General features: G+C 40.9%; 3 protein-coding genes, 1 long non-coding RNA gene and 1 pseudogene across 6 annotated transcripts; 2 read left to right on the forward strand and 3 right to left on the reverse strand.

Annotated features, from left to right (window-relative positions):
• Positions 1-361: 361 nt before the first annotated feature.
• LOC118561786 lies at positions 362-9,569 on the reverse strand (annotated as a pseudogene).
• A 2,720-nt stretch (positions 9,570-12,289) lies between these two features.
• On the forward strand, positions 12,290-23,032 carry aimp1b (aminoacyl tRNA synthetase complex interacting multifunctional protein 1b). Of its 2 annotated transcripts, none has more exons than XM_012854632.3 (7): positions 12,290-12,432; positions 16,795-16,889; positions 18,375-18,488; positions 18,777-18,932; positions 19,005-19,219; positions 22,426-22,597; positions 22,705-23,032. In XM_012854632.3, exons 1-7 carry the CDS (start codon positions 12,401-12,403, stop codon positions 22,869-22,871), a joined length of 951 nt encoding a protein of 316 aa, XP_012710086.3. In that variant the 5' UTR covers positions 12,290-12,400; the 3' UTR covers positions 22,872-23,032. The 2 variants fall into 2 exon arrangements, with proteins under 2 accessions (XP_012710086.3, XP_012710087.3); XM_012854633.3 differs by having other exon boundaries at positions 19,005-19,204.
• A 35-nt stretch (positions 23,033-23,067) lies between these two features.
• Positions 23,068-24,856, reverse strand: LOC105919333 (GTPase IMAP family member GIMD1). Its single transcript, XM_012854634.3, has 4 exons — positions 24,775-24,856; positions 24,494-24,641; positions 24,150-24,412; positions 23,068-23,603 (listed from the first exon to the last, which is right to left on the reverse strand). Exons 1-4 carry the CDS (start codon positions 24,790-24,792, stop codon positions 23,328-23,330), a joined length of 705 nt encoding a protein of 234 aa, XP_012710088.2. The 5' UTR covers positions 24,793-24,856; the 3' UTR covers positions 23,068-23,327.
• Positions 24,857-27,897: 3,041 nt separating this feature from the next.
• On the reverse strand, positions 27,898-31,825 carry LOC105919329 (dickkopf-related protein 2). Of its 2 annotated transcripts, none has more exons than XM_036133971.1 (4): positions 31,561-31,825; positions 30,062-30,218; positions 29,530-29,655; positions 27,898-29,431 (listed from the first exon to the last, which is right to left on the reverse strand). In XM_036133971.1, exons 1-4 carry the CDS (start codon positions 31,726-31,728, stop codon positions 29,022-29,024), a joined length of 861 nt encoding a protein of 286 aa, XP_035989864.1. In that variant the 5' UTR covers positions 31,729-31,825; the 3' UTR covers positions 27,898-29,021. The 2 variants fall into 2 exon arrangements, with proteins under 2 accessions (XP_035989864.1, XP_012710084.2); XM_012854630.3 differs by having other exon boundaries at positions 29,524-29,655.
• Positions 31,826-31,888: 63 nt separating this feature from the next.
• LOC118561771 lies at positions 31,889-41,473 on the forward strand. Its single transcript, XR_004930245.1, has 2 exons — positions 31,889-31,986; positions 41,115-41,473. It is a non-coding gene; the product is annotated as an uncharacterized LOC118561771 (long non-coding RNA).
• The last annotated feature ends 9,162 nt before the right edge of the window (positions 41,474-50,635 follow it).

The following is a 50,635-nucleotide window of genomic DNA, read 5'->3' on the forward strand; positions in this document are numbered from 1 at the left end:
CCCATCCACCCTTTTCTGGTCATGGCTCAGACTTAAAACCTCCAAACCAGACACCCTCATTTCCACGCTACGCCTTAAAGTCGAGTCCATGAACACCCACAGACATTTTCGGTGACAAAGAGCAGCCATGGCAGAGTCCAACTTGCGCTGGGAAAGGCTCGACTACAACACAGCAAACACTGCAGTTTTATTTAAAGTGCAGCTCTCGAGAAGAACGCCTAGTCAAGGTCCGACATATATCCAACTGAAAGTGAACTTTTCCACTTTATCAGTTTTAATACCAGTAACAGTTTCTCGTCGATTGTTGTTACCCAACAAATAGAGAGGGTGAGGGTGGGACATTTCCGGGAAGGACGCCTACGTGATTGTTGGCCATGGTGTGGTAGGCCCAGAAAGATCCTGGTGTGGCATAGTAGGCGATGGACGACGTCGATGCTGTAGTGCTCGTGACCCACGGGATGCAGATACTCCGGAGGCGCTGAGGGCCCACATAACGGGCGGCAATACCACCACATCCAGCGGGTAGAGTCTGGAAACGATCGTTTTACACGTCTGAATTTCCTTTACTTCATGACTGGGCTCCACTCGCTTGTAGTCCGTCCAACAGAATACCCCAGGTTTTTTGTTACATCAACGGGTCAAAATGTGGGAGAGGTCAAGTTGTCAATACTATCTGAGGTGTGCCGTAAAAACATTAACTATCTCTGTTGTTTTGGGTCAAAGTTACAACAGAGATCTGACGTATTGGTACTTGTCTTTTTTTCTATATAGCACATGAAGTGGGGTTGATTTGCTTCCTTTTCTGACACGGAAACAAGTAATAAAAAAACGTATCAGAAATAGGGACCAAAATGAAACTATTGATGAGAACGTGTTAACCCCTGATTCCACCTCTGAGGTGCCTGAAAGCTGTTCATCCTTCAAGGACACTGGAAAGCACTTTTTTAGCCATCCGTCAGGTGCATAGGAAGATGCCTTTAAGATGAGGAGGACGGAGGCCTAAGAGTAAGAATTTTAAACTTAAGGAGCTCACAAGCCTGATGCACAACAATATTACCTTAAACAATACTTTTATAACTAATAACACTCAAAGAACAAGACGTTAAGTTACCTTTTGTCCATAATAGAAATAATGTGGATGTTTGTTCTTTATTTTAACCTTGGCCTTCTACACCAGGACGACGTCCATTCATATTTTCTACTACTGTACTACTCCATCTGGCCACATGGGGTGGTGCTGTTTGGCAGCTTTTAGTTGAGTTTTGCCGATAAAAACAGGTCTAGCAGGAGGAATATTTTCAGCTTTGGGTGGAAAACTGACTGGTTTACACCCCCGTAGCTGAGCTGAAGCTTTGGCTGGAAGAAACCTTGTCTGGACTCACATTCGCTGATTAAGAGGTGGCCAGCGTCAGCATGACGGTGTGGCCGCTGTACAGGAAGGTCTCCACACATGAGGTGAGAACCGGTCAAGAGACCAACCTGAAAAGTAACCCAGTTGCTCAGTTTTTTAAAATCACATCCTGCTGATTTGTCTCATTATCCTAAAAACCCTTGATTGCTCTCAGACTTTTACAGTTAAACTCTACAGGGATCCCCTGACAGCCATCAGACAGAGCAGACTCTGTACGAGTCACTGAACGAGAAGCAGTAGCGTAGACGTTACCAAAGTCCTCCAGAAGCAGTCGGAGGATCCCCATATTTTCCCCCCGTGAGTCGTTGTAAAGCTGCGGGGAAACAACAGATCAGTTATTTGGGCTGCGGAACACGTGCCGAGAGGATAACTCTCCTGTGGAACCGACCTTCGGGGCGCAGACCATGTGCTTCCCGTGCACGGCCGCGTGGTGATGTACATGTGATGCAGCGATACATGTAGAAGTTCCCGTCAGGAAGAAGAACCGGCGGCCCACGATGGCTCTGCAAGACGGAGAACGAGTCAAAGAACACCCAACGTCACCCCGTTAGCAGCTTCCTGGATGTTCTGACAGCCTATCGATCGTGACCTTCTCTGGTTCAGAACAAGCTACAGAACCATGCAAAGCTGCTAATCTCAATACTGATAAACCCCCTCCTCTAACCATTGACTTTTAAAAAACTAATAAGGTTAAATATCTTTACTATTAACATTATTTTATCCCTTGTGTGTTTTTTTCTCATTTTTCTCAGTCGTTCTTTCTGTCCCTGCTGTTTGTTTGGAAAATAATTAAAATTGTGACATTAATGTCTTAAAAACACAGACATTACGGTTTAACTGGAATTTATGGAGCCTGAGAAATAAATGTTAGAATAAAATATTATTTTGTCGCAGAATCAAGATCTGAACTAAGAATTTATCCAGAAAAATGTATTTGAGGATTGCAGAAAGTACTTATTAATTAAATAATAAAGGTTTCCTGTTTCTTTCAAAATAAAAACTTTTTATAATACGACAGAAACCTCGTGAATTTTGTTAAACGCTCAGACAGACCAATGCCCAAATCAAATATATGACGCTTGATTAAACTCTAAGAACTAGTTCTTAATGCTTATTTTTGTTTTACACGGAGCATCATCAACACGTGCAAATTAATACACATCGTTGCATGCCAATCCAGTCCTTTGGCAACTAAATTGTTTTTATTGATGTTTAACAGTTAAATCTGATCTATTTTTCATCAAAAGATGAGATTAATACTTTAGCACATTTAAATTTTTCATCTGGGTTTTTCATGTAAATCCATCCGGTTTAAAAACGTAAAACTGAATTAATGCATACACCTAATTTTCCCGTATAAATCTGTAATAAATTTGCTAATTCTATATCCATTATTAATATAATAGTTTAATATTAACAAACTGGTTTCTCTGAAAGCCTTCAGCTCCATCTTCAGACAACGGCAACGTAAATACACCCGTCAGCTCCTGGTGTTTAAAACTAACATTATTAAAGCTTTAAATTTTATATCCTTAAATAACAAAAACTCCTTTTTATTGGTCTAATTGCTCGTATTTATATATTTTAAAGGCTGTTTGTTCTGGCTGCTGTCCCATGTCCCATCCCTATAATGAGTGCTGCTGCCTTGGACCAGTCATCTGGACGTTTTTTTCATCTACTTAAATAAAAATGAATTAATCCAACCATTTTTAATCTCAGGCCTCCTGTGAGAACCTTTCTGTTCCCACAACAGAGTCCGGTCAGAGACGGCGCCGGCAGCGGGTCGTACTTGTGTTTGAGGAAGAGCCACTGGACGAACCAGAATACCACCAGGATCAGCCCGTTGGTTCTCGGTGACGGTGAAGGCCCAGGGCACCCGGTCCACGTAGTCGCAGAACTTGTCGGGCAGCGGCGGGCTCCACCGACTTGTCGGGCACCCTCTCGTGGACGATGTGATGACGACGGTGGTGAAGACGAGGTTGAAGAAGGCGTAGAGGAAGGCCACGGCCCGTCTTCCACCACTCGTTGGGGAGCCTGTCGGTGAGCTCCTCCCTTGGCGCAGATCTTCTCGTAGTCGCAGCGCCGCTTCAGCTTGCTGTTCAGGGACTCCAGCAGCCGCATGCTGCACAGCCCGCTGCGCTCGCTCCTGTCCGCGCCGTCCGGCTCGTCCGCGGGGGGCGGGCGGGCGGGGTTGCCGTTGGCGACCCTCTGAGGACGGTTCTGTGTCGGGGAGTTGGACGAGGTCACGTTGGCCTCCACCGGGATCCGAACTTCGCCCTCCTCGATCAGTTCTGAGGCTGCCATGGAGCGAGGGGGAACTGGGCCTCGTCGACCAATCAGAGCGCTCCCAGTCAGCCGGCTGAGTGTTCAGCCGGTGTCAGTGCGGCGGCGCCGGCAGCGGATCGACGTCGCTCAACGGGTAACAGATGAAGAAGAACCTGACGGGCTGAGTCACAATCAGGAACCTGGAAAACAGAGAAATCCGATTTAACGTTTTCACTTTAAGTTCCTCGGAAAGACGATCCGTGACGTTCTGTTTTGTTTCTAAACACGACGCAGCACTGAGCTCCACTTCTGAGCCACTTCTTCAAAACAGGAAGCACAACAGGACAAATCCTAAAACTCTAACCTGCCCCCAGCTGCTAAAATGCTCCACTTGAGACCTTTTAACAGATGATTTAAAAGCTGTTTCCACATGATGTGACGCTTATCCTGAACAATCCAATCAAAAATCAAAAGCAACAGAACCAGGAAGCAGCAACAACCTGGCAGCATTAAAAGGTGAAAGGACTGAAGTTTTTCCTCATCATATCGACCAATCAGAGCCACGTGCACCCAGTCACACTCACTCATACACAGATCAGGCAACCTGGGGTTAAGTGCATTGCCCGAGGGCACATTGAGCAGTCACAGGAGGATGCTGGAGTCAAACCCACAACCTTTTGACAAGACAACTCTTCTCCCCGCTGATCCACAGTCGCGCCTTAATCAGCAGAACCGCAAACGAATCCTGCGTTGAAGCCCCTTCTGACCCGTTCCAGGACGGTCCAACATGTCCGTCTCTTTAAGGTCCAACCCTGGGAGGGAGCTCCAGGTCCGGTCCTATGGGACCCCGGGTGGAGCTCACGCTGTTATCTGGGCTCAGATCTATGCGTCTGCAGCAGAGACAACGAGCCTCCGCTGTGGTAACGCCTGTCAGGAGGACGGCGCTTCACACAGCCAATCAGCTGCGAGCAACGAGCTGTGAACAAGTCAACGGTTCCCCTGAAAGGCTCTGACCTCTTCCTCTTATCAGATGATTCGTTTAGTGAAACCTTTCTGTTATCTGTGGCAGAAATCCTCTCGTCTCTCCGCCAGGTCGTTGACTGTCTCCTCACACTCCGTGTTTCTGCAGGTTTCCAACCACGTTTCTGAACACACCCTGGGAGCAAACACGACCCGAGCAGGAAGCAGACGGCCCGGGTTTGACTGCAGGTAACCTCAGGGAGACACTCCCTGCAGAGACGTCCTAAAGAACCAGCCTGACGACATCCAGCAGGAGGAGGAGATTCTTTACCTTTGCCATCGGCTGAGTAACAACACAGACACTCTGCAGCTTCCTGTTACCGAGGAACCGTCAGCGCTCAGCTGGGATTCACCGCAGACCGGGCCCAGCTGAACGCACCGAGAGCTTCAGCCCCGACATTTACCTTCAACCAGTTCAATAAACGCTTCAACCACTACGATATTAGCATAAAAATATGATAAAAACATGATAAAAATAGGCCAGGCCCATGTACAGTCCTCAATGCGGCGGTCCTGGGTTCAATGCCCGGCCCGTGGACCAATCCCTCAACCCTATATCCTGTCTGATCGCTTTGAAATAAAGGTTATAGGTACCACAAGAATAAAAGAAAAACATTTAAAAAGACAAGAAAATAACAAGAATGTTAAAAAATAGAATGAGAAATAAATCATTAATAGAAAATAGTACAATAAATTCCAACAATTACACTATTTACAGTATATTATATATATATATATATATATATATATATATATATATATATATATATATATATATTATATATATATACTATTATATACTGTAAATAGTGTAAGCTTATATATATATATATATATATATATATATTATATATAGATATATAGATATATATATATATATATATATACGGTAAATAGTATATATATATATATACTATTTACAGTATATAAATATTATATATATATATATACTGTAAATAGTATATATACTATTTACAGTATATATATATAATATATATACTGTAAAATAGATATATATACTATTTACAGTATATATATATATATATATATACTGTAAATAGTATATATACTATTTACAGTATATATATATATATATATACTGTAAATAGTATATATACTATTTACAGTATATATATATATATATATATATATACTGTAAATAGTATATATACTATTTACAGTATATATATATATATATATATATATATATATATATATTATATATATATATATATTATATATATATATATATATATATATATATATATATATATTATATAATATATAACTCAAAAAATATATACATATTTCCATCGTGAAAAAGAAAAAACTTTGAATAAAAATACATTATAAACAAAAAATATCAGGAAAAAGATTAAGAAAACAGAAAAAAATTAAAATAAGTATATTTTAATAAAACGCAATCAAACTAAATGAGCAGAATTTATAAAACATGAAATGCATGTAAAAATTTTCCAATACTGAAAAATGGCTGTGATAGCATAAATCTGCCCATGAACCTAAAGGTTTCTGTAACAACTGTAAAAAATATATATATTTCTATGGTTGAACTCAATGGAGTGGCTTAGATGGCTGCAGGACACAGATATTATTTTCTAGGCTCCATTTCTGGAACTTTGTACATTTAAATAATGCAAATATTTTCCCCTCACTGACAAAAACAGTCAAGAAGGAACGCTTTGATTGGACGTTATATTCAAATTCCTCCTGCAAACCGGGAGTGTGAATGAATTCCTGTGCAAAGAGCCGATTGATGCAGAACGCGCCACTAGAGGAGGCGCCGAGGTGGCTCCGTCCACACGGACCTCCAGCAGAAACATTTTATGGTCAGACGGGACACGGACTGAGCCGTACGGCCACGATAACAAGACACGGCGGTGGCACCGTCATGCTGTGGAGCTGTTCCACCACCAGTGGTGCTGCGGGTGAATGGACCCCTTAAATTCTTCAACGTGACCTTAAACTCAACATCGTGGGAAGTCGAACGGGATTCAGGTGAGTTGAGCCAGAGAGACATCTAAAACCTGGACCTGGTTTTACAGCAGAAAAATCACCCTAAACACATCCAACCTGGTTCTGGAGCGTATATAAGGCAAGCTAACGCCAAAGGTTCTGGACGGGCTCAACTAAAAGCTGCCAGAAATCTGTGGACTGAGCTTAAAGCCGAGGTCCACATCAGGAAACCAACCGATTACAATGAGCTGCAGAGGTTCTGACTAAAGATGCACTGATCCAGTTTTTCTGATCCAAACCGATACGATACGTGAGCCGATAGTATTGTATACCTGATACCGATCCGATACTACTCTTGCTCTGTGTTTCCTCATCACTTGCTGCTCTACGTGATGATGCAACCAGCGTTGCAAACATAGACCTAAAGTGACTAGATCGCTTTAGCTGTTTTGCTGTGTATGATATCAATTTAAAAAGAAGAAATGAGTGGATCCGAATTCTGGATCTGCGTCATTCGTCCGATATCCGATCCACCTAATTAGCCAATATCGGCGCCGACATCCGGTCTGGGTACCAGATTGGTGCGTCGCTAGTTCCGTCAATAGGAGCGATCCAGTCTCCAGGCAGAATAATGCCAGAAGCTTAGTGATGGACGCCAAAGGTGCAAATCTGCCATTTACATTTATACCAGAACAATTCATCGCTAAAAGGTCACATCAAGCAGGATAAGGAGAAGTTCACCCTAGACTGCAACTCTCAGCGGTGCCGTCCAGAGCAAAGTGATCAATGATGACGCCAAATGCGAGTAAATTTTCTGATTGGCGAGTAAAGATCGGCGAGGGCTAGCTGCCACATGGCGAGTAAACGTTTGTACCACATAAATCCCGTTTTTCAGTCATCGTTTGGGCGGATGCTTCTTTATGTTCCTCTGCTGTCCGCTCGTATGACAACAAACGTACACAAACAGCAACTACGTCATGTACGTTTGCTAGCAGCTAGCGTTTAGCCCAGGCTAACTATGTAGCGGCATTATGTGGAGATATTCAGCAGGACTCAGTCAGGCTTACATAAAAAATACGCTTGGCTGGTTGATTTTTACGTCTACCAGCCAAGTTGGCCGGTGAATCAGGAAGTTAATTTCTGACACAGTCCGACTGGAAGTCAGCAGGATCAGAGGGGCCCTTCTAGAGCCGGCAGACTGCATTCTGGGTCACCTTGTGTGTTTGCGTGAAGCCGGGTGGTGGCTTCTACTGATGCGGCTCGACTGATGCAGGTTCTCAGAGGGTAATCTGGACATAATCCGACTGTCCAGCTTCTTTTAGGAAAGTTCAATGGGCTTTAGTTTCACAAGGGGCACTTTATCTCTCCAAATAGTGCCTTGAAGCTCTGATTCTGTAATTTCTGCTTTGCCGACTCACCCGAGCAGGTGCAGCCCTTCAAGACGCTTGTTTTAGAAGAAGAACATCTGCTGCAGACTTAGAGTCGGCTCATCAGCTGCTGTTAAATGTCTCCTCTGCCCGCTGACCGCTCCCTGCACACAGGAGCCTACGTGTGATGTTTACATGTGATGGCTGGCAGCTTGCCGCAACCGCAAACTCATCCGCCAGGATTAAGGAAACCATCAGGCTTCACAGCACAGAGGTGGCTCAAGTGTTAAAACAACACCAAAACCAGGCTCGGCCCCGTAACTGCTCTGTTTTTAGGTAATTTAAACTGCTATTTTAAACTCTAAACTTTAACCAGGAGCGTTGTTCCACCTCCAGCTGCCGTCTGGATCCATTTAACCCTGAAATGTCTCTACCAAGCAGCCTCTCTCTGCGGTTCTGGGCAACATCCTGTTTACAGAGTAGCAGAAATTAAGCCTAACCAAGTTAGAGAGACACGGGAATTCAATTCTCCCAAATTAGAGCTGATTCACCGACTCGGGTCGGACCAGGAGGAGTTACAGATCTGACGACTTCCAGCACAGATTTCATATATCTACCTTTATCAGTGGATAACAACCAGACTTCTGTGAGTAAAGCCGGTCAAATGTCACCCAAACTTCACAAATCTGACTTTCCCTAAAGAAACAACCCAGGATATTCAAGTTATGGAGTATATCCAATAGTCAAACCATCACATTTTAACAAATCAACATATTTAACATCAGATAAAAAATATTTTTTAACACTAAAGTAGAATAAACAGCAGAAATGCAACTTTCAATAAATCAGAAAGGACATACTGTTCTATACATTTAAAAAAAATTTTTAGGTAACTTGTTTTGATTACAGAGCATTACACGTTAACCAGCATACAACAGACTTACTGAACATTTCTTTTCTAAACTATAGCGTAAAGGTAGATAGATATTACACTTTTACAAATGTAGATAATAAATAATAGTTTTTACTCTACTACCTGTCTGATGAGTAGATCTAGTTCTAGATAACGAGGGGAAACCCCATTTCAACAAGAAGTTTACGTAGTTGCGCAAATTTCTCTTTTATTTTCCAGCTAGTTTACTTAAAACAGCTTTAAAACTTTATCATTCCTTAAAACCCCGTCCACAGGTCGATTAATCGACAGTTTCGGCCTTGTTCGCACACTTTAAATTGTTCTGTTGGGCAAGTTCTGAACGTACGTCCTTCATTTTGAAAATTGCGACATCCAGCAGAATGCAGGAAAACACCTGTCGACCACGACAGGTAACTTCCTCGGTCGGTTTTTACTCCACAAACCCGTAAAATCTATAAAAAGATTGGACTATCTTTGTGTGAAAGGGTGGATAGAAAGTTGCTCACCGCTCTGAAGGAACAATATCCCGTCTTCTCCTGGGAAATGTCAACTCTTTCTCCTCTTTCCTTCCTCCCACCGTTTTCCTCCGAGCTGTTCTGGAGGAAAAGCCCCGCCCCCTGCCCGCGCCTCCTGCCTCGTGCCTGGCCGCTTTTCGTGTTTAGACTCCAAATATGGTTCGCCTGCTTCCGCCCCCAGCCCTCTCTCTCTCTCTCGCTCCCGGTTTCCGCCCTGCTGACTCACCTCTACGCATGACTCACCTGAGCTCGGGTTCACTCGGGATTTTCCGGAGCTACACAGAGGGACGTTCGTAGATGCTAAAGCTAGCAGCGATGTTCTGGCTGCTAAAATCAAAAGACTGGTCATTATGAGTCAAAGATAATTGTTCGTTTTGCTCTTTGTGATTCATTTGAAGATTGGAATCATAAAATGTAAACTGTTACCTGTAAAGGGTGTGAGTTTATCTACCTTTCTGACTAATTTAGTGACAAACACGACTGGGAAAATCTCAGTCTACCAACATTAACAATCTGAATGGCTCTTACACCTTTTTGTGTTTTTCTTCACATTGGGGTCTCATGTATTTTCTTCTTAAACAACCATATTTTATTTTTAAATTATGTTGAATGATAATCTTCTATTTCAGATGATCAGTTAAAAATTATTTAAACTTTGGCTGCTTTTGAACACAGGTACAGTTCAAATATAAGTAATTTTCGATGGATTGCATGTTCTTGTTGTCGTTGATTGGTTGTTTAATCCCTTCACTCTTACAGCTCATCCCATCATTTAATTCCTATGTGTTGTGTTCCTTCTTCCATCTTATAAATCTCTACTGTATCAGTGTTGTTCTTTGTAGTTTAACATTTTCAGCAACTACAAATCTCCTTATATAAATTATAGAGGTCAATCATCATAAAAGGGTTCCAATCTGACATGCATGTTATTTTACATGTATATTATTATTATCTGTAAATGTATTGCATTGATGTTCCATTGGTTTTTTGTTTTTTCAAATGCTCAAAAGCCTAAAAAGTCACTGTGTTCACCGAGAACAGAACGTCTGGTTTTGTAACTGGATCAATTATGACATCATTTCACATTCCAGCTTCTGACTGGTGAGTAAAAACACTCACTTTATGTAACAGTTAAGCATACAAGGATTCCTTTAATGAAGCGGTGGTCAAACAACTTTCAAAGTACTTGGGGAAGCCCACAATATATATATTTTTTATTAAAATCACAAAATATATTTAATTTTCTAATTTCTACCTGCTCAGCAATAAACACACACACACACACACACAATAATTTACTCATACAAGCAACATAGTCTGATTTATGTAAAAAAAAAAAAAAAAAATGGGATCTTTTTAATGTTTCACATTAAATATGTGGAAAAAATAGTTATTTTAGGTTCCCCTGATAATTATTCATTCAAGGACCATGAATGGCCCCGAGCCGCACATTGGACACCCCTGCTGTAGTTTGTTCACTTTGTTCAGTAAAGTCTTCAGGATCTAAGTGACATAAAAAGATGGAAACCAGAGTTCTGACCTCAAAATCCAATATGGCTGCCTAACAGCAGTAAGTTATTATTTATTACCCCCCCTGATGGTACTGATATGTGTCAGTCTCCAGTTCTAGCACCGTTCAATATCTGGCTTGAATGTCAACATGCAAATTAATCTGTTGCCTTTAGTTTGTAGTGCTACCGCAACTCAGCTTGGTCACTGGACTCAAAAAACCGCCCAATAAATTTGAAAAAACTGCACAATTTAATAAAAAGGAAATACAAATTAGAGATTTATAACTGGAACACAGATATGTTTTCTAAGGTGTTGTGACCAGATCCAGCTGCCAAGATAAATAAAACGCATCATCTGTCAGGCAAAAACATACTCAATAAGCTCAAAGGATGAACCATGTCAACAATTAACAGACCTGTTAGCAAAGAACCAGCAGCTTGCCCCCAAAAATCCAAGCAGTTCTTTTTCTAGAATCAGTGGAGAATACCAGTGGTAACGTATTTACCTTGGCCTGACTGCAGATGTCGTCTGCAGAGCGATGCATATTTCAGGTCCTGAGTCATTTCTTACGCTGGTTTTAACACCTCTTTCTTAAAGACATACTTTTCACCTGCTGTCATTGTTTCTCTTTAACCTCACAGCTATTCATTTGTCTTTCACAGGAACGAGATGTTTGGGCTTTTGTGTTTCAGCTACCGAAACCTCAGAGCCTGCTTTAAATTAGGGTTTCATCTCTAGAGCCTCCTGTGAGTCATTTTCTGTTTGGTTTCTTTAAGTTTCCAGAAAGTTCTCCTGCTGCGAACAGTTAGCATGATGAGTTAACCTCACTGGTTTGGGTCTAACAGTCTGAGTTTTTATCCACTAGGTGGCGCAATTGTGTTCACAAAAACTCTTTAATTACACACAACCATTACACAAACAAACAAATAATCATCAATAGGAAAATAAAATAGGATTCAGTATTTATTAGTATTGAATCTCCATTTTAAGTACTTTGGTTACAGCATTTAGAGTGTTTCTTGGGTGAGTGGGTTGTGGGGAGTTATTTAGTAAACGGAATCAAATTAATGCAAACTTGCAGGGTGAAAATAAAGTGATTGATGGTTTCAACATGTTTTACCAATAAAATGTATGAAAATATGTTAAATCCCCATTAAATTCACTTATTTCTTGTTGTAATGTAAAAAAAAATGTGAACAGGTCTGGGGGTATAAAGACTTTTGCAAGGCGCTTTACATGTAATAGATATTAAATGATAAGCATTTGATTGTCCTTCGGTTAAAAGTGGAGGTATGTGACCTTTGACCTCCAGCCACAGAGGGCTCTGGCTTCAGCTGCATATAGAAACAAACAGCTGACGGACGGAGGAGCGGAGCTGAAAGCACCCTGGGAGCTCTCTGCGTGGACCCAGCCGACCGTCAACATGGACAACATGGACAGCCTGTTCAATCCCAGGTACTGACCTCTGCTTCGGTTCCTCTGTAACGTCTCCTAGCGCTCGGTTCTTTACCGACACCAACTGGAAGTTAGACTAGCGTCTAATGTATTCAGTGTAGCGTTTTACACTGGTTTTCACCATTAAGAGTAACCTTTTTCTAAAAGTAGAAACGCTTCTGTCTCTATTTGAGCAGCAGGAGAGCTGGTGTTTCATCTAAACTCTGGGGATGGGTTACAGTCATTGTTTTTGCCAGTTTTGTTGGGTTTATCCCCCACTTAATGTATCAGTCATAGCTGTGTGTAGTACTATATGTTCATGGTAGTGAGTCCTGTACCAGTTCCTGTTATTTTTAGCATCGAGCCCAGTGCAGCTGTTGTGTCTCTTTATGTCAGTAGCTCTGCAGCTGCTCTCTCTCTGTGGGTTTGTTTAGCCACAATGTGAGGACACACATGTAAGGTCCTCACAGGATAAAAAAAAAAAAATCCATCTGCAGTATCAATGCCAACCGGTCAGCCGCCTCACACTGATTCGTTTAAAAAAAGATTCCCGTTTGATTCCCGTAAACAGAAGCTGCATAAAAATGTCTTTATTCTTCAGATTGTGCATTTTAAATCAGGTATATTAAACATTTTTACATTTTGTCACATCATCACAAACTGTAGTTTTACTTGGATTTTTATAAACCGCCGTACTGCGTAATTGTAAAGTCAAGTAAAATAACACGATTAAAGGAGCGATGAGTAAAAAATGTGACGTAAAATCAACCTAAATCCTTCTCATTTGTCACCTTGGATGGAAGTAACATTTCATTTAGACAATCTTTCAAACGCTAAGTTTCATTATGACTTATTGCTCCTCTAAGTGTCCCGTACAAAGAAAAATCTGAAAAATGTCAAACATATTTGCATTGAACTTCATTTGAATCCCTCTGATTAATAAAAAGCCTGAATTTATATCCACTTGTACAAAACAATTTGTTTTTTGACGTCAGTCAGCTGTGAGATCAATTAGAGATTGTTCACTTGAACATCGCATCTGCAGTTAGTGTAAGTTTAGATGCTAATTAGCGACACTGGACACCTGAGGAATGAAATGCAACTTTCAATCTCAACACGTTGATTATTTTATTGATGGTAATTTTGCTCAAACAAGACTTAGAAATTGAGTCACAATATATCTTTTTTGAACAAAAATTACTTTTTCAGTATCTTAGAGTTTTAAATGGAGCTAACTGTTGGAAAGTCACCTTTCTACGCATTCCCATGATGGAAAGCTGCTCCACCAAGATTCATGCCTGCTATCTGTGGGGCAAGAAAAACAGCAGATTATTCGGCCTTTATAGGCCAAACCTGCTGTTGTCACATCGGATTCAGCTGTTTGTGGCTTTTACCACATGGTTCCAAATATCTCTGGCCAAGGTGTGGCGCTGGTGAGCCAATGAGACCGGGACAAAGACGCAGAAGGAGCTCTTCAGCTGAGGCTGTTTGAACTAGAGAGCTGTGGCCCCCATCCCAGAATGAGGTGTTGATGTGTGGATCATCACCAACACGCTCACTGCTATGCAAGTTTTAAAGACCCAAGAGATGTTGAGAAGTTGCTTGAAAAGAGGCAACCTTCCAGCACCCCCTCTCCCTCCATATATCCTGTGTTGTTGGATGGAAAGGCAAAAATATCAAGAAAGTAATATGTTAGTCATGATTATCAGTTTTTATATTAACAACGTAAGCAGTGCATGGATGAAAGAAATGTTAATTTCAGTAAAAACAGAGATAAAGGGGGGAACAGAAAGCTGGAGTTGTCCCTGTGAGCCTGATCCAAACATGATTTATTAATCTGCAGCCTCAGCGTACTGAACCCCAGCAGAGGGCAGCAGAACCTAACAGTCCACCTGTGTGTAACCTAGGCAGTATAAATCACATGGGTGTGGGAGGAAAATATTAATATTTAATGCTGCATATCAAGAAGAGAGAGGGGAAGAGTTTCATGAGCAGCTTAGCTAAACATTTAAATTGTAAGTTTTATATTAAACTTTGAGCATAATCACCTGTAGACACTTTTCAAAGAATTACATGTGTTTTCTCCCTTTCTGATCTCTCTGAGAAAGAAATGCAGTAAAAAAATCCTTTGAAAACAGTTAATTAAAATGGATTAAAAGCAGGAATCAAAGTTTAATTAATCCCAACAAATCCAAGGTTTTAAGGATTTGAGTTTGTTTTTTTACTGATTACCAGTATATTTTTATTTGTCATGTTTCTGACTTTTATATTTTGCTGGTACCTTCTATTTCTATTTTTGTCTCATGACGGTTCGTCCCCGTCGTCACCCGGGGACGACATGTCCCGGCATCCCAACGATTCAATTAAGTCAGAATGAAGCAAATCTGCCCCGACACTGCAAGGCAACCCGACCCACCACACTGTTTCACAATAAGCTGCCATTACAAGACACAAAAAAGCAAATAAATGGAAAAACCAGCATGGAATTTGTAAAACAGGAGCTATAACATGTTGCAAAATGAATTATTTTTAGTTCAGTGTTGTCTGCAGAAATAAGCCTCTGTGGCTTCCTCACAAATAAACTTGGGTTCTAAACGAGAATGGGCCACACCTGAGAGGATAGTTTGGTGTTCTGACATGATGATGACATCATGCCTTGGTTCAGGAAGTCCTCATCACCAAATGACTCGTGAAAGTGGACGCAGATCTTAGATGGGCATCTCACAATCATCCCGTCAATCCTATTTCCTCTCAGTTTGTTTTTGCAGCGATAACTCAGGCACGACTGATGGATACGTTCCTTTCTGGTCAGTATTTACATAGACAAACACAACCTGGACAGCTGGAGGCGCCCTGCATCAGTGGAGGGGAAGGCCCATCTCATAACTGATCCAATAGATATCACTGCAGGAAAATCCAGGGCCAATTAAACCAGGACCCCTTTTACAGTCCTTTGAGAAAGTGTTTACACTCCTACTTTCTACACTTTGTGATAGTGTCGCAATCAGAAACTGAGATCTATTTAATTTGGATCTTATGTGATGAACCCAAAGTAGAGCTTAGTGGTGTGATCTTCTAGCATGATTTTAAATTAATAATGATAATCTACTACTATTAACAACATGAATCCGTCTGAATCTTTCCAGTCGCCTGAAACTAGTTGGTCCGGTCCAAATTCCTTTAGCTTTGTTTTTCCTATATCATGTTTACACTTTATTCATGGCAGCTGAGCACCCCCTATTGACATGGCAGCTGGATGCTGCCCCATGTGTGAGTCCAGGGTGACGTACCAGGTTAGTTTTTGTTCCCTGGCCAGTTTCTCCTTGACCTGCTGGGTTCCTTGGTCTCTATGATGCTGGTTGTTCTCTAATTTGTTTTTCTAACAAACCTCTAAGGGCAGAACAGAAGAGCTCTGTGCTGCCATTACAGGAGACACTGGTGAAGACCAGCGGCTGCACTGGGTTTTCTCTGGGGGGGTCTCAGAGTAGAAGAAGCCAAATACAAACGTGGTAACATGACAAATGAGTTGGAATACTCTCACAAAGACGACGTAAACTAAATCTTGCACATCTCAATCTTTCATAAAATCTGATCTAAATAAGCCAAACGACTTTGTCCTGATTTCTAAGGACCAATAAGACTTGAGCTTAAATCTCTGGCAGCATTCAGAAATCTGCAGATGGACCAACACATGGATGCGTCCTCCTGTCCCCCCTGTCCGTCAGGTGTTTTGCAGGAAACACGTCCCCACGTCTGATTTGTGTTTTGATAGGAAACAAAGTTTTCTCATCCATTAACTCTGACATTTAGCCGCGTGTGTGCAGCCCCGGAGCAAAGCCACAACCCTCCGTGTCCTCGCAGATATCATCTACATAAACATTTGATCCGATCCACGTCATCGTCTGTCTGATTTGAATAATGATGTTTAACAAGGTGCTGTCACTAAGAACTGGTTTAGACGGTAGCTTATGTTGTTTGGGTTTGAACGGCCACTGATATCCAGCTGATATTAGCTGCTCTGAAAAGACCAACGACTGGACTGAATTCCTTTAACCTGAGCTAAATACAGATTAGTTTGAAAATATTTACTTAGCCATACCTAAACTCTCTGCACTTGTTTTAAATAGTTTTTACGCAGGAGACTTTAAATTTTCTACTCTTACTTCACCTTTTGTTTTATTTGTACAAACATTTCAAAAACTCCTTCAAAATATTGTCTATTTATCTCTGAAAACAGGGCACAATTAATTCTAAAATAATGTCTAAAAACTGAATTTAGAAATTAAAAGTTGTTGTAGATATCATGGAAAACCTCTAACCTTGGTCCTCTATCACCAAACGCTTTGTTTTATTTTATACACATTTTTTCTTCTTTTTCTTTAGCCTGGCTGCGGCACTGAAAAAACTGGATCCAGAGGACGGAGAGCAGATGATGGAGTACTTTAAGACCCAGGCACTGCTCAGCAGGGAAAAAGCTTGTAAGACCTCTAACTGTGGAAGTTTGCCAGATGTGAGCAGGTTACAGGTCAGAAGTCAGGTCCGATTTTTCCATCCATTCATTGAAGACGTCCATACAGGCTCAAATATAAATATAAAGCCACTAATACTTGGTTAAATGTCTCTTAGCCAGTTGTACCTCGTCCTCAGAGTTTTTGTGTCCATCTCCTAGCTTCCTAAATAACTCTGACTGGATATTTGATCACTCTTGCTCTTCCAGACTATGTGGGCAACATCTGTGAGAAAAATCTCGATGATCTGCCACTACAACGATTAATGCTTCATAACCGGTTTAATGTTGACCTGCTTTGCACAGACTGAAACCAGTTTGGCTGTATTCCATAATTATCAACAAATTCAAAATGTATATTTTAAGTGCAGCCATGGCCATTTTATGCTTAGCGACCTATTTTTAGATACAGAGCACACAAACACCGAATTCAAACTCAACCCTTTATTCAACTAACTTTTTACCAAAACTGACAGTTTTTAAAAAAGAACGTCTGCTTGCTGAACTCTCTGAAGGGGCGGAGCTTGGTGACAGAGTGTTCCTGGGTCTGTGTTTGTGATTGGTTGGAAGGATGTAATGACTATAATATTAACCTACATGATAGGCTAGAATGCAAAAGGACTAAAAACTGTTATTCTATTGAACTTTTTATTGACCCTTTTTTCTATCGATATATATTGTTATTGAATTATCGTTCAGCCCTAGTGCAAACACACACATCCAAGCATGTTTTAACCTTCTCACTGTTCAAGAGCTTAGAGTAAGTTCTCCACCATGAATAATCAATGCACCAGTACCTCTAGTGGTACATTAACCCGTCAGCATGGTGCTTCAACCACCAAGCACCAACAGCCTGTTAAGGATCATGCCGCAGACTCCCAGTCAGATTTAGGTCCCTCCTTTGACTAGGCCACTCCATTTTTATAGTCCTTCAGAGACCTACTGGTGTCCTTCAAATCGTTGTCTGGGTTCTCCTGTGACCTCTTGGATGAGTAGTTACTGACGTCTTGGAATAATTTTGGTTGGTTAAAAGTTCGGTGGATCACTGGAGTCCCAAAGCCTTAGAAATGGTTTTGTTGAGTTTCAGACTGATAGATGTCAGACGTCTCATCTGTTCTTGAAAATTGGCATGTCTAGGTATGTGGGGTGCAACTGGACTCAGCTGCCCCGAACATGTGCATAATCGTAGTCAATCCTTTATTTAAGAAATAGACAGGGTACATTTTCACATTAGACCAAGACGGTTTGAATACCTTTGTTCCCTTTTATAAATTAAATTGTTGTTTAAAAATGTAATTTTGCTTTATTACGGTTACTGAGGAATTTTTTGATGACTATAAACATTTAAGGGAGAGAAAAATAAACGAAAAAGGGAAAAATAGAACATATTCTCACCATTTATTTACAAAAGCCAATACGCCACCGTGTGGTTGAAATGAGATTTTGTGTGTTTCAGTGCTGCAGGCATCTGTCAGAGACCAGAAGAAGCTGCTGGTTGAAAATGCCAAACTGAAACAAGACATTGAACAGCTGAGAGGTCAACTGCAGGAAAATCAGAAGAGACGGACTGGTACGGACACCAAAAACCACCAATGTTGAGCTCATGCTAACATCAATATGACCCCAAATCCCACCTCAACTCGGAGCAGGTCAAAAATCATTTCTTTAAAATGGGTTCTCATTGGGGGCTGAGGACCCCTTAAAGTCAGACCTTAGACTCTATTAGGATTTGCATCGGTGACTTCATTTGTCACTAGTTTATCCAATGGGGATAGTACAACCTGGTATATAGTTACTGACATCAGACTGAATTATTTCTGCTCATTCCTGCTGATTCAACATATTTCCCCTCTTCCAGCCAAAGCGCTGCTCTCTCAGGTCCCGCCTCCTCCGAGGGTAAGCCCCGCCCTCACCAAGGCTGACACCGCTGCTCCTACAAACCATCCGCCTCCCTCCGCTACCTTGACTGAGGGAAGAGACAGGCCAAGCAGGAGGAGGAGAGGAGAGAGGAAAGGTAACAACAAACCAAAATCAAAAGTAAAAGAGGTAAAGTAAAAAACAGTCACACTTTTTATCCATGTTTTAGCCCGTCCCAAATCTGAGCCCCTCCCTTTGGAGGCGGAGTCTCGGATTGATGCGTCACGTCTGGATCTGCGTGTGGGAAAAATCCTCAGCATCCGCCGCCATCCGCTGGCTGAAGCCATGAGTGTTCAGGAGGTGGATGTGGGAGAAAGCTGCCCCCGGACTGTCGTCAGCAAGCTGGGAGGTGTTAAAGATCTCGATGAGGTGACCAATTTAAAGGTGCTTGGGCACGTTGTATGTCTATACAAAAAAGACCAAAAAACAGTTGATCATGATAAAATAAGGCTATATACACCAAGCATCCGTCCTGATAGTGTTTTGATAGTCCTTTTTGAGCCTAAATAGAATTCCACCTCTGGGCGCGATGAGCAGATATAAATTGATGTGGCGCCATCTGCTGGCAGTACCTCAGAACTACCAGAAAGCCAGATGGTGGCCATTGATGCAGATACTTAACAGAGCCCAATTGTCCCGCAATGCCTCATGGGAAAGCGACAGATCGGCGTGGTCAAAGACCAAAGCGACCTACTCCAACTCCAAGTTCTAGTCAATCCTCACCAGAAGACTAGTGCGGAAAAATAGCATGTGGCCCCTAGGGAAAAAAGGATTGCTAACACTAATAGCACTATTAGCAAGGAAATACACTCATATATCCATCAACTTCACAGCAATATCTGAATGCTTTCTCAGCTTTAGCTCCCACTTGCCTAGTGCTATTGGAGTCTTATCCCTCTTGGAATTAAACATTTCTTGTGCTTTTTTAGACTTGATATTGGACTTTTCTTCTTCTTTTCCGCAACTCTGGGAGTTCCACACTCACTCCACCATTCACTCCACACCTCCTTTGCTTCGGCTTGTGGAGCAATTGTACAAATGTGCAGTGCCGTACCTCCGGCCACGTAGTGTTGTTATGGTAAATATAGATAAAAGAGATTTATTGACTAACAAATTGAGCAAAAAGAAAGTGTAGAAGAAAGACATAACTAATAATATGCCAACAGGATGCCGTGATGTGTCAGAAAAACCTTGTATGCAACCAGATTGAGCTACTGGGTATAAATTTTGAAACATCTTTTAGTTATACAAAATATATGTCTCTCAGGAACAAAAAACATAAACTTAACCTTACAAAATGCATTGTTTTTTATTGAATTATCATTAGTCAGTATTATTTTGATGTTTGTTGTTGAATATTGGAACCTTATTAAAAAAATAGAAGTCTGAGGATTTTCAATTAATAAAATATACTTTTTATTTAAACCCATTCTCAACATGCCTTAAAATATTTCCATGTATAATTTTTCTAGTTTAATCAAAAAAGTATTTCAAAATAATTATTTAAATATCATAATGTTACTTTCTTCTTGTTATATTTTAAAATCAAATTATTTAAACAGATACCCTGCACGGATGAGCAGGTATAGAAAATGGATGGATTATACTAACTTCTCAAAACAATCAGAAATTTCCATTTTTTTACTTCTTTCTAAGTGAACACAAATAAATGATATGTATATAATCAAGATTCATTATTTTTTTTACTGTTGTCCTAAACATTTTAAATTATTTTCTGCAATTATGTGTTTAATTGTGAGGCATTAAAAAGCACAAAATGCAATGGGTCCACCAGACCCACAAACATTGGCTGAGTAACAACAGTATGAACACCACACAAGGGTTGAATAACACCCAAACAACCCAAGTTATGTCAGAAACTACATTTCTCTCAGAATCAAGCTAAAAGAAATAATGAAAACATTAACAGTTATTCAGAGGAATAGAGATGACAATTAGAAAAAAGCTAACAGCTAATCAAAGTCAAGCTAACAGATAACAAGAGTAAAGCAACAGCTGCCATATTTTTCGGATCACAAGGCGCACCGTGAATTAACCTGTCTATGTGTGTCTTTATCCACATAGAAGATGCACCGGATTATAAGGTGCATTACTTGGGCTTCTCGTGTGTAATATCACTGCCCCCCCCCCCCCCCCCCTCCGGTAGGATGACCAGACGTCCCCGTTTTGGATGACCTGTCCAAGGCAAAGTCTGTCCCTGCAAATGTCCCCGATTTCACTGTATCTTGATTGAGTAAAAATGTTTAGCGCAACAAAAGGTATTTACCCAGTCCTGCCGCTGTCCCAATGTAGTAGAGCTTTGCGGAACATACTTCCCCCCACGTCGCTATTGCAGTTCAGATAAAACAAACCAACCCCCAGGCAGAGATTATGCGCTTGATATTATCAGAGACGTCCCCAGTTTTCATTGGAGAAATCAAATCTGGTCACCTTGCACAGCTCTCTCCTGAGAGGTAGAGCTATCCGTCTCTGCCGGGAGGACAGAGTAGCTGGACTACACTGCCCTGTTTCTAACATAAGGCCAAAATGAACATAACTTTTATGTCATGATTTGGGTTTTGGTTCACGTTTATTTATTTGATCAGCTATCAGGTTTTGGCTTCTTCAGCTTTTGTACTGTTTTAGGTTATCCGGTCTATGTTGTTTTGGTTAAGTAGCTTATTTCTGCCTCTGGGTTTATTTCTGTTTTGAATTCTAGTTTAGCCTTTTTACTTCATCAGTTATTCTGGTCCCTGTATTAGTTCTGATTTTAGTTCTGTGATCTAGTGTTCTGTCAGTTCTGTATTGCTCCCGCCTTCGGTTAATTACTTTCAATTCCGCTCACCTGTTTATCCGTCTATTTAAGCCTCACTCCCTCCTTAGTTAGGTGTCGGGTCGTCGTCAATTCATACCATGCGTGCATCCCCTGTTTTCCTGGTAAGAGCTCCCAGCGTCTTGATTCATTTTTTGTAACACGTTTTGTATTTTTCTGCCCAGTTTCTGTTTGTCAAGTATCGTCTGGATGTCTGCCTTACCCCTTTTTTGGATCCTGTCTGTTTGCCCGTTTTATTCCCTCTAATAAATCTCCGTAAAGAGCATTCCTAGTGTGTTGGTTGAATTCCGGATTCATCTCCCTTCTAATTCGTGACATTTTATATTGAATTAACTTACTAGGTTCATTGTTGCTTGCATGTACTCCAGGATGCCTTACATGAATGCACTTCTAGTTTAGACATTACAGTCAGGCAGTCTTGTAGACAGCTCAGGGGTCCGATCAGGTAGTGACAAGGTGTACCGTAATCCTCAGAATATCTATTGAAAGGTCTCATTGCTAACCAAAGTTGTACTTACACATTTGAGTGCATTGTACCACATAAAATCAATCAGTAAGCACATCGGTAATCACATATAGGGCGCACCGGATTATAAGGTGCACCATCAATTTTTGAGAAAATTAAAGGATTTTAAGTGCGCCTTTATACTCCAAAAAACACGGTACTTAGAGTCTAGGGTTAAATCTATTTAAAAAAACATAATTTTTAACTTGTTTGTTTATTTTTAACAACTGGTAATTATTTTTCCCTCGCCAGCTGCAAGGCTCTCTTGGAGTGTTTCTATGCAACGTCAAGGCCTCTAAAATGAGGGGTGTGGTCTCACAGGGCCGCCTCCTCTGTTGCTCCACCTCTGATGTCAGCGTCGAGCTGCTGGCTCCACCTGCTGACTCCACACCTGGAGACAGAATCACCTTCTTGAACTACCCTGGTAACTATACTGCACAGCTCATTATCAGCATTTATGAGGGGCTGTTTGTCAGGACAGGTTGTACCACTGGGATCAGCCAAAGCTTTAAGTCGTCCTGTGTGTTTTAGGTGAGCCGGATCGCGAGCTTCCATCCAAACAGAAGATCTGGGAGCTTCTGCAGCCTGACCTGCAGGTGGACGGCAAGGGTGTGGCCAACTATAAAGGCTGTGGGTTTGAGGTGAAGGGGAAGGGGCTGTGCAGGGCACCCTCTCTCACTAACTGCACCATCAGATAGAAGCAAGCCGAATTGACTTTTTTTAGGGCGAAAGACCTGGATCGTTTGTTTAAAAGCTGCAGGTAAAGGTTGATGCATAAAAATCCTCAGTCCTCAGTTTTCTCTGTTGTTCTGGATCTATTGAAACTCCATGGAAATATTGAAATAAATAGATGAAAGGATCATGTTTCTTTGGTGCTTTTTAATTATTACATGTCAAAAGTTTTACAGATAGTTATTATTTGTTGCCATTGCTGCCACCAAAGTGTCAAAATGCTCTCTCCAAAATGTACCTTAATTCATAAATATGAAAACAAATAGTTTGAAACCTAGTTACCGTAACAATATTCTGTTTGTCTTATTTAAAGCAAACACGCAACGTTCAAGATCAAAGTACAGATATACATGTTTCAATCCAGTTCAATGTATTTTAACCCAAAATATGCAGAAACGTATCAGATTTTACACGTAGAGGCGTCAGAGTGATTGGTCCGTCCTGACTCTCAGAGCCTTGTGATGGTTCCTAGCCGACAGGCGGAGAAGTTGGTCTCTCAGCGGGTGGCCTCTGATTGACGGCCAATCACAGCTGTTGTCTAAAAAAGAAACTCCGCCCCCAGCCTCTTCAGCCAGAGAGCTCAGCCAATCAGAGCTCTGGGCGAGGTAAACGGAAGGTTGAAGCCCCGCCTTTTCCAGGTGATTAGCGTGTGTTAAGACGAGCATTGCGTGACGTCGCCAGTCTGGACCGAAGAGACTCTGAAAAGCAAAAATAAGTCTTATAAGAAGAAGAAAACCTTTTATTGCCCTCTTAGGGAAATGTGTTACATTTGCATAATTTTTGAGCTGAGTCAAAATTAATCCAGGGGCAACACTTTGGACACTCCTGACTTAAACTGTTGCACATTTATTTTCCTTTTTGGCAATTCCATGAATTTAGCAGACAACATATTAACGCTGAAACACACAAAGTATGATTCAGTTGTATTATTTTGTGAAGTCTCGTTTTCTGATTTTCTCATAGGAAACTATGCGTAGAGAAAAAAAACGACTTGTTGGTATTTAAAGCTGGCACATGGTTGCACAGACAGCTTAATTCTGTACCCTAACTAGTTGGTACCTAACGACAAAAACTGGTACAAATTGGTGAAGGATCAATATTACTAGCATCAGTATACGACTGGGTTGGGTTGAAAGAAGCTGAGTGAAGTAGGGTATAAATTAGTGAAAGAGCACAGGGGATCAAATAAAGACAAAAAACAGGAAACAGTCAAAAGGAACAAAACATAGTCTGTGTGTTTGTACCTCTGCGTGACACAGCAGCTGTGAGTTTTCATTCAGCCGATCCAGTCTTACAACGACAACGAGCACATGGACACCCTCAGGGCAGAGCTCCTGCAGGCTCTGTGGGCGGGGCCTCATTGGGGGCGTGTCCATAACTCTCAGCACCAGGTCAGACTCCGCCCCCTGCCTCCTGAAATATGCTGGAAATGTTCTGCTTAGGACCCGGAGTTCTTTCGTTACGGGGACATTAGAGACGGCGGTTCCTGTGTGAAATTCGTGGCCACCTGAAATTAGTGGGAAACATTGTCAGGCTCCTTCACAACCAAAAAAAACATTATGCAACAGTAATGTTTTAAACCACTGACCAATGAGAGCATTCCCCACAGAGCTCCGCCCACTCTGCCTGTCACCTAGCATCAGGACATTTAAAATAAGAACATCCCGTTGTTCGTCTCTTGTTTGAAAACCTAACCGTCTTAGGACATTTTCATGCAAATGGTGCTCATCTTCCATCTGAGAAAACACAATTAAATAGTAACTAAATAATCAAGAGTCTTAATAACCTGCTAATAAGCTGTTTGAGTCATCTTTACTTTGCGTCATGACACTAAAGAACAAGTAGATTAATTAGAAAATGCAGTCTCACCTTTTTATACTCCTGCATGCGAAGCGGACAGAGAGCACGGTTTCCTGGTGTGGTCAGCAGTAAGGTATGTGTCTTCACAGGAGTGGTTACGGGTTAAAATGTAACCAGCCGGACATATCTGTCGCTCGCTCAGCAGCTTTATTGGCCCATAAAAGTGATAAACGTCTCTGCAATTCCTGATACTGTACTGCTAACGACTGTGTCACTTCAGCTTGTCTGTTTTCTTCTTTTACATTAAGATAAAAGCTAAATGGAAATGTATTGATTTGACTATGTAACTTGGTGTCTGTAACGCTGCACAGACTCGGTGTGACAAAGTCCAGATGCACAGAGATTTGTCACAACATCTGCGTGACTTTCCCCTGAAATCACCATGAAAACATAGTTCATTACTGACTGCATTCATGCACATGTTGCTATGATCTTGTTCAAGTAATTAGGCCCACGTTGTAACAGATAGTTAGAGTTGTCAACTTTACAGTCTCCTTACCTTGTATTTTATGGGCTGTTTTTTTAAAGGAACAGCAAGTAATGATGACACCTAGTGGTTAAAATCGGAACAACACATGTACGATTCCTTTCAATGAGACCAGCCATTTACCCAATGGTTCTGCGGCTGTGAAACTCTGCGGCTGTGAAACTCCACTGATTTTCTTTTTTTTTCTTTTTATAGTGTCCTGTCTGGTAATGTGGCAATAAGGATTGTTGTCTTAATGGCAAAAAGAGCCCCACACAGATTTTACTTTTACAACTGGAGCATCACTGCTTTCGCCATAGTGCTTCGCTTGATTTAAATATGCAAGAAGATTTATTATTATTTTATGCTGGGACTATTTCATGTTCAATAGACACTGAAACAGGAAGGTAAAGGAGGAAAAAAGGAGAGAAACAAATGAGACAAAATACTAAAAGGGAGAAAAGGTGGAGGAGAAAGAGGAAAGGAAAGGAAAGCGAGAGAGCGGCATAACATCCTCTGAGTCTGCTTCTACACCTGCAAAGAGAGATATAAAAAGAACAGCAAAACCAGCCGATAAAGTATTACAGGTATAAAAAAAAAACAACGCCTTAATACCATCACTGAAGAATATACAGTATTAATTAATACGACATGTATAAAGTGACTGCTGAAGATAATAATAGAGGTTTTCGGTATAGAAGTGAATCTGTAAGCACCTGAATCCAAGCACTTGTTGGTGTTTGTGAGAGTGCACACAAGTATGTGAGGTTTATCCATGAGAAAAATTCCCAATAGTGTTTTATTTTTTGTAAACTGGAAGGCGGTGTCCTTTGCCATGTTCTCAGATCTAAATCAGAGCCATGAAACTATTGGGGAAAAGGGCAAACACGGATGAGAATGTGACGACTATGCAGATTGATGACCTACTGTGGATATGCATGAACAGAGAAGCTGGGGAACACAGCTGGAAGCGTGTGGAGAAGGCCCTGTGACCGTGTGCGTTATCTTCATGGCAGCAATCAGTCGGTGACAGTGATTCCTCACCGCTACAAACCGCAAACAGGGAAGCGCACGTTCTCTCCTGCTATGCAACCAGGTCATTTCCAAAAGATCCCAATCAGTTCAAGGAAGCTTTCGGGAAACAAACCTTAAAATCAGTTTCCCCAGTAGCTCCACTTTCTGACTTCTTAGTTGTTTCAAAGAACTCCAAACCTAAAGGCTTTTAAAATACCATCTACTGCTATCAGACTCATTCAGCTGGCTTAACATTTCAGTATCTGCACTCACTTCTACTACATATACAGAATTAAATAAATTGTGAACGTTGATTTTTGTTTTCAGTGCAAACATCTAACTGGGCGCTGGGATACCTGGTAGTTGAGCTGGTTCTAACATATGAGAAATGGTAGTAAAAATAATAAGCCCAAAATCCAAAAAGTAGGTAATTTGAGAGGAATTTGAGCTAATCAACTAGTAAACATATCTCTTCACCATAAACAAGTATTTTTTTAGTTTTCTTAGCGCAACTTTATTCTAAACTTTACATTTATTTAAAGTGGGGCCCATATGGGTAGGAAATGTGCTGAGAAATCCTAACCCCATATACAAGCTTTTCTGCTGCATGTCGGACCCATGTTGCCTGTAACGGTTTGAAGAAGGTCAGTTCTGGGCAAAACGCCCTCATAGATCTTAAAATCTTACCCATTTTGAAATGATTGACCCAAGTGGGCCCAAACAGTAAAATATATTTTAAGATCTGGCATACTCAACTAATTAAAGTAGTATTTTTATTTTTATTTTTTACCAAAATCTATGGTAATGTTCCCTACTATATCTTTATGTGGACGACATTTCTTTATGGAGACAACTTTTAACCCTATGCCTTTCCCCTATTTTTAACAACTTTAACTCCAACGGTCGCTTGTTTCACAGCAAGCTTTAATTCTATGATTGTAATCCTGTTTCTCAGTTTAGATCAGGCGTTCCTGTGCTTTTACCAAGCGTTTCCATTTTTAATATTCAACCATGACTGCCTGCATTTCAGTACATGTTAAGAGAAGCTGGCTTCTGCTGTCCAAAGTCCTTGTATTTCAACATTTCCTGATCGTATAAGGTGTATTTAAGGAAAACTGTGGCAAATCAACAATTGAAGTTGAAACTGGTTCCACAGAGATCACAAATATCATAGTAAACAACAACAAATGAGGGATTTTATCCTTCTTATCTTTTTTGTGTAGATATTGTATAATCTGTCAATAAGATGGACTGATGAGGTTATTCGTCACAATAATATGGTGGTCATATTATTGTTAGAAATTATTTCCCCTGTTAACCTTTGTTGTTAATGTATTTGAAAAGAACAGTTTGTTTGCTCTTAAAATGTTAGCATTTTAGTTAGCTAGGCTAACTGCTACCACAAGCTACATGCTAGCAAAAAGATGAAGTCCAATATGGCTAAAATATCTGAGATTAAGGGTTTTTGAACCCAAGGTTAATTCAGGTCTGTGACTAATAATATTAACAATTTACAGCATAAGACTGTAGTGAGTTTATCTAGGGAATGATTGCTAGCTACGATCCCTTCAGCAGTTCCAGTATGAGTACATTAATAGGTAAAAAAGGGGCAGCAGATAATGTGGTGTTCAGTGGTTTTATTTAGTATATGTGCCTTTTACTATGTTACAAAACATACTTTATAGCAAGAAAAAATACAATTTATTCATAAATCTAGTGAAACCTTATTCCCAAACTGATACATTTCAGAAAAACATCTTTATTTTTTATTGTTTTATGAACTTACAGGTAAACACAATAAATAGACATTACACCCAGATTTACTACAAAAGACCAACTTTATGTTAATATAATTACTTCAACATATCAGTGCAAGCGCAAAGACTGTCTGGAAATACATTCAGATCTTAAATGTTCATTAGTTTTATTTTTCACCAGGGAACATAACATTTCTCTCAGGCAGTAAACCCAGTTAGAAAAACTAAAATGAAAACAAAATTGACAACATTCAGAGATAATGTTAGTTTTTATGACTTTAAAACAAAGATATATAAGTTATGTGAAAGGAATTCCAACAGTGGTGCAAATTCAGCAAGGAAACATTTCCAGATCGAGGATAGCTTGACAAAACCTGCTTATATGTCTGTGGTACAATGTCCGAGAGTTGGAATAGATTAATATAAAACTGCAACGTGATTTAGTGAAACGTAAATCCAAAGTTTGATGAACACAAATTGCATTTGGGTGACATTATCTGCAAACTCAACAAAAATCCTTTAGCACATAGATTAGCTTGGTTTTGTTGGGTCTGACTTTAGCCTAAGCTGAAGTAACGCTGAGGGCTTCAGCTCATGTAAGGCCTTTGAGGATGACAGAGGAACACATCAAAAGCTGAAAACAAATGTGTTTCCTTTCATACGTGAGGGAACCACATCAGATATTCATCAACATTTGCACTTTTGTTGTTGGCCTAAAAGGGGTCAGACTGGATTTCAAAGTGGTTTCAGTCTCTCTAGATACCCTGGAGGAAATCACATCCGAACCTCAAAGGATTTCGCATCCCATTCAGTTGCTTTGTCAATGTTGCCGGACGAGACGTGGATTACCATCCAGATACCTGGACACTTCAAGGAGGAGTGAGGGAAATTTTCACAGGTGTAAACAGGAATGCTACTCACCCCTCCCCTTTCTTTTACAAATGTTTCCGCCTCCCTCTGCCTCTGGGCTTGATCACAGACATAGAAAAGCAGTTGTTTGTGCTCCGTCCATCCCTCCGTCAGTCTGTTTTCCTCCCCATCTGTCCAACTTCCTTTCTCTGGCACATGTGGAGTCTCGTCTTTGCCACCGCTGAAGACGAAGACGACGAGGTGGCAGACAGCACTGAGGTGTGGGGAGAGGAGTGCCGAGACAAGGAAGAAAACCTGGGATTCATGGCCTTGTCCTGCAGCATGGAGGACGATGGTGGGGCAGTCTGGCTGTTTGGGTCACGCACCGACCGGCAGGAGAGTCCTTCCCCACAGGAGCAGCGCTGAAACAGCTCCAAGCCCTGGTGCCCCTTACGCCGCTGACGCGTACAAACCTGTCCTTCCCGCAGCACCGGCTTACAGATCCGGGCCCAGAAGTGACGAGCGCAGCACAGACTGTCTGAGCAGTCTGAGGAGCGCAGGCAAGGGTCCCCCACCTGACCTGGTAACACAGACGAGGAAACTTTCAGAGATTGGAACAGGAAACGGTTGTCTAAAGCTCTTTAAGGCGATTGGACCCCCGTTCACATTTACCTTTACCAGGAGACCCTTTAATGTTCACTCTCCCTCTTTTCTTCCATCCTTTCTTAGATGGCGGTTTCATGTCTCCATCAGTATCCAGGATCCTCTGAGGCAAAAAACTGTCCACGTCTGGAACACAAGTGTCTGCAAAAGAAAGTAAAGAAAGAAAGAAAAACACAGAATTTAAAAATGATTTTCCTTCCTGCTAATGGGTGTTTTTTCTTCCCACTGTCGCTTCATGCTTGCTCAGTATGAGGGATTGCTGCAAAGCCATGGACAATGCAGACGACTCTCCCTGTGGCTCTACGCTCCTTCAGGAGGAGTGAATGCTGCTTGGAGAGACTTGATGCAATCAACTGGTTTCCTTATATAGGACATTTTTCACCAATCTGTATAATATGATTGAACTTAACTTTGTAAAGTGCCTTGAGATGACATGTTTCATGAATTGGCGCTATATAAATAAGATTGAATTGAATTTGTATTTACAACTTGCTGCCATTTTCAGCTATATTATCGTCACTTTTCTCTCTTGGGAAGCGGATCTTACTGATGTTGCAGTGGTTGCCAGGGCAACACATGCTATCCCTCTGGCAACGCCTGTTCCTCCGGCGGCAGGTCTGGCAGCGGGAGTGGCCGGGGCCTTTGGTCGGGATGTGGCAGTAGTTGCCCTCGCTGCACTCCAGGTCGCTCATGCACTGGTATCGCTGCAGAGAAACGTACGCAGTCCCTTAAACAAGGCTTTTCACCAAACATCAAAACTCATTACACAAGATTTTTGGGTTGGACAGTAAATGCTAACAACGTATATTTAAAAATATGTCAACTAATGTAGGAAAAAAAATTTATGCTCAAAAGAAATGAGGACGACTATTCAACCCATCAAGCCACAGTCGCCCTCATTTCTTTTGAGCATCATTTTTTTTTTCTGCATTAGTTGACATATTTTGTCTAACGTTGTTAGCATTTACTGTCCAACCCAAAAATCTTGTGTAATGTAGTTTTGATGTTTTCGAAACAATGACACCAGTTTACTGAAATATGTCCCAAACAAAGAAAAATCCTCCACATCCTTCCCTTGTCTCTTTATATGGTCTGTTAAACAATATTTGATGCATTACTTTTTTATGTGATCTCAATGTTTTTTCAGGACTATTGCTGCTTTTTTTCATCCCTGTCCAACAATATGGCCCACCTGACCAAAGTTTCCTGAGTCACGGATTAAAAAAGGTGCAAATAAAGTGATTCCCAGACAGCAGCAAATTCAAAACAGGGGCTGCAGCCTTTACCATCCAAGGAGCCTTCAGTCTAGATAAATAAAGTTCATTTAAAGTCGCAAATGTTTCCTGACCTTTTGGAAAAAAGACAAATTATAATTTTTCATCTACCATGGGACATTTTTGTCTTTTTTAAATTTACACGACCCTATTTTATTTCTGTTTTCTAGGTTTGAGAATAAAACTTTTGCTAAGAGGATGGATACACCTTTGCTTTGTGGATAATGATAGAAAAAACTAGCACATAGCTTATAAGAAAAACAGATCTAAAGACGTATGTTGGTGAAGATTCTCAGTCATCCAGGTCATGATCAATCCAAAAAAGGTTAAAAAATAAAGTAAAACAACTTGACTTCTATTCTGAAGCTTCAGAATAGAAGTCCAGTTGTTCTAAAGACGTATTAGTGGTACTTTTAAAATAATTTCATTCATTTTTTAAGAAATAGTTAATGAAAAAAAAACTTCTAAAAGCTGCATTTCTAATGTTAACAAAACATGATCGTTGTTAGCCAGAGGTATTAAGAAAGATCCACTGTGGAAGACCAAAGGGCCACTGTGGCCCCTGGGCCGCAGGTTGTGGCCCCTGCTCCAAAACTTACATCTGCAGATTATCAGCAGGTGTCATAGAGAACAACTCTTTGAAATCACCATGTTGGAGCTAAGATCTAACTTTCTGTAAAACCTTTAGGGGTTTTTGTGTAAATGTAATTATATAAATGGTTTTTGGCTCCATTTGACCCACATCTTTATCTGTCATCCCGGGACCACTCACCGCCAGGTCCATGCCCGGTCCCCACGCGCTCCTGTTCACGGGCAGCGCGTGATCTTCGGTCAGGACCACGGTTCTGATGGCGTTCAGGCGGACGCGCGCCTCCCCGCGGCGGGCGCACGCGAGGAGCGCGACCCCGACGCTCACCATCAGCACCAGCTGGATGCGCATCGCTGGATCTCAGGACGGGGTTTACTGTCAGTGGGGACGCACACCAAGGCAACCAGCGGCGGATCTGCAGAGGGGTTCCAGAGTTAAAACCACAGAAAGCCTCTAAAGTTCACTGATAAACAATAACAGGACCTCTGGAAGCGGTAAAATCAAGACAAACCTGCTGCTGCTGCTGCTGGGAAGTGAAGTTTCCCCTTTCTGGTGAAACGCTGATAAGTTGCTGCCGGACGGCTCCCCAAGATGCTCCTGTTTGCTCAGGTGAGATAAATCCGCATCCCGGCCCATTTATAGCCCCAGTCCGCCCTGCCACACCCCCTACGCACATCGATACCCCCCCCCCCCCCCCCCCCCGCACCTGCAGCCATCGATACGGAGGCTGCCGCTGGACACGTTTGCGTCCTGGCGTTTTGGTCCAAATCCAGCTGGATGCGTGAGAAACAGGGAAAGTCTAACTTAACATAAGAGGAAATAATAATCAGGAGAGGTTATGTACGTTCAGCCAGGAAAAAAAAAAAGACAGGAAAACACCGCAGGGCATGCTTTAATTCAGAATAATGGGAGTGTTTTTTTTTTTTTTTGTAGCAGATCTACTTTAGTTTGTGTTGGGTCGGGCTCTGGTCGGAGGATACCAAGCACGATGCAGGGAAGGACACTGCACACTGAAAACCGTGGGTGGCAGCATCACGGTGTGGGCATCAACATGGATGGAGCTCATGGACTTTGATGCATGAGGCAGACACCCTGTCTACTTTAAGACTAGGCTTAAAACTTTCCTTTGTGACAAAGCTTATAACTAGAGTGGCTCATGTTACCCTGGGCTATCTCTATAGTTATGCTGCTATAGGCTTAGGCTACTGGGGACATCAGGGTCTATTTCTCTCTCTACGCTGAGTTCTACTGTTCTCCAGTTTGCATTGTTTGTTGTTATTTCAGCTTTTAATTTTTTGTTCTCTCTCTTTTCTCTTCATAGAAGGTACACCTGGTCTGGCGTTCTGTTAGCTGTGACATCATCAGAGGAGACAGATCATCCGCTATTACCATCTAACATAGAAAGTACTCCTGGGTCAATGTGAGCTTCTGTGCTTTCTGTGTCTCTGCTCTGTCTTCTCTAACATAGAAAGTACTCCTGGGTCAATGTGAGCTTCTGTGCTTTCTGTGTCTCTGCTGTCTTCTCTAACATAGAAAGTACTCCTGGGTCAATGTGAGCTTCTGTGCTTTCTGTGTCTCTGCTCTGTCTTCACTAACATAGAAAGTACTCCTGGATCAATGTGAGCTTCTGAGCTTTCTGTGTCTCTGCTCTGTCTTCTCTAACATAGAAAGTACTCCTGGGTCAATGTGAGCTTCTGAGCTTTCTGTGTCTCTGCTCTGTCTTCACTAACATAGAAAGTACTCCTGGATCAATGTGAGCTTCTGAGCTTTCTGTGTCTCTGCTCTGTCTTCTCTAACATAGAAAGTACTCCTGGGTCAATGTGAGCTTCTGAGCTTTCTGTGTCTCTGCTCTGTCTTCTCTAAGCCCCAGTGGGTCGAGGCAGATGAGCGTTCACACTGAGCCTGGTTCTGGTTCTGCTGGAGGTTTTCCTCCCTGTTAAAGGGGAGTTTTCCTCTCCACTGTCGCTTCATGCATGCTCAGTATGAGGGATTGCTGCAAAGCCATCAACAATGCAGACGACTGTCCACTGTGGCTCTACGCTGTTTCAGGAGGAGTGAATGCTGCTTGGAGAGACTTGATGCAACCTGCTGGGTTTCCTTAGAGAGGAAACTTTCTCACCAACCTGGAGGATTTGATGGAGTCTGACTTTGGAAAGAGCCTTGATGATGACATGTGTTGCGAATTGGTGCTATATAAACAAAATTTAATTGAATTGAATTGAAAACTAAATCCTGGACGGAAGAAACCCCGTTAGAGGATGCAGAAGACCCAAGATGGGATGAAGGTTCACCTTCCAGCTGGAAACCCACCCTGAACATAATTCAATTCAATTCAATTAAATTTTATTTATATAGCGCCAAATCATGAAACATGTCATCTCAAGGCACTTTACAAAGTCAAGTTCAATCATATTATACAGATTGGGTCAGATTATACAGATTGGTCAAAAATGTCCTATATAAGGAAACCAGTTGATTGCATCAAAGTCCCGACAAGCAGCATTCACTCCTGGGGAAGCGTAGAGCCACAGGAAGAGTCGTCTGCATTGTACATGGCTTTGCTGCAATCCCTCATACTGAGCAAGCATGAAGCAACAGTGGGAAGAAAAACCACCCATTAACGGGAAGGAAAAACCTCCGGCAGAACTGGGCTCAGTATGAACGGTCATCTGCATCGACCTACTGGGGGTTACAGAAGACAGAACAGAGACACAACAAGAGAGACAAAAAAGCACAGAAGAACACATTGATCCAGTAATCTGTGCTACATTAGATGGTAGTAGCGGGTGATCTGTCTTCTCTGGATGATGTCACAGTTAACAGAACGCCGTGGATACAGCTGGATATGCAGCAAAATGGTTTAGATTCAATTCATATTTGTGTGATAATTTGGCCTAGTCAAAGTCCAGACTAAAACCTCCACTGGATTGATGCTTGCAGACACTTTCCATTGTATTTAACCTCACTGGAGGTCTTTTAGTACAAAGAGTAGGCAAACATTTCAGCCTCTGAGTGTGCGACGCCGGCACCAACAATCCTCTGTAGCACCCAGAGCTGGACCTGCACAGGAAGGTGGTTCTACAAAGTATCGACCCAACAGAGCTGATCACCAATGCAACTCCATATCAATGGCTTCCATGTATCAGTAAAGCATTTCTTAATAATGGAAAAGCTCCAGGAATGGATCGTTTCCCTCCACAGAGTTCTGGGAAGGGCGGTAATGTAAAACCAGGCTGGTTTCTGTCTGTTTGAGTCCAACACAAGAAGGCGGCTGGTTCTGCTCACTTTGAAAGGTTCCTACTAGTGGGAAAAAGCTCCGTCAGGCGTTGAGTCCTGCTTCCAAACGCAAGAAGTGGAGTTTAAAAAAACAGAAATCCAATTTTAACATATGTGGAGTGCTAAGAGTTTAATTCAGGTGAGATTGTTTTATGCTCCTAGTTTCTAATCCCGCTGGATTTTAAACTGGGCCATCAGTTATTTGCGGCCCCAAACAAAAAAGCAAAACCACAGGTGAAAAGTTTGACGTCTGTGGGGTGTGGTTTGTGGGTTATTTTTTAATAAAGATTTATTTTTAGAATATTTCCATTTAGGCATGAATGGTGGACAGTCGAGTCCTTTCTGTCTCTCTGGTAAACTAAACTGGTGACCTTTTTCAGAAACGTTTAACGTTTCCACACCTGCAGGTTTTTTTTTGTTTTGTTTTTTTAACGAGTCTCCTGGATCTGAGGTGTATTCACAGATGACAGATAAGATAATCAGGTGGAAAAACCGCATCGGCTGGGCGTTCTCTCGCTCACACACTTCCTGCTAACACAAACGGAGAGAACCGGGGTGTGCACACCTCCCACGCGCGTGAGAATCTGAAGATTGTAACACAAAATTCACACTTAATGCTTTGCAAAGTAGCTGAAGCTCGGTCGGATCAGATGGAGAACATCTCTGAACATCAGTTTTCACAGAATCCCTCTTAAATTTAAGTCTGGACTTTGACTAGGCCACTCTCATGCAGCTCCACTGTAGCTCTAGCTGCATTTTCAGGCCATTGTCCTGATGGAAGGTGCACCTCGCTCGCTCCTGCAGTCATTGGGCAAGATGCAGGGTGCGCCTTGGACTGGTCCCCAGCCCACCACAGCTGGAAAGTTCAGATGTTCTTAAAAAGTATTTGATGTCTGCAGCATCTGAGCTCCTGAGACCGACATCAGGCTCCTTGTTTCTCCATCTTGGCCGATAAGGCGGACTCTGATTCTCAAATGAAAGACAACACAAAGCTCTCCTCGTGGTTTTTACTTTCAGTTTAGTTTCATGGTAAACAGGAGCACAAACAGCTGACTTCAGCAAATCTCTCTCTTAAACTTGGCTAAACTAAGCAACGTTTACCCGAGGAATGGGGACGTGTGTTGCTCTTCTAAAAACGTTCTAGATCAGCAAGGTAATAAACTTTTACCGCTTTTGTTTAAAAGGTCAAAGACCCTTTTCATGTTCTACAAAGATTTGCAGATTCATTCTCAAATGGGAGGCAGATCCTTTAGCTATCAGGCTCCTCTCCTGTGGAACCAACTCCCAGTTTTGGTCCGTGAGGCAGACACCCTATCTACTTTTAAGACTAATGTTAAAACTTTCCTTTTTGACAAAGCTTATAGTTAGAGTGGCTCATGTTACCCTGAGCTACCTCTATAGTTATGCTGATAGGCCTAGGCTGCTGGAGGACATCAGGGTCTAATTTTCTCACTCTACTGATTTCTACTGTTCTTCAGTCTACTGTTCTCCAGTTTTGCATTGTATTACATTGAAATGACTGTCGTCATTTTAGCTTTTAACTTTTTGCTCTCTCTTTTTTTCTTCATAGTAGGTACACCTGGTCTGGCGTTTTGTTAACTGTGACATCATCCAGAGAAGACGGCTCACCCGCTATTACCATCTAATGTAGAACAGATTACTGGATCAATGTGTGCTTCTGTGCTTTTTTGTTTCTCTTGTTGTGTCTCTGCTCTGTCTTCTGTAACCTCAGTCGGTCGAGGCAGATGACCGTTCATACTGAGCCCGGTTCTGCTGGAGGTTTATCCTTCCCGTTAATGGGGAGTTTTTCTTCCCACTGTCGCTTCATGCTTGCTCAGTATGAGGGATTGCAGCAAAGCCATGGGCAATGCAGACGACTCTCCCTGTAGCTCTACGCTTCTCCAGGAGTGAATGCTGCTTGTCGGGACTTTGATGCAATCAACTGGTTTCCTTATATAGGACATTTTTGACCAATCTGTATAATCTGACCCAATCTGTATAATATGATTGAACTTGATTTTGTAAAGTGCCTTGAGTTCACGAATGAGGGGAAGATGGAGCGGGAGATCGACAGGCGGATTGGTGCAGCGTCTGCTGTGAAGCGGGCGCTGTACCGATCCGTTGTGGTGAAGAGAGAGCTGAGCCAAAAGGCGAAGCTCTCGATTTACCGGTCGATCTACGTTCCTACCCTCATCTATGGTCACGAGCTTTGGGTCGTGACCGAAAGAACGAGATCCCGGATACAAGCGGCTGAAATGAGTTTTCTCCATAGTGTGTCTGGGCTCTCCCTTAGAGATAGGGTGAGGAGCTCAGTCATCCGGGGAGGACTCAGAGTAGAGCCGCTGCTCCTCCACGTCGAGAGGAGCCAGTTGAGGTGGCTCGGGCATCTGGTCAGGATGCCTCCTGGACGGCTCCCTGGAGAGGTGTACGGGCACGTCCCACCGGGAGGAGGCCCAGGGGAAGACCCAGGACACGCTGGAGGGACTATGTCTCCCGGCTGGCCTGGGAACGCCTTGGGATTCCTCCTGAGGAGCTGGCCCAAGTGGCTGGGGAGAGGGACGTCTGGGCCTCCCTACTAAAGCTGCTACCCCCGCGACCCGACCCCGGATAAGCGGAAGACGACGGACGGACGGACGGACGGACGGACGGGCCTTGAGATGACATGTTTCATGATTTGGCGCTATATAAATAAAATTGAATTGAATTGAATTAATCTGAATGTTCAGTTTATTGTTGAGCAGGCAAAGGTAAATCGAAATAAAAGTATTTTTGTTTTGTTTTTTTTATTTAAAAATCCATTATTTTGTGGCCCATCTACACTCAATGTGATCCACAAGTCTGGGACCCACTGATTCAACTCCATTCATCTTCCAGACCAGCTTCTCTGTCGCTGCTGAGGAAAAGCATCCCCACAGCATGATGCTGCCACCACCGTGTCTCTAGCAGAACATCTCACAGCCTTTTTCTCCAACAGTTCCTCACTTTGGGTCAGCATGCACGTGCTGTCACTGCATTTTATTCGCGGTTATCAGAGTAAAGGGGGCTGAACACAAAACATGACTCACTTTTTCCAGATTTTTTGTTTGTTTTTTCTTCTTTCCCATGAAACCTGCACTACTTTTCTTTGTAAATCCAAACTAGAGTTTTCCTTGACACCAAGAGAAGATCTAAGAAATGTTTCATGGGTGTACATACTTTAAGGCTCCGGAGTACCAATTAAACAACAGTTATTCAGTCTTCATCACCATAGACAGCCGTAGCCATTCAAGACTTAGTCTAAATAAATGCAATTTATTCATAAGCCAAAACAGTCTCCAAATCCAACATGGTTTGTGTTTTTAAAAGTCTTTCTCTCCCAAGTGTTCAACAGAGTTGAAGAGCCATGGCACAAAGTGCATTTTGTGGTGCTAATAGAGTTTAATCTGTTAATCGCTAGATTTTTACATTAAAAACTGTATATAGATGTGATTTTTTCAGTAAATCTGGCTTAATGACACAACATTGAGAGAGGTCTGACTATTGTGTTAACACCAGCTTCAATGGCTAGAAAGAGTCAATGTGCGAAAAGATGGACAACAGCACCACGCTGTGGATTTCCCCTGCAACTGCAAGTGATTCTCTTTGCCGTAAAGGAACATTAAAAAATCATATATATTCCGGAATTTACATAAAGTCTCAAAAGACAGGTGTGTAACTTAAGAATTTGAAAAATATATATTAGTCTTAGATTGATGTTGATGTTGGAGATTGTTTTATTTGCTTTTAAAGACTAAAAATAATCCTTTTGTGTATTTTAACACCAAAACAAATAACAAAATTGTCTAATTAAAACAGCGGATGGCTGAAGAATTAAAAAAAAATCAGTATTGGATCTGGGAAATGTTTTGAAAATATTGACTTTGTTGTGTTTTAGGTTTTTGTGGTGCAGCCATTTAATTTTCACAGAGGATGAAAAGTACACTTCTAGAAACCGCTGTAAAAAGAGTAAAGCTTACAATTTTTTCTGCTGTGTTGGGAAACATATTTTGACCAGCTTCAGTCCTGACCAAGACGGCCAAATATTAAACAGTCATTGGGATTTTCACCCATTAAATGTCTGTCATGATTTGGAATCCTTAAGTCTGATTCTGCCTGTGACCTCTGGTCAGTCTGCGTCTGCATACAGCTTCTGGTTGGGTCTCCATCAGCCTGCAGCACCTGTTCTGCCCTCGGCTCTAATGACTTTGAGTGGTATGTGGTAACTTTTGAGCTAAGTAAAGGACAGAGACAAAGCTGATGTCTTTACTCCATTTCACTTTATTTAAAAGAAGGGCAAACCCTTCTCCGCCCATGCACAAAACAGTTCTGACAAAAACAGTCGACCTGAGAATCATAGAACTCTCAATGAGCTGTGCTTGTACCATATTAACAATGTTTTTAAATGACACAATAACAAAATGTTAACTGTGAAATATTAATCATTTCACCTCTTTCACTATATTTATTATCGATATTTAAACCGTTTATTTTACTCTGTGTATGAAACGCTTATTAAACGTTCTAATAATTTTGCAATTTTAACCTGTCACACCTGCATGGCCTGTTCTCCTTTCCAGTCCTGGCTGCCTGTCTCGTTTACCATCGTTCACCTCTTTAGAATAAACTTTTTAATGTTACTCTGTGTTTTGATTCACATGTTCATTACAATGTCAGTTTGAGAGAATGATGCTATTGTTTATTTCTGATAAAATTACCCACTGATGAGTTATTTTAAACCACATTCACCGTGATGAAACAGCTCGCTATTGAAAGACGATATTTTTACCATAGTTTATTTTATTACCGCTTATGAAGCAACAAGATTGCAGACCCAGGTGCCGCGCACAAACCATCAAAGAAGACAATGCCAGTGCAACTATTATATAACTAGAAGCGACATAAGAACAGACTAAAAAGTAGGTCATATAAAACAGCTCATCCGTTATTTAATTGATAGTTTTTAAACAAGCTCACCAAGGAATTAAGCTGAATATTTTTGTTATTTATACAGTAAAATCAGTTTCCATGTAGCCAACATAACTGTAAAGTACTAGGATTTTACACATTTGTTGGGTTTCTTTGCATTAATTGGATCTTTGCATTAATTGGATATGCAGTTGTTAAAAGATTATGACGCATTGTGTTATAATGCAGTATTTGAATGATTAAATGCTGATGGAACCTTTTAATAGTTTTGCCTTAGAGAAATAACAGTTATTTATTACTTATTGGAAAATAAACTATAATCAAGACATAAAATAACAGAATAACTGATTTGCACATCTGTGTGGCTGCTTGGAGCTCAAAGAGTGTTGAGTTCAGTTTCCTCCTCAGTCCAGCTCTGATTTCAGGCCTAAACTGTTTTATGACCCTACGTGATGACTTCTTGGTGCATTCAAGTACACCTCGTACATTAGACTATCTATGTTGAAGAACCATTTATTCAACTTTCATTACCATCAAATTTAACCGAGATGTTATCCAGAACTTCAGAAATAACACCCTTTACCTCAAGTTTTACTGTTCTATGTAAGTTTTATTAAATGATCAGCGCTCATTTTTATATTGGTCACTTTTTTAAATTTAAAATGCTGAAATTGTTACTAAACATTTTTATAACGGCTTTATAAATATCTAATGAATCATGCATACAGCTTCATGTGTTCATTAAAAGACTTCAACTGCAGCTCCTTGCAATAATTACTTTTTAAATGAATAACAAGGTCACGGTGACTGAAATAGGCACAGTTAGTTCTGTGCTCGGACCCAGTTTATTAATTAATATTAATATCAAGACAAATCTATTAAATAAATGTGTTGTTAGAAAAAGAAAAGCATGCTGGATTTTTTGTGTTATTTCACAATTTTGTGTTTGATACATACTTCTATATACTTTTGAGTCATAGTTTAGATGTCTTCACTGTGCATCTGTAATGTAGAGAGTCATCACAATAACAAAAAGCCATTGAAGGACAAAGGGTTGTCCAAACTTTTAACTGGTATTATCCATCCATCCATCCATCCATCCATCCATCCATCCATCCATCCATCCATCCATCCATCCATCCATCCATCCATCCATCCATCCATCCATCCATGCACATCTCACACAGGCAGTTGAGAGAGACCAATTAACCAAGCAGTCATATTTCTGGACTGTGGAGGAACATGCAGAGAAAATCCTCAGATGAACAGAATGACCTCCAAGGTTGTGTAGATCATGTTCAAATTATACAATAAATGTATTTAATTTTGTTTAGATATTTAAAACGGTAACCCGTACAGCCTGGAGAGATTTTTATCATTTAATAATGAAATGTATTATCTGGTTAACCCACCTGGAAATAGTCAGAGATGATGATAATAAGACCCGAGTGACATTTGATGGATAGAAGGACATGATTTTTATCGTTTTTTAATGTATTTCACTGATGATTCTCCAGTGTACGAGTTTCCCTGAACGCAGCACGGAGTGAAAACGTGGCCGTAAACCACCGAGCAGACGCGCAGCTGGCGGGGGGAAGCGCTCCTCGTAGGCGGAACCGGGGCTCCACCGGAACAGCTGCGCTACATTTTACCGGCTGGCGTAGGCCCGTTTATCAAGCCTCTGGACCGGCCCCGCCGACGTTCAGCCTCGGCCCAGCGGGTGGTTCCGGAGGTGAGACCCGAACCTGAAAGCATGGGGAGACCTCCAGGGAGTTTCCCGAACCTCGGAGCGGCAGTTCCGCCTTCAGCCTGTCCTGCACAGGAGGCCCTCAGTCTGCGCAGACCGGAGAACAGCCTGCCTCTGAACGCACCGTAAGGCCCGCTCTGGTTATTTATTGATTTATCTTATTTTAATTTTTACATACGGGCTTTAATCTTTGCTGTTTGATCTCAGCCAGTGGCTCAATGTTCTGTAAACTCTTATTTCTACTCCGGTCTTTGCGTCAATTAGTTTCACAATCAGTCAGACTCTGAGCGATGACTGATAAACTAACGCACTGTGCTCCTTCGAGATAATCTGGGTTTGTCAATAACACGTTTTATTCCTGCAACCTATTGGGCGTTTACGTACAGTTAATTTCTCACCTATCTATGTGAAGCCTAATGTATATTTCTGGGGAACTCTAGTTCTGTATTCTGACTCTTTCGCTTTTTCCCTTTTATTTGTTTACACTATCGACCTCGGTTCATTTTAAATCACTACATTTATGCCTAACTAATACCAGGTGGAACGTCATCATGATATTAAACCAACCAAAAAAAGGGGGTCTACTGAATAAGGACCCATCACCGGAAAATGTCCCAAATATCAACTTAAGCAAACACACACACACACATACATGCACACACACTTACACACATATGCACACATGCACACACACCCTTGTTTAATGTACACAGTGAGGACCGTGTCTTGACTTCCACTTATCTTCAAGCCTTTCTATGGCCTAACCAGGACCCTGGTCCTAACCTTAATCTTTGAGGGTTTATACCTAACCCTATCCCAAATCTAAACCTAATTAACACATTAGTCCTAAACCTAACCCCCTAGCCCAGAAAAAAATAGGACATTTTCTTACTTTACTACTAAAGTGAGCAAAACATTTTTATCGCTCAGCTGCAAGGACAAGAACACGCACAAACACAGCTCTCTGTGATGTGCCAGTGGTGAGGGAGCAGCCAGGCTCATAACGGGTTGTCTGTGTCGATATATAGAATGTCTGCTTTATCCGGCGTCAGCAAATCAGGCCAAACTGGTCTCAGTCTCACCGGAGACACAGAGCCCGGTGTGTTTATGGCACTGTCGGACTCCAAACTGGAGCCTGGAAATGATCCGAGGTTGAATAAAATGGTTTAAGTATAAGGACAAGAAATGTTAGGGAAGGATATGAAATGGAGATGAATAGGTGAAATTCTCTCTGAAGAAATGTTTTTTTTTTTGTAACCATCTTCCAGCTTTTGACATGAGGGAGGCCCCACTTCTTATTTTCAGGTGTGAGATGTTGGAGGGGTTTCTTAAGGTGCGTTCACAGTTAACGTGAAAAAGCCGCATGGAGCGAGTGCTTTACATGTTATCCCTAATGTAAAGGTGTGATCAGGAGTGAATTATCGGTCGGCGATGCGAACGACCCATTTCGATTAGGGGTGTAATGATAAGTAAAACTCATGAGACAAGACAATATGAAATTCACTAGAATGGTGCAAGATCAGTTGGAACAAGACAAGATTTTAATAGTAGTTTGAAACAACTTCACAGATCAAATTTATGCTACAAAAGGCTTTTATTGAGCTTTTTTTTTTAGTTTTGCGACACTCGGTTTATGTGTTTCTTTCTCTGAATTCTTCAATGTCCTCAGATCTTAGAACAATGCTTTCACACTGCATGGCCTTCTAAAAAAAATTTAAAACTACAAAAATAAGTCCAACATTCCTTCTTTTTATGGTCTTTACATTTTACTCATTCTAGGCTTTACTTTCAGAAGCAGAAGTGCAAACAAAGTTATATTTTTATTACTTAAGGTGACAAAATATCCAAATGACAGAAGTTACAGTTAGCAGCTGCACTATCCAGCTTATTTAATGTCCATGTTCTTTTTCACGAAAACAAGTATGACAACATTTTCTGGAAATAACTGAGAGCTTTGGGCACTAACTATGTCCCCTGCAGTTGAAAAAAACATGCTTACTTGGGACAGGATTCAAAAGATTTGCTTTGGCAAGTGAATACAGCAAGAGATATTGGGTGCAGTTTTCTTTCCACCATTTCAGTGGGCAGCTACTCAGTGGAGTCGATGACTCTCTTCTGTAGTGTTTAAGTTCTCTCTTTATCTGTTCTGCTCCATTGTTGCGATCTGGCTGGGCTTAGATAGAATCCCCCAGCAGATCCTCAAGCGCAGATTTTTCAGATGCTGGTTCTGTCACTTCCAGCCCAGATTGAAAGGCCCGTTTTTCTCCATAAGTGGGACACAAAATGAAAGTAGCTACTTCGAGCTACTTTCATTTTACGTGCATTATTAGTCACAATGGTGTTGTGCCATTATGTATGGTTATTAAATGTTTATTAAATAACCCTCGGCCTGTTTGGTATTGTCTGGTGAATATCAGCTCAAACAGCTGATATCAGGACAATAGTTGAAAAAGCACTGGCGATCTTTTAACAGCAAACTCTGCACACATATACAGTAGAATAAAGGAGTGTCAACTTTTCTTAAAGTATAAGAATTTATTAACAAAAATAAAATGAACATCACTATAGAAGGCTGTTTATAAGAATTAACACTATATTTCAATCAACAAATCATCTTTACTAGGCTAGTGAAACTTAACTAAACTACTAAGCAAAATTATGCAAAAGGACAAAATAAAATAGTTGAAGACCATCATCAGAATGATTCAGTGAGTCTTTGGTTCTCTGCAGATCCAAGTTAGAGAACCAAAGTTCATCTTAAAGACTATGGAATGAGATCAAATTAGCTTAACTAATTTCTAACAACATTTGATATGTTCAGCTCATTCGGAATGCAAATCATTAAACACTTGAGGAAATTACATTTTAAAGAATGATTTGCTCAGTAAAAATCAATAAACTTTAGAACACTTGATTTCTATTAATGCAATTATTTCTCCAGGAAATAATTAACACTCGAAGTGGTAACTTAAAAAGCTAGAGGGCGCTGTAGCGGATGATCGACCAGAAATTATGTGTTGGGGCACTTCCCCTGGCCATTGTTTACATTAGGTTGAATTTACCTTAAAGTTACATGAAACACCATTAAATCTGCATTAATGGGCCTTATTAATGCTGTACTAAAGCTCTTAGCCATATTGAATGATGGTGGAGCTAAATGAGACAAATATTAGGTTTAAAACACATCATAGTTATGGTATTGCAAGTAAGTAATGAGCAGACCAGACAACACAAACATTAATATCCCATTGGTGTATAAAACCCCTATGGAAATAAAGTTTTTTATAACCGTAAAACACACCCAAACATATCAGCATAGCATTATTCAGAGGTCGCTAACAGGTAGCTTAGTCTGAAAGCTCCAGGTCTGCTTACCTTTAAACACAGTGAAAACACACTTAAAAGTAAACCATTTAAAATGATTAATTCCCTATGACTCTCCCGATAATTTCTCTGCCAAGCCTCTGCCTTCATTTGGTTGTGACAATGGGGCATCCGGTTGCAGTGAATTACTCCAGTTGGAAACTGATCGAGCCAGCAGTGAGGAAGCTTGGCTCTGCCTGGAAGTCTGCAGGCTTTCCCTGCGTGGCTGCACAGCTTGAAGGGGCGATTTTCAGATCAACTTTTCTCTTCGCTCGGCCTAGCTGCAGGAGACCACTCCACACCATCTCAACTCCGCTTTCCTACAACAGCTTAGAAAGGTTACAAGCAGACCGTTTCCATGACAGTTGGCTGCTTAAATTCCATTGTTGGATTTACAGCAAACAAACTTTACTTAGCCTGGCCGGCACTGCAGATGTTTGTGGGTGTCCGATCTCCAGTCTGATCCTCCTCAGAGGAAGATGAGAGGCTTCTCTATGCTGCTTAAAGCAGCGGTCGGAAAGAGACCGATTGTAGAATGATGAGGGGCTTTATACAGTACCCCCTGCTGTGAGAACAGTTCCCTTATGCCTGTAAACGTCTCACGTTTCATGTTGTTTGCAACTCACAGTCTAATTAATCTCGTATGGCTGAAAGCACAACAATGGCAATGCCATGGTTTGGACTTTCATGCTCCCAGTCATAGACAGCTTTTTGCAGAACTTCAGCGATGTTTAGCCTCGTGTAGGACTAAAAAAATTGTCTGAGGAGAACGAGAAGTATCAATAGGCCTTTTAGGAGATGTTGAAATCTATCAGAGCAGTAAAAAGGGAAACATTGCAATGCTCCTGGCAACACTTCACTTCAGATTCAGATTTAGGGGACCTGAAATCATTCACTGACTACAGAAGGAACAGACACACATTGATTAGAAACAGCACGCTTAAAGACAGTCTAAATACTTTTTATGCTAGATTTGACAGACTGCACAAACAAAACTTCCCCGTATAAGGACTCGGCTCTACAGGTCAGACGCGTACAAGTCCTTCAAATTCAAATCTCCGAAAGGCATTACGTCCCTATGGTGTTTGCCCAGAGTTCTAAAAGCTTGTACAGAGAAGCTGGAAGGAGTGTATACAGACTAGGGTTATTAAAAAAAATCGATACTTTGAAAAGCATTGATACTCAAACGCTGTATACGCACGCAATGCTAATTTGGTATGGTATTGATACAAAATATTTTGCATACGAAGAAAACAAAGATGGGAAACCCAAAGATCTTGTCAAGCCTGTGTGTAAACAGTGCTTTAAACTGGTGGCAACAGAGTCTTGCAGCACAACAAACTTGACCAAACACCTCAAGGACCAAGTTAATAATTTACTACATTAAACGTAATACTGATGTTAGCGCAACCATTTGTCCGCATAAATGTGTGAATAGCTGGGCTAGCCTGCTACTAGGCATGTATTAAATTTAGGCTATTTATTTAGTATTTATTTGCACACTTACTAAACTAGCACATGCCATTCTGTTGAGAAAGCATGTTGAGATTGAAAAAGGGGAGTTTTACATGTTAATATGATATTTTTTACACCTTTAATTATCTGTCATATTTTTATCCCTGTGATATTGAAAATGGTATCAAGCATAGAGTATTTTCCTTGGTATCCATAGCGAGTTTTACATGTTATCGTGACAACCCTAATACAGACATCTTCAACCCCTCTGCTACACAAGCAGTGATACCAAGGGTATTTAAGGCATCTATTGTTATTCCAGTCCTGAAGACACCACAGGCATTAGATCAAAATAACTTCTGACCAATGGCACGTACACGGCTTTACATCTGTTTCTGTTTTTTGCATGTACATCAGCATTAAACCAGGTACTTTGATTTGGGGAGACATGAGCACTTCTTGATGGGGACACAGAGACACGCAGAGAGCTAAAAGTTGAGAAGCAGACACACTATAGCTCACGGTGTGCTCTGCCGCTATTTGTAAAGACTGGGAACATTGGGGACGTGTGATGCTACGAGGGCAGGACTACCCCGCTAGGATAATTTATAAACAATGCAAGTGAGCGGAGTTGGCATCTTCGAGCGCTTAAACGACCAGAGTTGAACTGCGTAAATGCAGTTGAGTAGTTGGACAACCCTATAGAAAAATGTTTTGCCCAGACTTTGTGTTGAGAAGTTACAGGGAGACCGTCCAAAGCTGGGAGAACGAAGGGATGTCATTCACTGCTAGAGCGAGAACAAATGTCTTGTTTCTCGTGGAGTATGTAGTGGCCTTTAGCAACAAGCTACAGAGTAAAATTAGATTTGTGTTATCACCGGTGATACTATAACCATCACTATATCTGTTGTGTGGTTATTTAAAACAGACCAGTCAGATATACTTACTTGTCAAGCAGAAATGTGCCTAACTATATCTGTTTTGAATTATTTAATGATGCACAGCTCCTTTCACCTCTGAAAAGCCACTCCGATGTTTACTGTTGTTTTATTTCAGGCCAATTCTTAATTTTTACCTTGTTTTTCTACTGTTTACCTGTCATAGCTTTCTTAACAGGCACCATTCAACAAATTGATAGTTTTCTCGTAAAGTTATGTATTTGTTTTCCCCCAGTAGCACAGCTGCGGCTCACTGGCAATCTTGAGCATGAACAACAGTATGTGTTGTATCACATGTGCTTCAATGTTTGAACAAATATCCACATGAAAAGGTTTATCATTTTATTTGGATAGAAGGACAAACTTTCTCAATAGTAGTCATTTTATCAATTAGTATTATCCCTGCTGTAGTGCATAGATGGCAGTTAGATGTATTTTTTTACTCATTTTGGTAATTTCTTCTAATATTATTGCAGACCTTAAATCATTTACCTGTTTTATGTGTAAAATTTCCCTTTTTGGTTTGGAAGGGGTTCTTAACAACAAACACACGTTTTCTGTTTCAATTAAGTTTCTATTGCAGCTTTGAAAGAGATGCCTAATTTTTGCATCTGATGGTTACACACAGAAGATGACTTACAGTAACCAGGGAGCGTAGCTTGCAACGTGTTTCCACAGGAAGTGCAGAAACCAACATATTTCCTGTCGACTTCTGTGGCAGTGTGGCTGCCTGTAAGCACGTTGTAAATGTACAAATTTAACTTCCCTGTGGCTGAATAGCATTTGCAATGCTGTGTGAATAGCGCAAGATGCAGCTCAGTTCAATTTACCTCAGTCCTGAGGTTGATAGTTTTGGCGTAGTGCTTGTCACGATACAAAAACTTCAAACTCGATATTGATACCCAGAAAAATCTTTGATACATGATACCATTTCCGATACCATGAGGATAAAAAAAATTACTAATAATTTAAAGGCATAAAAAATATTGTAGTAACATAAAAAACTCAACTTCAATCTCAACATTCAATTCGATTTTTCTATTAAATTTGTATCTATATAGCGTCAATTCACAACACATGTCAGCTCAGGGCTAATTACATGGAACATGCTTTAAATAAGTGTGCAAATAACTCCTAAATAAATAACTAAAATATAACACACGCCTGGTAGCATGCTAACCACAGCTAATCACACAACATTAATGCAGACCACCAGTCACGCTAACATCAGTAATATCTTTAATTTATTAAATTAAATTATGAATGTAACTTAAATGTATTAACCTTTTGGAATTCATCATGAAGACCAGCATGTCGGCCCTTGAGATGTTTGGCCAAGTTTGTTGTGCTGCTTGACTTCGTTGTCACCACTTTAAAGCACTGTTTGCTCACAGGCTTGTCAAGGTCTTTGGGTTTCCTTCTTCGTTTGCCACATATGCAAAAATATTTAGTATCGATACCAAGCCAAATTAGTATTGTATCCGGATGCAGCGTTTGAGTATCAATACTTTTGATAACCCTATTGTGGTGGTTCAGTGATCTTCAGATGCCGATGTAGTTTTACAGGGATTTTTTTATGTTTCTGCTATGTAATTATTTTGCAAAAGTGTAATCTTCAATTGAAAACCAAAACTAATTAAAGTTTAAAATAGCCAAACTGGTGCATGCAAAGTTTTAAAAGTTTCCATATGAGTTTAGATTTGTTTGAGTTTGAGTTTTTCTTCACTGATGACTTTAATCCCAAACTTTTAGTTGAAACCCTTCCATATTTATAGGTTTTATAGCAGGTAGAAATAAACTGGTGTTTGATTTTCCAGAACTAATTTGAATATATTTCCATTATGTTATACTTTGTAACTAAGTATTTAAAATTATTATATGTAAAATGTACCTAGAAATTGTATTTTGTGAATTGCAGCCTTATATTTTAGTAAAGTATTTAGATGGTACAAATTCAAGGGATTTCTCGAGAGGAATATTGTTGACTTTTATCATAGGTGTTGTTTTTGATTCCCTATCATATTTAGATCTGTGGTTTTGGGGTTTGCAGTTTAATCTGTTGTCTCTAACAGACTCAAAGGTTTTTTTCTTGAATATTTATGATTATCTGCTAATTATAACTAAATCCTTTCTTTGTGGTATTTTTTTTTACTAGAAACAATTATTTTCTGCCCAGTTGGATACTTAGTCTTTTAATTTTAAGGAAAAACTGTTAGGATTTTGGCTGCTGACTGCAGGACTGGGAGGTTTGCTGTTTAAACTGGGAATGCGAGGTTTGTATTTTTCTTCTCACAAGCCTGTCTTTGTTCCAAACAAAAAACAGAGGCCCGTAGGGACTTGAGGCCCCCCTCCTGGGTATATACTATGTGCCAGTGTCTGGACAAACACCTAGCTTTAGAGCACATAGAAAAAAAATTTTTCAAGTGGTCTGATAAGGTGAATCAACCATACTTGCACATAAGACGTTTATATCCAGGGCAGGATGGGTGGGTTTTTCACTAAGGGGAATTAGAAGACCCCTGAGCTGGAAGAAGTGCTTTACATATGCTGCTGTCTGCTGGACTGCCCTGTTTTTAGTTCAAACCGGGTACCCCGAGATTGTTTTCATGGTCTGGTTGTAATTGCAGGCTGACAATTTATATTGCTACCACAAGATGATTCATTTCTTTTTAAACACAGTATTTTTGATTGGTTTTCTTTTTATATGACTGCAAGAAAGGGACACTTTAAAGTGTTTTCCCCACAAACGTCTTTCCCCTTTTATCACACTATGCAGCTCTATCCCTATTTGTGTCAAGGACTCCTTGAATTCCAGTCTTTGTTTTACTGTGGAAGAAAGGTGAAATGTGAGATCTATTTTGCCCTTCAAATGAAGATTTTTCTTAGGCAGACCTCAGTAGAATGATTCTAAGCTGTTGCTTGTGCTCATGCTCTCAGATGGACATGTTTTCTCTCCTTAAAGGATTTTACTGGCTCATAAACCTTGGCAGTGTTTATGAGGATGTTTCCTAATATGTTGGGTATCAATGGGGATTTTCCTTAACAAAAAGAAAAAAGAAAAAATGGATTTTCAAACAAAAAGGCTTCTGTGCTGAGATGGGGCTGTCGTAAGACTGACTTTAAACAGGTTCTGTAAACAGGAAAGAGCCGCTTTGAGTTTCCAGAGCCAAACAACAAAGGCTGTGAGCTTAAAGCCGATCAGTCAAGCCTTCAGTTTATGAGTGAGACTGCAGTGCTTTAGCATCCTTCAGTTGCTGGTATGAATCACACACCTCTTACATAGGAGATGGAAACATTAATCAAACAGTGTCACACTATTAGGCATGCAGTTAAAAAAATCATAATGAGAGCCACTGCTCCATCATGCTAATAGTCTTGGTCCTCTTCAAGATCTTTTTGATTTTCTGGTGTCAAAGTAGCTGACTCCTGACCTCTGTTAATTTACTGACTGATTTCATGTCAGATGTGAAAACATGTCTACTGTGTGAAAGTATTTTTAAAGAAAATCCAGCATGTTGGTGACTAATTCAAATAT

The sequence above is a fragment of the Fundulus heteroclitus genome, unplaced genomic scaffold, assembly GCF_011125445.2.
Source record: "Fundulus heteroclitus isolate FHET01 unplaced genomic scaffold, MU-UCD_Fhet_4.1 scaffold_71, whole genome shotgun sequence".
Lineage (NCBI taxonomy): Eukaryota > Metazoa > Chordata > Actinopteri > Cyprinodontiformes > Fundulidae > Fundulus > Fundulus heteroclitus.

Bases quoted from the DNA above. Each gene is read 5' to 3' on its own strand.
- LOC105919333 (XM_012854634.3), bottom strand. The intron at 24,413-24,493 runs GTCAGTGGTTTA...CACTAATTTCAG, and splicing joins TGTGGGGAATGCTCTCATTG to GTGGCCACGAATTTCACACA. The intron at 23,604-24,149 runs GTACAAACACAC...TTTGCTTTTCAG, and splicing joins AGCTGCTGTGTCACGCAGAG to AGTCTCTTCGGTCCAGACTG.
- LOC105919329 (XM_012854630.3), bottom strand. From the start codon at position 31,728: ATGCGCATCCAGCTGGTGCTGATGGTGAGCGTCGGGGTCGCGCTCCTC. The intron at 30,219-31,560 runs GTGAGTGGTCCC...GTTTCTCTGCAG, and splicing joins GACCGGGCATGGACCTGGCG to CGATACCAGTGCATGAGCGA. The intron at 29,656-30,061 runs GTAAGATCCGCT...TTTCTTTTGCAG, and splicing joins TGGCAACCACTGCAACATCA to ACACTTGTGTTCCAGACGTG.
- aimp1b (XM_012854632.3), top strand. From the start codon at position 12,401: ATGGACAACATGGACAGCCTGTTCAATCCCAG. The intron at 12,433-16,794 runs GTACTGACCTCT...CTTTTTCTTTAG, and splicing joins GACAGCCTGTTCAATCCCAG to CCTGGCTGCGGCACTGAAAA. The intron at 16,890-18,374 runs GTAAGACCTCTA...TGTGTGTTTCAG, and splicing joins GCTCAGCAGGGAAAAAGCTT to TGCTGCAGGCATCTGTCAGA.